The sequence below is a fragment of the Haemaphysalis longicornis genome, unplaced genomic scaffold, assembly GCF_048455015.1.
Source record: "Haemaphysalis longicornis isolate Haplotype H1 unplaced genomic scaffold, Haemaphysalis longicornis Haplotype H1 scaffold_7, whole genome shotgun sequence".
Taxonomy (NCBI): Eukaryota; Metazoa; Arthropoda; class Arachnida; order Ixodida; family Ixodidae; genus Haemaphysalis; species Haemaphysalis longicornis.
Genome location: NW_027526422.1, coordinates 95,622,013 through 95,694,101, shown reverse-complemented (window position 1 = coordinate 95,694,101; position 72,089 = coordinate 95,622,013). Strand labels below are relative to the sequence as shown.

The window sequence follows — 72,089 nt, the reverse complement described above, 5'->3', positions numbered from 1 at the left end:
AGCTGTCTACGTGAATTTGGGCACTCCCATACGCGTGTACGAACGCTACAGGGGCGTTCCCGAGAGATGGTGATCTCGAGGTTCTATAAGGCCGAACTTGGCCGTTGGAAATCGTTCTCGTCTGAGCGCCGAGCTGGGCAGTTCCCGGCGGGACAAGGAGTCTCGACCGTTAAAGCTAGGTTGGGATTTGTGAGCCCCCTAGGCAAGAGGTTAAGATCGCGTCGGAGGTTTAGGGCGCAGCGCCGTACCGGGCAACTAGACGGATCTTGCGGCGAGACAGAGTCTCGGCCGTCGTTTCTCGAGCGGTTTGTGTACGCTCCGAGGATAGGAGAGTTAGACGAAGTTGAGGAGCTCGAGTGATTTGTGCGCACTCGGATCTAGCGTCTAGCTGAAGTTTGAAGTTTTTCTTTTCATTACTCATGTATCCAGTTATCCTACTGTAAATAGCTGTATATAAACTCCGTTTCATTTAATCAACCCCAACGCCTTGAGTTCGTCAATTCGACCGCCGTCTCCAAGAACTTCAACACCATCGCCTAGCCCACCTCCTGCCAAATCAACCGGAGCCCGGGCGATTGGGTTCCTGATCGACACCGGACTTCGGGGAAACGAGCTTTACTCCCGAGTTGTATATGTCGACGCGGCAGAATACCGATTCCACGACGCATACACGATTGTAGCCATGAACAATGCCAAAGAACTTATCAATTCGGCCACCGTTCGGTCCCCCCGCCCAGAGACAGCGGAAGAGGCGGCTATAGCCCTAGCTCTAACACTCGACCCCACTCCCAGCACGATCATTTCCGATTCTAAAACTGCAATTCAAAATTTTTCCACCGGTCGCATCTCAGAGCCGGCACTCAAAATTTTGACAGGAAACTCTGCCCGACCCCTACAACATCCAGTTCTTCTGACCTGGACGCCCGCGCATTCGGGCCTCGGAGGGAACGAAGCAACCCACGAACACGCCCGAGGACTCACGATCCGGGCTGGGCCCAGCCTCTATCCCTACCACGGGGCGCGATCTGTGCGGGATCGCCTGGTCTCTTTTCACGACATCACTATGCACTACCGCCTCTCCCGCTTGACCTATCCTCCGACGGACAAAACTTTAGACAATTCTAAGGCTCACACGTGGCGACTTCTTCAGACAGGCACCTTTCCTGATCCCGACGTCCTGACGCACATCCACCCAGCTCTGTACCCCACTTCGGCCTTCTACTTATGTGGCGGTCATGCCACACTATCCCACATCATCTGGGCTTGCCCGAAAAACCCCTTTCCCGAAACACCCTCCGAGGAACGGTGGGAGGCCGCGCTGCGCAGCTCGGTCCCGGACCTACAGGCCCGCTTGGTCGCCAGGGCTGTCGAGGTCGCTGATCAGTTCACGCTGACAGCCATCAACGCGATCTAACCACCAGCATTGCTTTCATGATGCATAATCACTGATATTCCTCGAAATAAAGTTTACTCTCTCTCTCTCTCCCCCTCCCCATCTCTCTCTCTCTCTCTCTCTCTCTCTCTCTCTCTCTCTCTCTCTCTCTCTCTCTCTCTCTCTCTCTCTCTCTCTCTCGGGGCCGGTTGTTCCTGCATCGGGATCCACAGCGACACCTTTCACCAGAACGTTCGAGTTGAAAGGATGAAAGGCTGAAGCAGAACCAGCCACGGCCCAGCTCCGGGCTCCATTTCTGCGCGAGGAGAGAGTTGTGGAGTCAGGCGGTTCCGCCGTGGGAACACTCGGCAGAGCAGAAACATGCGCATTACTGCACATTTCCTTACTGCGCATGTTACTGCCTAAACATGCGCTTATTCAACGCATCGACTGGCATCTCAGTATGTGCAAGCAGTAGTACAAAGCGCAACTATTGATGAAGCGAAAGTAGTAGTAGTAGTAGACTTTATTGGAGCCCGAAAAGACGGCGGCACCTTTAAGTGCCGGACGGGGCGGTTCCCTGTTCTCGGGACCCGTATGTGGCCAGCAGCTCCTGGCCCCTGGCCGCTAGCGCAAGTTGAGTCTGCAGGGCGGGGCTGGCCAGCAAGGTCTCCCATCGCTCGTGGAGTGTGGGTGGGGGGTTGGGGAGGGGGGTGGGGGGTAGGGGTGCCTGGGGTTTTGTGCACTCTGCGATTATGTGTGCAAGAGTGCCAGTGCTGTTGTTGCAGAATGGACACGTGTCCTCTTCTTTCTCGGGATACATTCTATGTAACAGGACGGGGTGCGTGAGCGACCCTGCCTGTAGTCTCCTGAGTATTGTTTGCTGGTCCCTCGTCAGGGTGCGGTGTGGCTCAGGGAGGGTGCACCGCTCTTCTCGATATGATCTCGTTATATCTCTGTACGTGAGCACCGGGGTTGGGGTGTCTGCGTCGTGCCCTGCCCGGAGGGTCATTGCTCGGGCGTGGTAGTCGGCGATGGTGTTGCCGGCTACCTTTGAGTGGGCGGGCACCCACGTGAGCTCTATGGCTCTCTCCGGTGCTCGTTTCTTGGAGATGATTGCAGCCGCCACTGAGGAGATCGTCCCCCTCCGGTAGTTGCCGTACGCTCTTTTGGAGTCTGTGACCACTACCTCTGCCCCCGGTTGAACGAGTGCTAGGGCTATGGCCACTTCCTCCGCCGTCGTTGGGTCTTTGGTCTTAAAAACGCCCGTGTGTACGAGATTTCGGCGCACGTTAAAGATCCCCAGGTGGTCAAAATTAATCCGGAGCCCTCCACTACGGCGCGCCTCATCGCCTGCGTTGTGGCGGCGCGTTAACCTACTATCAAATCCCAACTATTGATGACACTCGGATATACAGCTGCCGGCTTTTCGTAGCCAGCGCACGCAGGCAAGCGGCTTGGTGGCTGGCGCTCTGCCGAGCGGCCGCATTACCGACCCTTTTACGCCAAAAGTGAACTTCTAGGGGCGAAGCCCCTTAAGGGCTCGGCCTGTCGGCGTCTCCCGTCGTCGTCGTCTCATGTGGTCACGGTACTAAAACACCGGGACACTCGATTGCCAACGCCTCGCGCTATAACGCTTAGACACGAGACTTTTACAGCGAAGCTGTATACCACTACTACGCCAATGATTTCATCTCCGTGAGCAAAAACGCCAAGGCGCCAAGAATACACGTAGCCACTGCATGCTTCGCCCCTCCCCAGGTTTCACGTTAGTGGAGATGGCCCGGGATTTTTTTTTTTCAGCACTAGCACAGCCTAGGCACGCCCAAGAACAAAAAATGCGATCTCTATGAATGTGAAATCACTATATAGTTGAACGTCAGCCGTTTTGGCGGCCGGCGGAGCCGAGGGCTGCGCGGGTATTGGAAGTTTGTGCACCTGTAAAACTTGTGTTATTGCTTTCAGGGGACACACCCGTTTCAGCGGTATAGGGAGGTACAAATTTTGCTGCCCTCAAATGACCTGCGTGCCCTAACCCCAAGGGCTGTGGCACACGAACTGAAATGACATCAGACATAACTTTGATCACTTCGCCACATAACATTTCACGATTTTTCCTCTGCCCGATTTCAGCATGACCACCTCCTCTGAGGAAAAAAAATTGGAGCAGCACCCCGACGTTTGTTAGCAGTGCTTTTAATCCCCTTCCATTTTAGCCGTCATAATAAACTTAAACCTTCATAATAAACTTTCATAATAAACTTATCAAAATGAACTTATCGGCTTTGTGCTGCAGCTTTCTGCTGCTGCTGCACTAGACCTTTGATCAATAAGTTTCACTATTTGATCAACTGACTCACTGTATATGGCAGGGTGGTGTTAAAATGCGCGTTGTTCCATTTTTGCTAATAAATTCTTGAAAGGCAAAACAAGCAAACGAGGCACCATTGTCCGTTGCAACTTCGACGGGCGTACCATAGGACTTGAACTGTTTTCTGGGCAGCTGTGCTGGACACCAGGGGCGGAAATGTGAGTTGTGAGCGTTTCAAAAAGGCCCGTTTCGCGTCCACTTCAGTCGTGACGTAGTTGCGCTTGCGAAGCCTCCGACCGACCAATGACGTGCTCATACCCTGGAACCATGTCTTGCTTAATGTGCTGCCTCACACCTGATCATCTGCTTTCGGCCATTCAGGCCTCGCTCGAAACGTTCTCCTTGAAACGGACATGCAGTGAACAAAACTGATAATTTCGCCCCAACTAAACTTCCACCCACTTCGAGAACCAGTCAGCCATGGCCAAGACGGCTATGCCATCTTTTCCAGCGAAGTTAATTGCTGCAATGGAGTGGCCGGAACCGGCCAGAACACGCTCCAAAAGGTCCTTTTTAAGTTACAGCAGAGCGGAGAACCGGTCTCGGTACGGTACCCGGTAAGCGACCGGCGCTACTGAAGGTGCGCAGAGGCGGAAAAAACTGGCTGTGCGCATGCGCAGGTGTATTGGGCACCGCACCGGCACTGGCTCTTCGCTTTGCTATAACTCTACCACAGCCGCTGAATAAGAGCGCAAGTGCGCCTATCATCATCTAGCGGCCGTGACTCTACCGTGTGCTCTATGTGTAGCGTGTGTACCGGGACCCGACTGCGACTGCGCGCGCGGGAACTAGGCCACCCTACCGAAACGAATGCGCACACGTACGCCCCGTCGGGTTTCGGTAGGCACGGAACCCGACGGGGCGTGTTCCGTGGTTCCCGACGGACGGAACCACGGAACCCGAGCTTAGCGTGTTGCCGTCTTACCGTACTGTTCACGTCGTACCGGGACTCGACTGCGCATGCGCGGGCATGGCGGGGCGGGCCACCCCTCACCGGAACGAATGCGGGGGCACGGCAAGGCGGGCCGCCCGATAGCCATAACTAAGCCACCTTACCGGAGCGAATGCGTGCAACGAATAGGCGACCGCACAATTCCTCGAGCCAGCCGTCGTTTTGTTAATACCAGGGTTTTCTTGTACAGGGCTTAATACAAGGACGCTTTAGTCTGCGCATGCAGTTGATCTCGGTCACTCTTCTGCAACCGCGGGAATAACTACGTGGTTAACCCAAACAAGACGGTTCATTTCTAAAGGACGCTCATAACTTCTGATAAAATATGTCTTTAGGGCTGTGTCGACTGCTTTCGGCCCGCCTGGCGAGGCCACTTCGCGAACCATTCTGAGCTCATCGTCTGTATCAGTTACTTTGACGTACTTATTTATTTACAGACGAGCCACGCTTACAATGCTCAATCGTACACTGGTAACTGGCAAGCAAATTTGACCAGCGCTGCAATCTTGCTGCTACAACAGAACTTGGACGCTTCTTTGAGCATAAAATGTAGGCCAGCAGTTGGTGCCCCGTCGACATTACTGTCAGCCATGCAAAGTATGCCGCACACAGTTGCAACAGCTCCTTGTAAACGTGTGCATAGTTCATGACATGGCAGATAACGGCAGGTATGTGCCTTACGTTGACGCGTGACATGGGAGTATTCAGCGGCTAGTCAGCGGGCTTTGCTGCATCACACAGCTCGAGTACCGCATCACTACACAGGAGCTTTTAACAACATTGAAAGCTTTATTTGCTTTTTTCGAACCTATTCCATTCATTTTCTTTCGTTAGCAATTTGTGCGTGGTTCTAGAGTTTGTAAGGTAGGGGAACCAATATACTTCTTCAAGGTGGGGTCGTCCCGAGGTCGGCTTGCAAAAAAAAAAAAAAAAAGGCTGCGGCTAAACTCAGCTAATCATGGATATGCAAGCGAAAACTTTGTTTAGCTTGGTCCGCTTATGGCGTTTTTTCGAGCCGAACGGCTCGCCTTAACTCAGTCTTCGACGCTAGCTTCGCGCGCTTGGCATTCCGGACCCTTTCCAGTGAAGCAGTTCGCCGGGCGATATCCTCAGGGGATCAGGCGCCGCTTGCCGACGACGGCTCTAACCCTCCCGCTCTTGTGCAATACTAAAAAAGACGGCACGGTCTTGCTCTCATCCATGGTCAAGCTCGCACAGTCACGTGGTCAGGCGGTGACCCAGCTGCGGAGAGCGCATGCGCTAAGCCGCGGCGGAGCTCGACGAGTCACATGATGCATTGCTAAGGCTACGGCGCAGCTGCGGTCAAATGAAGGTCAAATTGCTGGCGACGGCGACACTCAGCTCGACTAGGTTAGAAAAATTTTGCTTTAAAATGATAAGGTTCTTATTCTTGCTTACAGCACTGGAGAAACGCCCGTAGGAACCAAAGTACATCCGATGGGATGTACAATAACGGTTTAACCAACTCCTGCAGGATGCCAGGTCGGTGTTTGCCGAGGTACTCCCGGACTGCGGTAAAGGCAGGGCAACGTGCCTCTTGCCATGATGGTTTATGGAACATTAAACTAGAGGCACCGCATGAGGAGGGCACACGACGGTCAACCTGCAGCGACGTCACCTCCCTATTAAATGAGCGCTTTGAAAAACGTGAATGAAGCAGGTTATCAATTTAGTCACAAAGAGTTGTGCTAACCGCGTGCGTAGAAATGGCTGAAATGTGACAGTTGCTTCTCAGTTTGCCTGGCGCAGAAGAGATGCTTTATTGATTGTGGGGCTTAACGCGCCGAAGTTACTCCTGGGTTATGAGGCTATGGGCTGTAGTGGAGGCGGTCTCCGGATTAATTTCGACCCTCCTGGAATCTTTAACGGGAGCCGAAATCTGGACGCATGGCCGTTATCGCTCTTCGCTTCCGTCAGAAAAGCGGCCACCGCAGCCGGGATCGAACCCACGTCCTTGTGCTCAGTACAACGTTTTAGACGCTGAGCCAACGCGGGTTCGCATAAGAGGTGCACGCGGGCGCACGTGCACGGATGTATCAAAGGGCCACGAAGACAAAATACAGGTTTAGTTTATTAGAAAGACTGCTTTGTACCGATAACAATGATCCAGATTTTATCGCGAACTTCGAACAAAGAATGGAGATATTAAAGAAAACACGTGAAATAGTAGCGACTTCCTGACCACTTTCCGACACCTTTTTTTGTGACGTCACAGAGCTTTAAGCGATTGGCGGCCCCCGAACTAACCCGTCTCTAAGACATGTTTGCACCAATTGTTGTGGGGCCTCTATAGTTCCGTTTGATCGCATCATTTGAATGCTAACATACAATTAGCACACTGAAAATTATCATCTTAGTTCTGGCCCATACGACGCCACTCCTGCCCATAACACGCCACAGATAGTTCCGCAAAATTGGAAGCTCTTCAATACTTCTTGTGCTTTTTCGGTAAAAAAAAAAAAAAAAAAAACGTCTTCCGCGTCTGGAATGAAGCTGAGGGAGGTACACAAGCCCAGTTCTTCCGTTTGTCTTCATGGTCCCTTCACGCGGAGGTATAAAACCCGTGCCCTACCTCCCCGCGCCGCCAATCACGTGACTATCCGTCATGCCTTCGTGGATAAACATGCCGGGAAGCCACGACTGCTAAAGAAGGCAAGCCGAGTGTTGACCGGTGGGCTAGATGGTATTTTGACATTATTCAGGCACAGCGCGCAGTAACAGGACACGAAAATTCAGTGCCCTTCCACTCTGTGAAGAAGGATGACCAGCAAAGCTGTGGTGCCGAGCCTCAACGTGCTGAGCGAGAATATGCTTTGACCGGGTCGTATTTCAAGGGGTGCACGAAGAAAAAACACGTTTGTTTATAATTAGCGATTCAGTACGCTTCCTGGTTAATTACTTGAATGAAAGTTTGACGAATAGAGCTTTATTCCAGCGGACAAGCATATACAGGCCTGTCCGTTTCCCTCCCGTAGAAGCCCTTGTGTTGGCAGCGAAAAGAATCCCACAATACTTGCAACTTGGCTATGAGCTATGTAATTATGCTAGAGTCGTATTAGCGGCTAATGGACCTTTCTCCATGCTCGCGTAGTCTTCTCGCAGTGGTCGCCCAAACCACACTTGAGGGGTTATAGAAGAACGCACCCCCTTTTTTCCCCGCCTGCTCTGCGCAGTCGAGGAAGCCATCGCAGGCACCACGCATGGTTTTGATGACAGAGAAATTTTTCTATGGCAGCCGTAGCGTTTACCTGTCGGCCGCCTTCAGGGCTCAAAAAACGGAGCAGCAATTACATGGCTCGGTGTTCGCAACTGGCTAATCCTATATTACGTCGTTTTGTTTACATTCTGCCCCCCAGTTATGACGGATCAGCCGCTGGGAGCGAGAGTAGCGAATGCGCAGCGCGCTACTGGAAAAAGATACATTGCAACATAGTTTCGGTATAATTTCAATATAACAAGTGTTAGGGACACTTTCTGTAACGATACTCCCTCCGAAGATGGGCGTGCTTCACTGTGCAAGCCTCAATGTGGGGAAGCCATCTTTCAAAAACCGAGCTTGCAACGATCCCCCTAAACTCAGCTTCACTTCTGAACATGCACGCGTTGCGGGGAAGACATTTTTTTAGAGGAATTATTAGCAGACTTGTAATAAAATATGAAAGCCCTAGGACTCTTTTCTAAGTTTTTATGAGTTTTTTTTCATACGCTGAAGCTGTGGGGCGCAGTTTTAAAATTTCGGGGTTTGAGTGGGCGCCGTAACCTGGCGCCACGCTCGCATGCGATTCTTGCCTACCTGTTGCCGGAGACGATCTGCTGGATCCTAGCCATAGACATTTTTGCTTAAAAAAAGTGGACATCGTACGCGTCCCCTTTTTGTGTCCTGTTCGAGTGCGTTGTGTATGAAGAATAAAAAAAAAGATAGGGCAAGACGCTTAGAATATTTCTTTTTTTGTCGATAACAAGGCTTGTGCGTGAAGCGTCATGAAGGATCCGAGGGCTTCGCAATTTTCTTCGCACCGGCGCCTGGAGGCGCTCCCCGCCGTAAGGCCTCCCTGATCGCTGTCAGCGGCCAGAAGCCCATCAGCTGCTGCCGCTCAGACGGGAGGCGTTTCTGCTGTCGCTCCAGCGCGATCTTCAGCCCCGTGGTGTCCCTTATCACCAGGTCCTGCTGGCCTTCGTCCAGGGCACTGCGGAAACAGGACGGCAAGGCTTAGCTCTCGCCCTTCCGAAGTCGTCGTACGACAACACGTAACCGAAACACGTAACAGAAAACACACAAACAAAACATCCACAGGAAAACTAGATGACTGCGTCGAAATTATGGAGATTTGGAGATAGTTTCGAAGCTTCACACAGCATGTTCTGTTATAAAGAAACAATTGAAGATCGTCACAGCTCGCGTGCCATTTTTGAATAACGGTTTTAATGCGTATGACGTCGCCGCCTTGATTAAAAATTTTGCGGTTCATGAAAAAACTTAAACAGCGGGAACGAAACAGGACCCCTCGGCCTGAAATTAACTTTTTTAATATGGGTACAAACTTAGAAAACGGCTGGTATCGTAAATCTGGCCTCAGGCTCAGCCAAGATCAAGCCAGTGACTCGCACGGTTGCGCAGTGAAAGCATCTAATCCCTCCTTCGTTCCAAGAAAGGGGCACGGAGAGGGTGACGTACTCGGGCGTCGGAAAATAATACAAGAGGTGCCAGCTGCATCCGAGTTCACTGCGCGTTCGCGTTTAGACGCCGACAGCGGCGAACAGCTTCCCGTGTTTTGTCTTGCGTTGCACTTATGTGCGCGTTCATTGCACGCTCTCGACGCGAACACCGAGCTTTTGGTCTACACTTGTGTGAAGTAGCAGAGTGTGGGTTTGGGATAGTCGGCAACCACGACCCAGAGCTTCGTATAGCGCAAAGAACGGGCAACCGGAAAAAGAGGTTACGGGCACAAGCGCTAACTTCCAACTGAGCTTCATTCATACTGGCACGAATTAAAATACGCAGGCGGGACATTATCATGCACAAGCAAAGAAAAGAAGAAGCAAGATGTTTTGCTTGCTTTCTTTTTGTATGATAACGTCTCGCCTGCGTATTTTAGAGGAACCCTGCAACACTTTCGATAAGCACTTTCACTCTTTCCTTCGCGTCTGGAACCACTGCGAAAACTATAGTTACCGCTAGCACGGAGCGGCACGGCGTTATTTGCTCATCGCACCAGATACGCCTACCACTTCTGCTTTGTTTTTGTGGCTTCTTTTTTAATGTTGCTATCGAAAAGCGTTCATTGCTGCAACTGAAGGAAAACCTGCCAAAAGCCGCTACATGGCCTTAGCGACGTAATTCGAACCGTCAAAGAACGTAGAGACCGGAAAAGAGAAAAATCTTTTGAGCGAGTTCACCAGTTATCTGATGGGCATAGATCAGTAAATTTTGGCTGAGGCATTTTGCGACCCCCTGATCTATGTACTGGGTGCGTTGGGTGACTACGTTCTGCAAGCATTTAAGATTTCAAAAAAAGTTGAAAAAAGTGTTGCAGGGTCTCTTTAATTAGTGCCAGTATGAATGAAACTCAGTTGGAAGTTAGCGCTTGTGTCCGTCACCTCTTTCTCCTCTTCTCCGTTTTGAGAGCGGAGCTGTCTAAGCTTGAGTTCTGGTCGAGAGGATCGTTAAAGCAAAACTATCATCATCGCCGAAGGGGAGAGGGGGAAAATGCTAGGTGAAGAAGTGTGAGGCCCAGGAGGGAAAGTGGTGAGGAGGTAAGGAGCACCCGAGCAGATGTTGATAGTCCGCGCCTCGCCTCAAGAACAAAATGTGGTTAGGGAGGTCCGGGGAATCGAACTCGGGACCTTTATGACGTGAAACCCAACCACTGGGGCACCTCAAAGAACCGAGGAGTACGGGGTTAGCAATACCTACAAAACAGTCAAGTTAAGGCAAGTGAAGACCGTCAGCTCCACTGTTTACTCAGTCTTCGCATCTCAATCGCGAAGGTAAACGAATCTTGTTTGCCTTTTTTTTTTCTGCGCTGTACGAAGGTCGGTGTAACCGAATCCACCACGGCAAATTTTTTAAACGCGCTCATCTCAAAGTTCCCCCGGAATATAACGCTGCCCGTGCGTGATGTGTTCTTTTACAGGAGCACGTTCACTTTATACTTTGTATGAAATGTGCAAGCAGTAAAAAGTGAAGACAAGTTTGGCCACTATTCTTTGTTTCCTTGCACATATACATGCCGCAGTCGAGTTTGCCCTTCCCGTAGTGCGTTTGCACGGCATAGCCGCGCAAAGGATGATACGGTGTTTCCGAAAACTGAGGAGAGCGACAGCAGCGTCGGCACGTTTAAAAGCGGTGGCTTCGCTAACCAGGAATGCGGGTATTTTACGCGTGTGCAGCTCACCTGTAGTAGACATTGTAGATGCACGATAGCTCCTGGAGTTGGTTGCGCATGGTGATGGCCAGCGTCACCATGAAGAGCGTGGCCACGCATACGGCTAGGATGAGCACCGTGGCCGGGAAGGCGCCATCTCGCATGCGGGTGAACACCGCATCCGAACAGCTGCGCGTGTACACATGATGCCAGGCCTCCTCGTCCGAGACCTGCGCAACGTCACCGACACGTCATGCCCTCCGATTTTTGACCAAAAGTGTGCGCGCGTCGCTTGAAAATCCAGCTGGGGTTTCACGCATTGAAACTATCGAGCCTTTTCGTCCGTCTTCTGAACGTCGTGCGTCACACACGGGTTCTTAGACCCACCGGCGGACTCGCAGAAACCGGTTCCCAGACCCACCGATAGAGGGCGCAGTGGTCTCGCAGGGGGGCGGGAGGTTCTCCCCGCCGCTGACGTCCAGCTTCAGTGTTTAGAACGCTGTCGTTCAGTTGCCAGTTCCTTTGCGTGAACAGTATACACTTTGCGCGGTGACGGCGCTGCCGTTCTTAAGAGAGCACCCGTTGACGTTTGAGCTGACAGAAGGGAACTACTGCTAAGCTGTTTCAGCAGATTTCCCACTCGGTGGTACCGGGATTATTTTAACATGAAAGTGTTCCATTTCCTGGATACACCAAGATTTAACTGACGTCATATCCGTCACAGAAATGACGCCAGTACAACGAAGCAAGCGGCCTGTAAACGGCGCACCCCTGCACACAACGTCTTCTTGCGGGGAAGCAACCTTTAGGCCCAAAGAGTACGTTACTTAGGGTTGTTTTTATACACATGATAAAAATGCGGGCGGAGAAACATCTCAGGTAAACTGATGTCTACGGGGAAATCGGCGCACCTTGTCTGCAACCTAAACTCGACATGCTTAGTTGGGTCACACCTTTCCAAAAGGATGCCACCCGGTACCCTGGTAATTACGAATTCAATCAGACTGCGCTCAAGGACGGATCCTTGCGCACTGAATATAACCAGCAGTAGACAAGTCCGGTGGGGTAATCTGTTCACGCCTTGCATCCCATCGCAGAGAAGTGTAAAAGGTCGGGCGAAGACTGTCCTGGTGAGTTTAATTCGGCGTGTAGTATGTGTCTTCGTGCGCGTTCAGTGCCTTTAGTTATCGGGAATCAAGACCGGAAAGCCAGGCGTCAAAATGTGCCTCGCAAGGCTGAATCGGCGATTCAATTCCTGTCGGCGAAGATTGTTCCGCTCGTGTATACTCATGGAATGTCACGACAGTGAAGCAGTCTGCACGGCCAGAGAAAATGACGTATGTTGGATTATGCTCCGTGCCTGAAAAAGTTTAAGGCGGCGTCGTATACAGTGTTCCAAACGGTTACACAAAACCCAAGGATACCACTGCCCCTCTACCGCCTATGGTTGAGTGGGCGACTATGGTCGCGGGGTTCTGTTAATTGTTCCTTCTATTCCGATCTAATAGCGCTAGTAATTAATTATGCCTTCATGTGCTCCCTACCAACAAGCCTAAATTTTCCCTTAAATCTTCTACGCCACGTGAATTCCTGCCATCTTTCCTCTATTTTCACAATTCTGTTTTTATTTGTTTTGGTCGCTTCTTTTTAAACCTCTTCAAAATTCCGTGTTTCCCCCCTACACCCTCCTCCCCCACCCCCCTCACAACAACAACAAAAAAATAAAGTGGAGAGGAATACTTGCTCCAGAAAGGCTATGGCTGGCTCCAAGCAAATATAAATTTGCTTTGAATTTTATGCGATGACTTTTCTTTCGATTCGATGCTGGCAGAAGCCGTGGTAACGGTTTCAGCGGAAGACAATCCTAATCTGGCGTTCTAGTCGACTGTTGCCGCCAAACGCACTCTGGCTATTCGTTGATTCCCGTCATAGCTTCCCCACCACGTCACAGAGTTAATACAATGGCCTAGACATGCGCTTATTGGCTAGGCCTAGCATTAAACAGGGAAGTAAGGGAGCGTCCCGGACTCTTCTACTCAAGAAGTTGCGTATACCACCAGAGGGCGAGAGTGAATGCGTTCTGAAAGAGACGTGTACCTTTTCCCACCGCAGTAAAAGCAGAAAAAGCTCGCCTGTAACACATTACTGCCGCAGTGGAGCGGCGGCAGCGACTCGGACGAGTCGTTACGGCGGCAGCAGGAGGCGGGCACGTAGCAGCGCTCGCGGCTCGGATTGTGGCGGTCGCAGGCGAAGTACGGGTTGAGGTTCCAGTCGCGGAAGCCCTCGGGCGAACCGCCGCAGCACCTGTACTCCGCCTGCATCCAGTCGACGAAGCCCTGCAGCGCCGCGCTGTCCCGGTAGCCAGCGATGATGTCGCGCGACACGGTTCGCTGCACGTAGCCTCTTGCCACCGACGGCAGGATGAAGGGCAGCGTCGACCCGACGAGAAGCAAAATGACGACGACGACCATCAGGCGGATGTAGACGGTGAGGAAGGCGAGGTTCTCTCGCAGGGCGCCTAGGAGTCCGAACGAGGCGGTCACGAATCCTGCGCTCGACAGGACGAGCGCGGGGATCTCTGGGCGCTGGATGAGCACGACCACGAAGCTGCGCGAGGGGCTGCTGGGAGGGACGCGGCGGGCAAAGAGCGCGTACTGCGCCGTCAAGAAGGCCACCAGCGAGACTAGGAGCACGAGAAAGTTGACGAGTACTAGAGGCACTCGCACGTAGCCGCTCACATCCTCGACCACCGTCGATGACAGCTCAACGCTCGAACCTCTACTGGCAAGGGGCGACCTGATGTCACCGACGCTGTGCTCGCTGAGCACTGGGACACCACGGTCTGCCCTCGCGGCGCTCTTTTTCGGTGTCCCGGGTGGCGAAATGTTGGGCGATAGCCCGGCGTTGGCGGTGCTCTCGACCCTCGCCATTAGCGCTCTTCGTCTCCGTCGTCTGTTGGTGATGACCATGAGATGATGTGGCCCCTCGTGCAAGTGAACATACCCGGGAAGAAGATGAAGAGCAGAGATGGTCATCCTGTTACGCTTTTATTTCCCAATTAGGTCGCCCACACCATAGAGTTTCTCACTTGAGAAACTCTATGGCCTACACTGTTAAAACACATCCTTTTCCTTCACACATCCTTACATTCTTTTTCTGGTACGTGTGGTATCGATTTTTACTTCAGTATGTTATAGTTTTTTTCTTGGGTTCTCAGAATTGTTAACATCACTTCCCTCACGTTCTCCACAGCTCTATTTTAACCTTAGTTTGAATTCTTAGCCAGTTTACCCAATCTGACTTGGCCAATCCCCCAGAGTGTGTACGCGCCGTTGATATTTGGTACCAACCAACCGAACAACCATCCTGTTCCCCACTAGCAACTCTTTCTGTCCTCTCGAGAAGAGGCACAACCTGTATGCTCAACGGGCAGAACGCCGTGGCACCGGCCGTTCATAAACTGCGTGGAGTGGATTGGGGAGGAGGAGGATTACCCGTTTTTTTCTGTCTGCGGGAAAGACGGCGGCGAGACGTTGTCCGAAAGGTCTAGATGAGTTCTTGTCTAGTGTTATATCTAATATTGTAATATTGTATAATATTATATCTTGCCAAATTTGTATCTATTCAGATCAGGGCTTTCCGCTACTGAACTATGTGCACGGTGCCAGGCCCCTGAACCATTTTTACAGCAAAGCCGTATTTGGCTATGATTCCGGCTTTGTGTTCCGGAGGCGTCGATTCACTCGGCATCACTTTTCCGCTCCTCTTCGCCACCACGGACGCGTCTGTCACAAGTTTTTTAACCCCTCGCCACCACCGATGCTTATTTCACAAGTTGTGCAATCGGCTGATAATCGAACGACATGCGTCCGTCGTGTCGTTTGCTCGGAGGAAGAAGAGCGTGAATCTAAAGAGCATCGGTGCTCACTAATGTGTTAATGGGCGTGGAAGCAAGGGAAAGCCGCTGCCTCAGAATGTGCAGCCGCTACCATTGCCGCCTCACGTTCCACCTTGTCGTGTAGTTGCGAACCTCTCCCGGATGAGGATAAACTTGCCGGGTTGGAACACCGACACGAGCCAATAGCGATAATATAGGAATTTACCCCACCATACCAATACGCACCATAGCTACAACTTTGCTGTGTTCCGTCTTCACAGAGCAGAAGGCCTCTCTAAATTTTTTCTCCCCTCTCGTCGCTTCTCTGCAGCTAAGCAGGTGCTTTTGAAAGAGCCGATTGAGCGGATGGGGCGGACCTTTTCCTTGTCATTATTAAAAAAATTTGGGCTACCAAAAAGGAGTATTTGCAATTGCATTCAAGATTATCTTTTCGCTGCAGGCTGCTTGAAGTGCAAGGAATCACATAATTTTTGGGTAATTCGGGCTTTTATCGTAATACGCTTTCATTTCACGCCTTTTTACTGGAAAATAAATTAATCCTTGAAGCTACAATCGGAGCTCATCAAGGCATCAAGGGCATCACCATCATTATCGTCATCATGTCTAACCAGGAGTACATGTATTGAAAGTTCGGTTGGAAGTTTGCCTCGCCTTTGTGATTGGCGGCAATGTGAAGGAACCTTCACTGAAATCAGCTGTTGGATTCCTCGGCTCAGTTCATATGTTTTGGGATCAAGCCTTCCTGCTACTGATATGTATTGGGCTCCGGGTCCCTGAATCAATCGAGAACTTTTTCTTTGCCTCTTCTTTTCGGTAGCTTTAGAAGTTGCTTTTGAGGGAGCCTATGAACCGTATGGGAAGCTTTGCGTCCCTTATTCTGTTTTATTTGGCTGCATATCTGGGTTACGTGAAAAGAGAGATTAGTAAGTTTGTCTAAGCTTCTGATTCTGCGACAGGTTGCTTGAATTGATAGGGGAGGGTTATGATGCTAATTGAAGGATGGGTGGTAGATTTGTTGTTGTTGGATTGCGGCCCCCTCTATGATCTGAGAACCGGTGGTGCAGTCGAAGACAACAGAGCCGATTTATAGTGACAGTAGACTTTTACTGCGTGGAGAGTAAGGGGTCGTAACATTGCGCCGAGACGACGGTGGTTAGACCCAGCCTGCACCTGCACAACCATCCTTCGCAGCGCCCCACCGCCGTGTCCCCCAAAATCATCCCCGAGATGACCAACAAACACAGCATGCACAAATCGCAAACATGCTGACAAATCACAGCCAGGGAGACAGATACGCTCCACTCGCCCCGAATATTTCTCCTCCCCATTGGTGCTGCCTAAATTACGACACCTCCTCGCCCCAGTGCTCCACACGGCCGGGGAAAGGCGTTCTCACGGGAGGCGAAGAGTCAACGCCTTCACCACCCACTGAACGCTACCGCGTCCCCATGACCGGCGCCTGGAGGACTAAGCAAAGTAAGCACTACTCGACAAGGCCAGTTCTCCGGATTAGCAGCCGCAAACTCTTGCCGCGTCCGCTGTCAACGGCGTCGTCACGCGAGGACGCCCTAGCACGCTAACGACGGAAGGACCGTGTGCCTCGTCGCCCTTTTGTAACTGATCCCTGTAGCCGTTGTCCGTCGGCAACAACATTAGAGAGAAAAGAAACAAAGCGACTCCGCTGCCGCCAACTTCAAGCGGCAGCCGTCCGAGTGAACGTGGCTGGGCGCTTATAGACCTCTCCCTTCGCATCGCGCAGCCGTTCGAAAAACACGAAGGGTCTGCATTTGCCTCAACTCGTGAACACACGCACAACTAAAACGGAAGACTGGGCGAGTTGGTACTTGTTCATATTAACAGCGCTACCGACACAGACAAAAAGAAGAGGGCACAAACACGGTGCTGTGTTTGTGCCCTCTTCTTTTTGTCTGTGTCGGTAGCGCTGTTAATATGAACACGCACAACACCAATGAAACACACATTCACTGGAAGCCACAGTTTTTTGGAAATGCAGGATTTCATTAATAGTCCAGTTAATTTCATTTAATGCCCATGGAAAATAAACTCAATGGGAAATAAATTCAATCTATAGGCTCGCACTGTAGACGCTGGAATAAAGTGAGGAATCGGGTTATCCAAGGCTGCGAGGCATTTGGTTGCCAGATTTAGGGGTAGTAACCACGAGGAACTTACAGCTCACGCACGGACACCGGTGACGTAGCGTGGTTGTCCCATTACACTGGCGTGAGAGATCGCGGCGTCAGAATCGGCTCTCGCAGTAATACAAAATCAAAGCCCCGTTCATTGGAGAAAGATGATTGAAACGCGAAGCTTTCTCCATTGCAACCTGAGTCAAAGTTAAAGTCCAAAATCTCGACTGCTTCGACAGGGTCGAAGGGGCGCAATCGGATAGAAGTCGGCTTCATCACGCGAGGGATCCAGACTCGACTCCGACCACGGTAAGGGGTAAAGTTTATTATTTTTGGGAGGGGCACTTGATGTGCGTTTTGTGAAGCCCATTGTGTAAAGTTGGCTCTCCTGCAGTGCCTCTAGGTGGCCGAATGGTTGCCATCGGTGAGGTATAGAGAGTTTCGCCTTAACAGGAGACTGGTTGGTCGTTTCTTGAGCGACGGGGTTCGGTAACTCCGCCCTCAATGTCCAGCTGTTTAAACGCACTACGTTTCACGTGCAGTACTGCCTGTGACTGGTTGCATATTTGCTCGTGGGTGGCCACCGGGCAGGCTATGTCAGGATGCGTCATATGCTGTGCTCATTCACCCTACGTATATCTCACGTGGGAATAGAAAAGAAGTGGCACGATGACATTGCTTTGAATTCCTGCGTCTCGCCTTCTGGGGTTATGTTTCTGTGTCAGGTCCCACCAGTCTCGATGGCAAAAAGGAGTCATGACAGAAGATGTCCAGCAGTCAGGACTCCTTTTCAGCAGGGAGACTGACACATTCATCATTTATGAATGTTCCATCAATGATAACACATTTATCCAAATCGGGCCGACAGCTACAGTGATGTAAAATGAAGGAAGCCCGCACTAACGCGTAAGACTTGAAGGCAGCGAAGCTGTGTGCAACCTTCTCGACCATCACGACGGTTTAATTCCACGATTGCAGCTGATTTGCTTCTTCTTCGCTGCCACAATGACCGTTACTCCATCATTGCTGCTGTAAAGGTGAGCTTCCTTCATTTTTTTTTAATTGATAATCATTGGACATCACCTTGGAGGGGCGTACGCTATGACGTGTCTTTCTCGTTCCAAGTGAGTGTTGCCACGATTACGCCTAACGCTGGAGTTCTTTTTGTTTCGGCCAATCTTGGCGAATATCTCTAGTGGGTATGCTTGGCTTGACAAACGTGCGCCGGTGATGCTGGGCGGTCGCACGAGGCACGCACACACGAGCGCTTGGTATTTTCTAGGTTTTTTTTAACCTGCCGGGCGGTCGCCGCGAGGCACTCGCTCACCTGAGCTCGGCATTTTCTCGGTATTTTTAACTGCCGACACGTAACTCTAACAGCTTCGCTCTTAATAACACCGACAACTGATGGTGCATGTTCAACATACTAAAGCAGCGCAAAAGTAAGGACACGCTGAAAAAAAACACACGATTGCCCTGCATGATCCCCCTGACTTGCGGAAGGAAGTACATTGGCCAAACCGGCCGGTGTTTAAACGAACAACGAAGGGACTCGTAAAGACGGCTGTGACAGCACCTAAAGGGCCTGACGAGAAAGATACGCCACGCTCGTACTGAGATTAACCGGCGAGTGGCCTTATCCCACCGCACGCCATCGACCTATAGCCTCGGCGGCAGCCTCCTGGTGCCAAACAGCCCGAACGCTTTGATCGGGAAACATGGATACTACACGACCATTATTATAACTTACAAACAGCATGCAGTTTCTAGGTCATAATTGCTGAACATCATGAACAGTTTATAAAGTGTTCATGATGTTCATAATACCGGGGCAAACTGAAGAGAGTGGACTGGGTCAGGGAACAAACGCGCGTCGTAATAGATCTTAGTAAAGGTAAGCACCTGGCTCGTGTGCTTCCTTTAGTTCTTGTCCTTCGTCTTGTACAATCATGTCGACGCTGTAAAAAAATCTTGACGTTCACAGAGAGAGACCCATACAATAAAGCTGCAAGATGACAGTGGAGCCTTTGTGCGTGAAAAAAAAAATCGAGGACGAAAGAGAAAGACGACAGAATCGCAAAACTTACATACGATGGAGTCCAAAACTTCGGATCTGAACACATAGGCTTTTATTGACGTCCCGAATGTCACTGACTAAATATAACACCCGCCCACCATTAGTATCTTTAACTGGGGTTCCTTGTATTCAAAGGCCGTGACTAGAGTTCAGTAGATCCGGGTAACAAGCATGCTACAAAGAAAAATTCAGTCGTGGTCGTGGCTTTTTTGGCGGTGATAAATACGTTCGCCGTTTCTAGGTTGAGCGGGACTTGTAATTTCTCAAAATTTTGAAGTCGATGTCTTCACCGACTTGAATCTCCAATCGGTGACACATTTGAGTTCCGCTGTGTGCGAAGACAAACATGAAAACAGCACGTCTTTTTTGGCTCCGAAGGGGAATATGCGCCTGCCTGCAGTCGCCATCGTCTGTGAACGGAGTATGTGCCTGGCTGACATCCCCATTGGCTGTGAGAGCCGGATTTGCGCCTGGCTCACATTCCTAATTCCTGTAAAGGGGGGTATGTGTCTGTCTGCAGTCCTCATTGTCTGCGACGCATATTTCGTTGCGACAGGCATGCGGCTGCCTGAACTCCTTCCGGTCACGTCATCACACCACCAACTAGTGTACTGTTTATGGTCGCTATCGTTGGTCATTCAGTGAATAGACGAGTTCACTGCGCTCGGTGTCTCATCTTGAATTCCAGGGTCCGTATCGGCCCATGCCGGAAAGTTCTGGAGGCCGAAGATGGGAGTGCCCAATGCATGAATCATGGCTGTTTCTACGAGGACACATATCACGTTGACGAAAAACCCCGGCTTCGCCTGAAACCAAAAAAAGAAAGATACATGCATAAATAGTGAGTATTTGTAGTTGTTATCCCATTGTAGCGTACCATGTGATACTAAACGCAGCAGGTCGAACAAAAAGCTCCGAGGGAGCCCATGCTGAGATTACACTAAGGCTACAATATGAAGTGGGAATGTTGCGAGTCTTGTTTCTACATTCCTGCAGCACGTGAAGCACCGACTAGGTAAGAGTGATACCTCAGTACAGGTCATCTTCCAGGGGCATGCTATATGATACCGATGGCTGCGGTAAAACACAGAGAGAGGGGAGAGAGAACGCCACCTTGTGGAGTCCCCCTCGAAAAAACGTGCGTGACAGCCAGTTGTATAGTAGCAGTAAGGCGGACAGCGTCAGTCGCATGACCTTATCCGTAATAGTAAGAATAATTTCTACACCCCTGAACTATACAAGCACTGCGTGCTTAGATTGCCCAGAAAATTAATCTTGTACAGCGGACTTGGATAAATGAATGGATGAATGAATGAATAATGAATGAATGAATGAATGAATGAATGAATGAATGAATGAATGAATGAATGAATGAATGAATGAATGAATGAATGAACGAATATACCCAACTTACCGCATCATCGAAGCGAAATATTGTTTTTCTCAGCTTACTCTTTCAATCTGTTGCTGCAAGGTGCCCGGCATAGTTCGGGCCGATTACGTATAGATTACAAAGCTGGATAAAAAGGAGCAACTTAGAACAGAGATTAGAGCATCCATGTTGTCCACTTAAAAAAGAATCTTTACATTTGAAAAAAATGTTCTGTTTTCTCACGTTGTCAATGTTTAGACAGAATTAGCACCGAATCTATTTCGTCCCATCTATGTGATTGTGATCTTATTGTGATATTGTCAATATTTAGGCACAATTAGCATTGGATTTGCTTCGTCAACTCGATTTCATTGTGATCTTTTGTCACATTGTCAATGTTTAGACAGAAGTTGCAACGAATTCGTTTCATCACCTCGACGTGATTGTAATCTTCTAAGTCACATTGTCAATTTTAGATAGGATTAGTAGCGAATTTGTTTTGTCACCTCCACGTGGTTGCGATATTTTTGCCACACTACCAATGTTAGCGCAGAATTAGCACTGAATTTGTTTCGTCACCTTGATCTCGACTAAAACCTAGTGAGCCGGCATCACTTTCAGCGCTTGTACAAGGTGGTCCACTGGTAAACAGTTCACGAGAGCGCTTGGCCAACGCTCTCGGAACGCCTAGTGCGTGTACTGTTAGGAAAATGTCTAACGAATCGACTGCGTCTAGGCGCAACGTAGAACAAATTTGGAGGCATCCGGCTGCTTTCTGTACGCATGCGCATTAACTCTACCAGGCTATCAGTTAAGAATATTTAACAGTTAAGTTAAGTTAAGAATAAGAATAAGAATAGGCCATGGCTTCCTCTGTTTTTAGCTGTGGACCATGAAATGCAACTACAGAACTATGCGGAGCGTCAATTCATGCATGGTATATGATAACGAGATGAATTTTAATGGGATGTAGCCATCTTTGCATGAGCACGGCTACGTGCCACCGTGTACATCTTCTTGGTAAGTTGGCGGGAATGGTGATGTGTGCCACGGTCCAGCTTCATGTTCTTCACGTGGTGGTAGTGACAATATTGCTAGTTTTCTTCTCTTTTTGTTTGTTGACTGTCAAGGAAATTTTTTTGGTCTTTGGATTTTTATTTCTTGGCAAAACATGTCGGAGAGTAAATCTTAGTTGTATTTCATCGCACTCGCCGTCATTCCTTTGTTTTGAGCCTCGCCAGATTAGTGCTGTTCCCGTCTATGCGAAATCACTAGCCAACTTTCCCGGGCCTCAACCATAACAAATTTCATGAGCTATTACGGCCAATAACTATAGAAAATTGCGTGGACGTTCGCGGCCAATGTTTGTCAGTGTTCCACCTACCATTTCGGGGATTCTGAGCTTGGCCACATCGTAGGCGACGGCATTGGGTGGTGTTCCGGCGGGAAGTATGAATGAGAAAGTGCAGCCGATGGTCACCGGCATGGCGAGGTACAGGGGGTGCAACCTGAGGGCAATAGCCTGTGAAATACGGAGTGGGCTTAATTTCACATGAAGGCCGCATACACTTGCTTTCCCTACACGCTGTTCAACGTAAAGGCTGTCAATGCTTCGAATAAATTTCTGGTTAGTGAGCATTCTCTGCCCCCTCCTGTTCACTTATTGACCCTTGACGACAAAAGGCAAGGACAAGTTATGGCCAAACATATGTTTCTTATATATGTAAAGTTACAGAAACATTCAAGTTAGATGCACGAATGCAAAACAAGTAACAGTAGAAAAGATAACAAACACACAGGAATAAAAATAAACAATAGGCTGATTACAAATAGTCTATCAGGCAAATTATCTGCAGGACATTACGCATACAATAGATATTCATAGCCGCACGGCGTCAGAGTACGAATGTAGGAACAAAATACGCTTGTGAAGTCTATCGCCCAAAAGATTTACGCGTTGTGCATGAAGATATGCTAGTTAAGAACCATATATATTGGTACGATACCAGAAACAGCATCGCTGCAAGAATTTAGGATGGGGATAGACATTTGTCTCTACATTTGGCATAACGCACACGCACACACGTAAGCACAGAGAATGATGTGCGAAAATATTGTGCAGTTGCAGATAGCCTCGAAAAGAATTCTCATAACGTTAACTATACCGCTAAGCTAACGCTCCAACAGTAGTATTGACAAGCGTGATAGCAAACGTGAATAATATAAATCGTGCTTAATATGAGTTTAGAGTAATGATTGTGGCCTCCCATGTATAAATACGTGTCGAAGTTCTGTTCCGACGCAGATGCAGAGCAACCACTGGTAGACTCCATGGATCCTTCAACACGGCCATGTTGTCGACTTACCACGTCGCAGACGATCGGTAGAAGTATAGAGCAGACAGCCGTGTTGGTCGTGATCTCCGTGAACATCGACGCCGCGAAGCAGAATAGAAGTGCTGTCAGCGCAGGAGGCAAAACGTCGAGGCTTTTCATGTTTGCCACAAGCATCGATGACAGCCCCGATTGCTGCACACGGAAAGGAATGCAAAATTTCATCGTTCTCTTCCCCATTTACGTATTAAAGAGATGATTTAGCAAGATATCTTTTTTTTCTAAGACGTTTGATATTGTTAAAGAAAACCATAATTCCCGCAGGGTTTTGCATGGTGCGTTACAATGCCACCAGCCACTTATATGGCCACAGTTGGAGTCTGGTAACAAAATGGACGCTCCTGAAGGATGAGTACTAGTCACACACACGTACCACAAGAGCCTTCGCACATGTATCTAGTATACGTACCTACTTCTACAAGATGCGTATTTTCGCCGACGGTTTTGCAGTAGACGTCACTCACAATTTAAATTACTACTTTACTACTACTGGTGGCAGCCTTATTAGCACGTTCCCATCCACGTATACCGACTTGCCCAGAACGGTCAATGAAGGCGTTTTCACGGGATCACAGAAGGCAATATTTTAACTGCAGCTGGCAAATTACTGGTTAAAAAGCAGCTGGTTCCAAGTGTATCCACATGGTGCTTGTATAATACAACAATATTTTTGGACTTACAACTCCATTGTGGCACATTTTCAACCATGCATTTGGATCTCTTATCCACCCATGCTCTATCTAAGCAAGCTCCGTACCAGTGTTAAATCAGGGGTACAAATAACCCTTGTTGTTACCGGCTACTATCTACACTTAGCATATTTAGAACAGAAAACGAGTAGTTGGTAGGTGTTTATCTTCAAAAACTATGCGAAACCGACAAAAACATAAAAGAAAAAAATGCACTGCACAAACAGTACTCCTAAGAAGCCCGTGCTTTGCATGCTTCCATGTTTTCTTTCAGTTTTTCACTGTTTTTTTTAACACAGTAGACTCTAGATAAACGAAACTTCAAGGAACCAAAAAAATTAGTTCAATTTAACAGGAGTTCCCTTGACTGGGAGAGATGTGCAAAAGTGCAAATTTACGTGCGTACACACTGTTTAGGGCATTTCATGGAACTCCGAGCACTGGAAGGTGAACGCAGGTGATATTTTTTTAGAAATAAAGAAAACTACAATAGCTTTAGGCACGACATTCACAAAGTTTATTTGGCAGCAATGAGTCACTGTGCCCTAAAAAATGTGCCCTAAAATCTGTCAGGCTACGCCAAATATGGGTGCTTCGTTGCTCTCGTTGAAACTAGTACTTAAACGGGACAGCCAACCACTTTTTATAAAGTGCATGTTGTCTATCTGACATGGAAGCCAGCGTTTTATCTGGTGGGGTAACTACAAAAAAGTTTACGAATAAGCTGGTGGAAATACTTTTAATTGGGCACTAAACCTTCTGAAAGCTGAAAGATGGTCTGTATCTAAACGTGGCACTCCCGTTCGCGTAGGAACAGCTGTTTCGTTTTCAATACGTGACTGGAAAACCGCATAAAGGAATAGGAAATACCATTTTATATTGATTTAGATGGGGACAAGTTTTTAAATACCGCTTTTCATCTCTCGTGCTGACAAAAGCATGGCGCCGCGCGGCTCACTGCCATTGGTGCCAACATTCATTTTGGTAGAATACTTTAAGCTGTTGTATCCGGATATTCAACTTTCAAACGTTCTAGAACCCAATCAGGAAAATCGTTTCGGTTCACGGTGCCCTTTCTCTTCGGACAGAGTGTATATACTGCACAAACATCGGTTGGCTGCCCCTATAATTTGTTAACGAATGTGCCGCCGAACACGCTCGCTTTTATTGCTATACATTAAAGGTTGAAATCGTTTCGTGTCCTTTAGTATGCAGCTTAGGACATTAACCGCAATGAGTACAAAAGAGGGAGACAAAGACTGCTCGAGGACACAGCAAGGAAAGCGCTGTAACGAAGCTCGAAGTACTTGAGGAAAGGCGCGCACCTTGCAGGCCTCGGCAAGTGCCATGCCTCCGCCGACGAGGATCATGACGCCCCAGTGCACCTTCGCGACCGTCTCCTCCCATGTGAGAAGGGGAGGAGACCTCCAGGGGTTTCCGGGATCCCTTGGAATCACGAACAGGACCAGGGCCACCGCAGCCATAGGAACGCATGACTTCACCATGCTGAGGGATGTAGAGGCATTAAGTTAACGGCAATGCGCTTGTGGAGGTAACTGGCGCTGACACACCATTGAAGGCTAACAGCAGGGGAAATTGGCAATGACTGCCATGCAGCCCTACTCACACGATTAGACAGCGAATAATTGTTAAAGCACAAATAAAAAACAGGTGCTGCTCGTTGTGATCCAACCGACGCCCTATTTACTGAAAAGAAAAATTCGGCTAGTGTTGTTCTAAAAAGGAAAAATCCCGGGCCATCTCCCTTTGCGCAAAACCTGAGGAGGGGCGAAGCATGCAGTGGCTACGTGTATTTTTGGCGCCATGGCGTTTTTGCCCCCGAAGATGAAACCGTTGCGGGGTAGAGGTATACAGCTTTGCAGTAAAAGTCTCGTGTCTCTGAAGCACGAGCGCAAGAAAGAAAACACGATTGTTTCTAATTTACGGTTTAGTATTCTTGCGCATTAATTGTTGTTCTGCGTAACTGTTGTTAATTAGAAGACGGACCTAACCTTGCAAGGTTTGCCGGCAGCGTTTACCGGCAACGTTTTTTTCCTAGCAGACACACATGGGGCTCTCCGTTCCACCGCAGCAGTGTAATGTGGCTGGCCTCAGAAGCGGCCGCTTCATGTCGTTTGTATCAAAACTACGAGTTATCCACAATACCTACCGGCGCAAAAGGTTTCACCCTTATGTAGCCATTTGAGCAGTCCCACGGCTAAATCGTTTCTGTATGGTTCCGATACAACACGAGGTACAGCCATTTTCTGTAACCTTTGGTTAAACCGGTTTGAACCGGTGAGGCTGGATTCGTAATATAACGGGTTGTAGCGCCACAGAATTAGGTATGCACCGTCAAAATGTTCGCTCTAAAACACCAAAACTGCAGAAATAATGCCCGTAACACCCCACACACAGCCCCGAATAGTTAGGTCACTGTGCAGGTAGTCCATTTACAAATATTACTCGAAAATATTTCACCCGTGGTACTGTATATATGCTTTCCAAGTTCCTGCAAGAGTGACGTCTTTTGTGTTTCTGCCGACTTTTTTTTTTTTTTTTTGCTACGCAATGAGTTATTCATATATAGCGCATGCTTGTGTATCCTAAACATAGTAGTTTGTTCAAAAAAGAAAAAGAAGAGACAGGAAAAATAATAAGGACCGTTTTTTAATTGGTTCTTACTTTCCGTGGGGTAGAGCGTCAACCCAGCCAGGAAATATCTGGGGCTTCATTCCAAACCAGAGAAGTATCATCGTAACCATCAGGAAGCTGATACAGGCCTCTGAAAAACTGTGAGAATGCACGCATAATCAAAAACTGGCATAGTTGCATCGGAGACTTCTTATGCCCCCGTCCCAATGCGAAGGAAAATCGAAAGACCTTAGAATAACAAAAAATGGGGAACTCAGTACGGGGTTGCTTATATAGAAAACGGTAACAAAGTGAAGTGCAACATGTGAGCTGGGGTTAAAAGTATGCGTGGAGTCAATTAAACCACCTTAAAAGTGTTGTCGTTTTTTTTGGTTTACAAATGCACATAATAAACTAGTTTAGCCAAACGGCATTTAGAATGTGTCACTTTGCTGGGTGTAAGTCTCGTTCGACAGGACGCAAAGTGTTAGAATGAAACCACATTTCCGCCTGTGACCAAATTCGCATAGCAACGTTTACTTTGAGGTAGAAAAACAATAAGAACGTGATAATGCAGCATTAACGTATCCAGGAAAGACAAGTGACGTGTTTACGTGCCTGATCTTCCCCAATTCTTTGTACCGCTGGGCGATTTCTACTCGTACCATCTCTTCTGTACCTGTTCCAGGCTGGCATGCCCTGTCGAGGCAGGAAGAAGAGACAACGGAGTTTATTATGGTGGTGAAGAAGCCTTTGGGTATACTGCACTTCGCGGGATCAAACTGAACGTCGCATTTGTTTGCTTGGGTGGGCGAAGCCTCTAAAGCGAAGCGCGGCGCCTGCGCAGTAGGTGAGTGTGACGTCATCGACCGAACGCCAGCGCGCGGGCTTGGGAGCCGAGAAGTCGATGGGGCTAGCCCCACCGACTTCTACGAAGTGGTGGAGCGCGCGTTCGGGAGTCGTGAAACACAATAGTTTTTTACATATAATACAGGGGAAACTACATGGCGCCGGTGTCAATGCGGATTGCTGGAGGCCGTCCGCGTCGCCAGGGCAATTATGGAAAGAGTATGGTTTCCCGCTTTGCTTCGTAATTGACTTGGCTCGTTACGTTTCAGCGAATGTGAAAATACTTAATGTGCAGCAAAATCGACGATAACATTGTTTATTTACATAGAAAATAAAAACACGCCGTAGTAGTAAACTAATGATCATTTTCTTTCGTTTTCTCAGAGGCTCGCTTTGGTAGCTGGAGGTTTAGGTGAACATAATCGTCTGCGATTGTCTGCCATTTTGACGGGCCACAAGCCAGCTGTTACAAAATACCTTGAACTTTCGCGATATGTCACAAAGGAACATTTTGAACGTTTTATTATTCCTTTGAAAAATAAATGATCAGAACAGACGCGTTACTGTTGTATACAAACGCATACGACAAAACATTTGCACCGCGGTGAACCACACCGAAGCAGTTCGCCTGGGAGCGTCGGTCAGTTATCGGTCAGCTGCACACCTACAACGTATTTGCAACGCAGCGTCCTTTCATTATTCTTTGAACGCAATGGAATATACTTTAAATTTTATGTTAAGTAAACTACCAAAAAATTCACAGGCCTTCGCATGCTTCGCCCCAACATGATTAAGCAATGCTGGAAACAGTGGCGTACGCAGTATATAACTTGGAGGGCGGGGGGATTTGAGAAAAAAAGGAAGAAAAGGGGCGACGTATGCGCTTGCTTCGCTGCAAATATCTTCGAAAGACGGTAGTCCCTGCTGCCCCTTCCATGCAACAATTACCTCCCCTATTTTCCTCTCCCACCTGAGAGGGCAAAAAAGAGCGTGGAAGTTTAGACGAGGAGAGAGAGAATGTGTTACAAGACAGAGATTACAGAAGACTAGCGTCTTCCGGTGACATTTGCAGCGAAGCAAGCGGATACGCCGGCATTTTTTTCCTTTTTGATGTAAGACTCTGGCGGTAGTGTGCATATGGCTGAAAACAACGCATCATAGTTCGACGAAGTTCACCCGTGGGCTTTGGAAATTAATTTTGCATTATAAAGCCATCGCTGCGACGTCGCGCCGGAGTTATTGGTACATCTGCTTCTACTCTTCGATTTCTACACTTCCAATTGAGATTCTTTCCAGAGCTCTGCCCCAAGTTGTTGCCAACTCACAACCATTTATTGGGCTCCACTGGGCGCAACCGTAGTGTTTGTCTCTGTTGGAGAGCAGTGGACGCACTCCGATTTTGAGCTGCATCTTTTCTGGTCGCATTTACAAGAAATGAAACCATGGTTTAACTACGCCCATTCTAACCAAAAACATGTGACTTAAAGACAAGCAAGGCAAAGTAATCACAAATAGGGATAAAATATTTATAGTATCTGAGGAGTTCTCTAGAAATTTGTACAGTAGCCGCGACATCCAGGATACTCCTTAAGGAGGAAGTTGTTCAGAGGAGGTAGACATCCTACTAGTAATGACAGGAGTAAAGAAGGCTTTAAAAGAAACGCAAATGAACCAAGCATCTGGTAAGGATCAGAAAACAGCACACCTCTCGAAGGATGGCGGGCACAGTGTACTAAAAAAAAAACTGGCAAACCTGTATACGCAATGCCTATTGACCGCTAGTGTACCGGAATCTTGGAAGAATGCGAAAATCATCCAAATCTATGAGAAAGGTTACATGAAGGACTTGAAAAATTACAGGCCGATCAGCTTAGTGTCAGCCGTCTACAAGGTACTTAAATCGCTAACAGAATTTCTGCCGCCTTAGGTTTCAGTCAACCTAATGTACGCAGGGTTTCGTAAAGGCTATTCAACAATAGACCATATTCACACGATCAATCAGGTGATAGAGAAGTGCGCGGAGTATACTAAACCCCTGTATATAGCCTTCATAGGTTATGGGAAAGCATTTGACTCTGTTAAAACACAAGCAGTCACGCAAGCATTGCGGAATCATGGTGTAGACGAGCATTACATAAGAATACTAGAGGATATATCTACAATATGTCCACAGCTACCATCATCCTCCATAAGGAGAGCAGTAAAATACCTATAAGGAAGGGCGTCAGACAGGGAGACACAATCTCTCCAATGTTATTTACAGCATGCTTACAAGAAGCATTCAGAACATTGGGTTGTGAGCAGGTGGGCGTAAGGGTTAATGGAGAATACCTCAGTAACGTCAGATTTGCTGATGACGTTGCCTTGCTAAGTAACTCGGGGACGAATTGCAAAGTGCGAGTACTGCACTGGACAAGCAGAGTAGAATCATGGAACTTAAAATTCATACGCAGAAAACTAAAGTAATACTCAACAGCCTCGGGAGAGCACAGCAGTTTGAGATAGGTGGCGAGGCAGTAGAAGTGGTAAGCGAATATATCTACTTAGGCCAAGTAGTGACCCCGGATCCCAGCCATGAGGCAGAGATAATTAGAAGAATAAGAATAGGGTGGAGTGCATTCGGCAGGCATCCTCAAATAATGAATGGCAGCCTATCATTGTCCCCGAAGAACAAAGTGTATGACAGCTGCATCTTACCGGTAGTCACCTACGGGGCAGAAACTTGGAGGTTCACCAAAAGGGTTTAACTTAAATTGAGGACGACTCAGCGAGCAATGGAACGTAAGATGATAGGTGTAACACTAAGGGACAAGAGAATGAAGTGGGTCCGGGAACAAACGCGTGTTAAGGACATATTTGTCGAAATTAAGAAGAAATGGGCGTGGGCAGGGCATGTAATGCGAAGGCAAGAAGGGTAACAGAGTGGATCCCTAGAGAAGGCAAGCGTGGCAGGGGGCGGCAGAAAGTTAGATGGGCAGATGAGCTAAATAAGTTTGCGGGGATAAATTGGTTGATATTTGCACAGGGCCGCGGATATTTGGATATATATGGGACAGGCCTTTTCCTTGCAGTGGGCGTAGACGGGCGGATGGTGATGATTATGATGATGATGATCGTAACCAAAAACAAATGTGCGTAAAAAAGGTATCATAAAAAATTGACTGACGATTACGATATTCCCTAAAGCGAAATTTGAGCGCAGCGCCAACTGAAGGCTTCGCGTGACAGCGCATACCTGCTGCGTCTCACGAAGTGATCGCCTCATCCGCGAACGCACGACGGCGCGCGATATACTGTCGTTCCCTCGCAGCGCCTCTCCGCCGGGGTGCATGTCTCGCGCCGCCTCGGCATACCGCCCTCCCCTTACACTTTCGCCATACTTTCGTCCTTCGTTTTCCTGCTCGCTCTATCTGGTCTGTCTTCGGTGTCCTCTTCGTTCGCTCGGTTACGACGAAGACGACGGCGACACGAAACCACAGGAGCGGGCGCTATAGAGCTGCGCTCTACAAATAACCTCTAGTCTTCGACAAGACCGCCGGGGCTGCCTCAGACATGGGCCGTGACAGAATTTTGTTCGTTCGTTATTGTAAACTTGAGGTCTGTTTTATGCCCTCAAACATTTTCACGCAACATGAATAAATTCCTCTGCAAGATGTGGACCTCCTACGCAGTGGCGTACTCACATGGCCTCCCTCGCGTTCCACTGTAGGTACGCCCAACTCAGTAGCGTGCACAGGAGCATCGTCGGACCATTGTACAGGAACCACGTGACGAAAGTGATTTCCGTGGAGCCTGGAAAAGTGCTATCTTTTTCTGTAAAGAATCCCTGAGCCCAAATACATCGAAGAACAGGCAGGTAATAACACCAAGGGGACTTTTCTCCCACTCACTCGTCAATGATTTCCTTGAGAACGAGGTTCGGCGCTGTTCCGATGAGCGTTCCCGTTCCACCGATGCTGGATGAGTACGCCACGCCGAGCACCATCGTTGTGCGAAGAAGCCTGATGCGCTTACTGTCCTTACTGCAGCGAGCACACATAAAATACCAAAACCGCATCATCATCATCATCATCATCATCATCATCATCATCATCATCATCATCATCATCATCATCATCCGCCTGTTTTGCATTAACGTCCCACTGCTCCTTTCCTGCGCTGTTGGAATCCACTCTTTGCCACCAAATTTCCCTTTCTCATGCCTCCATCTTTCATACTCCATCCTTCATATGAATCGACAGGAGTTTATTACACTCTCCGAATTCCCGTGAAAAGGTTCCGTCACCACACACCTAAGTGGCCAACCTCTGCGCCCAAGAGAGCAAAAATGTTCGAGCCGAGGCACATGCTTTGACGCAGATTAAATTTAGCCTCACTGTACACACTGCCGTTGACAGCATGCACTATAGATAAAATTATACAACGCACATAAAATAAATTAAGGAAAAAACGTCAAACTGTTTATAAACATTATCTGATAGACGAAAAATACGCACAGAAAATCGAAGCCCTAATCAGGTACGGATATATCTATATAGCGAACAAGATAAAAAGCGCGACTGCACACGACTATTTGAACACATCGCTATCATCGGCCGCTCGCGGTAAGTACAGTAAACGAAGTGAAGTTACGTTTTAGCAAACATAAGAAAAGTGATGTAGTACCTTGTGGCATCATCGCCTTTGGTCGGTGACAGCATGGCTATCTCGACATCCTGATTGAACCCTGTTTCTTGGGGTGCTTTGCCCCGCGGAGGGCTGGTATGACCTGCAAAAACACTTTTTTATAGCTACACAGACATTTGGAGGGCTTCGGACTACGGTCTGTACGTGGTTTTGAGTTGTTCCCGATGTCAGTAGCTCAGGTATGCACTTGAAGTTTTGCTCGCCACCCAAGCGTCCTGTAGGTATACCGCAATTTTCTCTCGGTCAATGTCAGCTAAGAGCTAGGATATGCGCCTCGTTCAAGTTAGAACAGTGAAGAGGTAGTAAAGGCTGCCGCTCCGTTTCTCGAATGCTACTCACGCCAGCTCACTCGCACAGTTTGCGGGGGGCAGCACTACGAACAGTCTGCCTTAATGACGGCAAGGAGCGCACGCACGCAAGTCAAGGGTTGGGCTTGCTAACGGTTATTCTTGCCGATGGTGTCATTGAGCCTCCTCAATTTCTTAACTTCCAGATGTTGAACTTCTTCTCTAATTTCCCATTTCCCGGCAGAGTTAAGGTGTCGCAAAACTAGTCGAGGTATGCAATAGTCAGAAATATGGCCGTCAAGGAACTGCCGATCTGCAATGCGTACGAACATGGTCAGAAGAAAAAAAACAGGGTTTACGCTTCTGGGGAGGATCCGGTAAGAATATAGAATGTGATAACAAATATAAAGTGTATTCATACACATAAACACCTTATTAAACAATTATATGGCCCACATGACTACAGGGGTCATGATGCTACCCCCCCCCCCCCCCCCCCCTTCCCAAATCGGAGCCGAGCTCTGAAGAGGAACGTCAAGCTAAGCTGGCGCTCTGGTAAGATCTCCTGTTTTGGGATTTAGCTATATTAGGAATTGGCTATGTTGAATTGTAACGTCAGTGGCGCGCCCTCCACGTCACAGACAAAGGACACACGCGATTGGTGGGTAGAGAATGGCGTCTCTAGTGCGTCGCACAGGCGGCCGCGGCCGCCGGAGAGCGCGCATTGACGAGGGGTGAATCGGGAAAGAGGCGGCAGCGGTAGAGTGGAGTGTAACGTGGGGCTGTAATCATACTACTTTAATAAATGGCTATGCTTCACTGCTCAACTGACAATGTGGAAAAGCCAGCTTACAGAAACCAAGCTTGTACCAAGTTCCAACTGTTCTCTGCTGGCTTCACCTCTAAACATAATAGCATTGCTAGAACAACATTTTTAGGGGCAATGCAAGTCGTATCAGTAATATAGTGTATCAAATTATGGAGGCGCCTGGGCTTTTTTTTTTTTTTTGTCTTTTTATAATTTTTTAGGGGAAGGGCACCTTAGGGGTTCGGGCTGGCGGCGCATCATGTAGTTACGGTACTAAAACACGGGGACACGCGTTTTCCAACGCCTCGCGCTAGAATGCTTCGTGCTTCGAAGCCACGAGACTTTCACTGCATAATTGTACACGTTTATACTCCAACGGTTTCATCTCCCTGCGCAAAAACGACAAGGCGTTAAGGCCTAAGATGCCGAGCGCATCACTGCATCACTGAAACCGCATCACTGAAACCGCTTCATACACTTATAACGTGAAACCCTCCCCAGGTTTCACGTTAGTGGAGGTGGTCCGGTTGCTTTTTTTTTTTTTTTTTCATACGCTGAAACTTGTTGGCTCACTCTCTGTCCATCGCCGGAGACGATCTGCTTGATCCTAGCCATAGACCGCTTCGCTGTAAAACGAACAATGACGTGCCAGTTTTATGTATTATTTGCTTATCTGCGAGAAGCACGACGGCGCTTCCGCTTCACGCTCATCCCCTCCATCTTTAAGAAGTCCGATGATAAGCCACTGACTTATACGAGGATACCGATAGCAAATGAATAATTACTCCCAAGAAGCGGGTCATGAGAACCATGACTGCGCATCATGGCGTGCGAATGTACGAATGCAAGTATGTACAGCCGCACAAATTTTTAATAATATAGCGGGAGCGACGACCGATCGGCATGTCAGTGACTTATTACGGTGTTCAGCAGCTAAATAGTCGAGAGTACGCGCACGCGCATAGGGCTATCTGCTGTATGAGTGTCGTCTGCTACGCTGTTTCCTTCAGGGTGGTACACCCCCTGCCACTGCATCTAAATGTCTGTGCCCCACGCTGCTCAGATACCTTTGGCGGTAGCGAAACGGCGTTGCACCATAAAGAAAATAGGGGGTTTGTTGCCATGAGAAGAAAAGCGGAGCAGACACGACGCTCCCACAACAGATGGTTTTATGCGCTTGCGCGTACCCTCGCCTATTTTGCCGCTGCACACCGTGATAAGACGCTGACATGCCGATCGGTCGTCGCTCCCGCTATATTATTAAAAATTGTGGACGCTCTACGAATGAACTAATTTTTGGCACAATGTTTGTGCGCATGTGTTCATAAAAAACTTGCAGCGTCACCGTAAATCGGACCCACACATCTAGCATGCTGCCCTCTCCTTAATCGGAGAAGGAAATACTGGATAAACTGGGCGTCTGTTCTTCCTAATCGCATAGTGCGTAGCCTGCTCTAATACAATCCGCGCTGCTGGCAATCAGTCGTGTTCTAACATTCTGAATGGTCCTTTATGGTAATTGTGGGCTTCAAAGACTTATCTTTTAACGGTGGCGCACTAAGGTCGGCGCTTTTAGCATTTGATATGACACCTAAAATGCATAGAAGTTGTTGAAACTTTAAATAAATGTGCGTATCTTAGTACATACGCACATTACTACCTGAATACGTTCAGAATAAATTTGAGTGCATTCGATCAAGCTGATAAAACCACACGACAGCCCCACAAAATTTCTGAAGCTAGACTGAGGACTCCCGCGCGTCAGCTGAGCACGTGAGTGCATCATCCTGCATTAATTAGCATCGGTCAACACTTTCTGTTCCGTTTTTTTCTCGGCATGAACAATTTTTTTTTTCATTTTACTTTGTGCCAGGCATAGGTCATATTCTGCGGTAAAAGTGCTCGCAGCGATGTCCCTTTCACTGCAGTTGTCCCTCGGTGCCCGAAGAGCAAGGATCACGCAATCGAGCTGGTTGAGACGTACTCGTGATTTCAGAGCTGTCACGTATCTGGTCGACCATGGCCATAGCGATGGGAAGCATGATCGAGGCGGCGGCGATGTTCGGCATCCACATCGACAGGAACGTCGTCACCAGCATGGATCCCAGCAAGAGTCTGCGGTAACACAAGGTCAGACCCCTCGGACACTGACGTTGGTACAAAATAAATGAAAAGTCGTCATGGCGCTGCTATACCACCCGCCTAATGACCAATGGCCAGTTACAGTAGTAATACAAGTTCAAAAGGCGATCGGGTATTTGAATAATGTACTGACTAAAGGCTCGCGGTGAGTGCAGAGAGATGCAACGAACTAGAAAAAAAAACATTGTACTTGATAAAGCTACCGTAAGAGCACATACGCGCAAAAAATGACCTGAGTCCTCATACTGTCGTATCAATTTGAAGGACGCAAACAGAGGAGTGCAACCACACTAACAACCATGTCACATCACATGGGAGTTATGACTGGGTATAGTACTAGTGAAAATGGAGTCATATGTCTCGGCCCCGCAGGTGAGCCAATCACCCAGCATGCACTTGTAGTCGTGGCTACGCGCATGAAAGCTACCCCATTCATTCCGTGTGTTCTTTCATTAGCTTACTCGCTTTTGTGAATGAACTCAGTGCACACATATGATATGGCCGGTTGTACTGATTTTCTTGATCCGTTTTTCTCCTTATTAAATCGAAGCTTGCTATTCCTAACTGATTGCGTTCGATGTCACACCAGAACGCAGTGCAGAAAAGCCAACTTCACACAGTGTATCACAAAACAATGATGATGATAAGCGAATGCGCATCAAGCGCCTTAAGAAAAAAAAAAAAACGCTTGCTGTCGTCGGAATCGAACCTGGGTTCTTCGCGTTATGAAACCGACGTCCATGCGATCAATTGCGTCATTACGACATAACGCAGTTGCGCGTTTTAACCATCTTTCTTTTAAAAAGCGGCTTTGGCTTATTGTTCCCATTCCTCGTTTTACAGGCCACTCCGGGAGACCTGAAGAATAGCAGGCCAGAAGGTGGTTGCCGCGGCCAGTTTTCCACTACTTTATTAGACCCCTGTTTCCATTTTTCGCCCTTCTGACTATATTTCGTTTCTTCAGCTAAGTACGTTTTGTACAGAAACTGCCCCAAAAATAAAACGTTAAAAACGAATTCGAAATTCTCTGTCGTACTTCTATAAAAACTGATTATATGTACTTCGTCGATGCTTGTTTCAAGCACGATGTTGGAAGTTTATCACGAGACAATGTGAAAAAAAATGAGACCAATTAATTACGTTTTAATTACAGTGGAAACAGATGCCTTGTGTAATTAAATGGTTTCGAGATTTCAAAGGTACCAACCTGTACCATTCCCTGAAACTTCAGGCTTTAAATTCATCATTTTGACTCATAAAAAAAAGTATTTATCCTACATTTGACTTTCAGTTTTTGTAATATCCTCATTAAGAAAAGAAAAACAAATACAACTGAAATATATTTCTTTGCTGGTGGTAGAGCACTCTTAATTTGAATTGATGGTTTTCATTTATACACATGGTTTGGGTCGGGCATTAGATGATTTGTGTCAATTTATTTTTAATGCTTAGTTTATGTTAGTAACATTTGGTATTCAAAGCGACATTTAAAAAGAGAGCAGGGCATAACTGCAATCAAATTGGGTTTTATAACAGAAATGGCACATCGAAAGGGTGAACCCAGGTAACCAAGCCTTAAAACGCGTGAAATGACAGTGGTTGCTAGTGAAAGTGGCGTGCTCTGTCAGTATAGACAAGCTATAAAAACAGCAAACAAGCAAAGAATACCCCACAGAACACTCGTGTCTATAGAAATGACTGCATGCGTAACTTCCGTTCAAGATATGCCGCAAGGGCCTCTTGAGCGGAGGTTTATTCCTTCTAAATCATAATGCTTTCGTACGCAGGTTCAATGCCGGCCGCGGTGGCTCCTGTTAAGATGTATGCAAAAAGCGGGAATGCCCGCGTGTCGAGATTTCGGTGCACGTTAAAGGTGCCTAGGTAGTCAAATTAATTCTGAGCCCTCCACTACGGCACGCTGCATAGCTCATGTGTATATTAGGGCCTTAGGCGACATAATATGAGTCATGACAGCAAAGAAAGACGGTGAAGATTGATAATATATTGTTTTCTCGAAGGTACTTTACAAACGTGATGAGTTACTTCCATGCATCGAGGGATCATCGCCAGGCAAAGTTTTAAAATACCGGCCATTTTAAAGTAGGATTGCCGATTTTCAAAAGAAGAACCGGAACGGGATATCTAAATGACTCCAACAAATCGCTCTTGAGCTTCTTTACTGGCTAAATCTCAAGAATCAAGACATGTACAAAAGAAGAAAGCCGTTGACTGTACATATAAAGAGGTACGCATAGTCGGCATCAAAGGTATGAACTCCACGATTGCAGGAACGCAAGTATTTGTCGCGCTGTCCGCTGAATCGCATGTACAATTTGTTGTTACGTATCACCTTCCACATATGTACCCACAAACACGCTATTGAAGTCAGGAGTTGAATTGAGATGGTATTAGATCCAGCACCGGCGGTTTTCAGACTTTTGACGCTGACAGTACCTTTTAAAAAGAACCAATTTGGAGGCATAAAAATAAATATATTTACCTACGATTACTAGTTCCGATTGCTAGGAGAGATCTCAGCGCGATTCGTTTGTGCAGACCGCTTATTTCCACTGCTGCCGCGACGATCATTGCGCACATCATTAGAATTCCAATGTCCTGCGAATTCATGCATTATTTTAGTGGCTGTGCAGGAGGGAAAAAAAAGAATTACCAAGCACAAAATTCTATTTTCTAGTGTTTGTAGAGTACTTAAAAACTGTATTTTCTCTTTCAATAAGATGTCGAAGCTTGACAAATTTCTCTACCCTGCACACGCAGTGCAAGTTGTATACGTACCTCAGTCAGAAAAAAACAAAAAAAAAATTCTGTAGTTTGTCGTATTTTTGCATGTCGTACTGTCGTCTTGTCGCATTCTTGTGTCGTGATTCTGGCAGCTGGCTGTGTCACGACAGCATGGTGGCTGTCGTAGCGACAGGCAGTTCTGCTGTGACTAGAGGAATGTCTGTCATTGAGAAACCATGTTACCATTTTAGACTGGGCGTGTTATTTATTTTTTAATCGTATTTTAAGTGGCCTCAGGAAATTTTTTGCACGTACGCTGATGTTTGCAGAAGAATCTTTCAAAACATAAACCAACAGAATGTCGGCAATGCCGCAGTACAATATTGCTGCTTAACTGTCGATCGCCGTGAACCAATGCAAAGCACCCATCAATCTTCTTAACCAAACGAACTTTAATGAACAATCATTGAGATCAAAAGAGCTCCTAAGCACGTGAGGCTCAGTGTAAGATCAAAGTCGAACGATGTGGTCTGCGCTTCGGTATTACGCTATGCTTACAGATGTGACGCCACGAAACAGCCCCGGAAATTTTTGCGCTTTTAATAATAATGCCCAGTCAATATCAGTAGCCTATTTAGCTTTGTAGAGCAAAAATACCGGTGTACGCACTTTTCCTGGCCTACGTTAAACACGAAGGCAAATGAATACGTTTTTTATTTAGACACGTGTGTTAATTTTGATCGACATGTGCACCGAAAAGTGCGTGGATTGTATGGAGAGTGTTTTCGGTGCTGAACGCTTAAGTATCTGTCCTGCAGCATAACTTGCCGATTATCATTGAACCATAATCCTACAAACCATTGTATAATTATAACGTGTACTTAAACAACTCAACACAGCCCAAACAACTTCGCTCCGGTTCATCTGTAGCGGGTTCGCATCAGTACTTTTCTGTTTCCCCACCAGGCATAACTTACTGCAGTTGCACAGACGCTAAAAATGGACACAATGCTGATGCTTGCGTGCATTTGAAGTCTTATTTCGGAATTACTTGCGTCCTAATAGAACAGGCAAGTGAGTCTGCTTGCAAACTCCATAAGAATGAATTCACTCACTTTTCTGCTTTTTTACAAACCTTGAAATATGAGGGAGGGCTTATGGGTAAGCTAATTCAGTACCTAACAATGAAGGTAAATACCATTTTCGGTATCCCTACGGCAGCACAAACAACTCTTCACACCGCAAACCAAAACCTTAAAATTATTTTGTTGTGTGAAATCTGTTATTTACGGGGAAGAAATTAGCTTTCAGTGCCGCCTGCGCATTTTTTGGGTGTTCATATTTTGGTATTCTTGACCACGAATATTGAAACTAAAATTTCTTCCACTTACTTTTGAACATTCTCTTTCTAGGTTTGATCCGGAGATTCCCCCACAGAGTGTTTAAAATATCCCTGGATCTGGTTCACCACAATGCATGCAATCATTGCAATAAAACAAGCACAGTAGGGCATGGCAGGACCAACAATACAATTTACTACAAAAAAAGTGACCTTTGCTAAGACATCACACAACGCGAACATAACAATATTGCGTAACGTTACACCGCAGAGAACGCTTCTGAAAATTCGTGTGTCTGGCATTGTTTGCTGTGAAATTTGATCCCTCGGGCGCAGAGTAAATTACATTGGGGCGAAGCAGACCCGACTCATTTTTAGAGTTCAGGTGCATTGTGCTAACGTAGTTCTGCAAATTATTCGTGAAGTTTTACCCAGTAATGTCCTGCATTTCAGTGCCAGTACACTTGCATACACGGCAGGCGTATACATACTTCTGGAATAAAGTATGTGGAATAGCCGGGAAAAACTGATGCGCACACTGCAAATAAAATTTGAATAAAAGTCAATGTGTTTAAGAATCACTAATCCCAATCTTGGCTTTTAACGAACAAAGGTCGAGTGGGTGGTGGAGTCAGGTACACTATTAGCGTGCTCCAGCCAGACAATCAAAAAATATACGGGAGAACAAAAAAGACACGATATGTATACATTCCATTCTCTCAAGTGCTCGAAACATAATTACTTGCTCGAAATTTGCAATCATATGCAGTTCTAACAATAATTTATCGTGCTTTACAACGCAAACACCACTCGACGTGGGCTCGACCTTGGGTAAATGGCTGGGCCAGTACACAGTTGCGTCGCTGCCATCTCTTGGTCGGCTCAGACACCCAAGAAAAGAATGTTGAAGGACAAGGCCAGCCACAATGCACATAAACAATAGTCGCAAGAGAACATATCTCACAACGACGTTTAAGGTCGCTGCTCAACACATTTATTAAACATTATCTAGCCGGTAGGTATTGTAAATCACCATTACCGGCTCCCCCGTGCCCCGTGAGTTGAGCAAAATGTCGCTTACGTTGTAATAGAAAGATGAGACACGCTGAGAAGATAGAACTCCAAGCAACGGAAATAGTACAACGGGAAACAGTGACGTAATTGCCAGCGGAATAACTTCGGCTGACCAATAGAATGCCATCCATAGAATTACATAGGCGCACCATCCTTCCTACAGGTAGAAAGGAAAGAAAAACGCAGGTGAACATTTCGGACAAAACTCGATTTTAAGGCCGCATTTTATGAACCATAGGCCGGATTCTCTAAAACGACGGAAGTCATTTTGCAATGACGCAGAGTTGGCCTGAAAATGCATGTTTTCTGGCTTCGAGGGTCGTACGAGCGTGCAAGAACTTAAATATTTCGACAAGCCTGGCAAGAAACTGATGTAGGAACCAATGCGTGCTACGACGCACAAACATTGCTTCGTATCGCGCAGTAGTTCCGCGATTGTTTCCGGCGAGTTGTTCTTACCAGTACGCCCTTTTTAATTAGGCCATTCCAAGTACACAGATGAAAGGCAGAAGAAACGGGGCTGTGACGAAAAATGCTGATAGCAACATGCTTAGCGTTCCACAGGACAAGTTTGTGATGTTATACCCTGTCGTGTGCCACAAGTTACATCGGTCAAACTTGGCGCTGTGAGGACGCACGACTAAAAGAACACTAACGTGCCGTCAAAAATGAGAATCCAACGCATACGGCATATCATGGCAATCAGGGCTGGTGTTCATGGAGATTTTGAAGCGGCCACGTGCGGGCACAAACATCATGACTGAAAAATAAGGCACACGTTATGGCAGCTTACGCTAGCTTTCATAGTTTTCACAGCGTGAGCTTTGACAGCTGACGCTATGAAAGCTTGCGCTACGAAGAAAGCTCACGCTATGAAAAAAGACAAAAAAAAAAAGACGCGCAGGCAAATTTATTACGCCGCCATCACTCATTTTCTAAGAAAGAGAAATTCAGTATCTGGATAAGAATCTTGCAGAAATGCACCACGTGCCGGATATGCATATTTGTGTTTCTCGCGATAATAACTTCAATTGTGAGTGGCGCTCTGTTTCTTTGCACCTCTATGTTCGTCCGCGTTTTTGCGCCCGTTAATGATGAGATGGCAAGGAAAGGGCTAACTCGCCCAGCCAAGAACTCGCCTTTCCTCCTATTGAAATTCCTACAGGGAGGAAGAGCAGGGGAACGGCGAAGATGTACGTGAGCCGCCAGCGAAGTCGGGCGGCCTTGACGAGGAACATCATTGTGTGGGGTCCTGCGGGGAAGAAGGCGATAAGAGTGTGCTGTGAAGGTACTCTGCTGTAAGTAAAGATGCACTCGTGACCTTTAGCGAGCCAGGAACGCAACTCCGATGTCAATCGGATTTCCCAACAGCGCTAAAAGACGGAACGAGGGACGACAACACACGGCGCAGTTTAGCAACTGGTGGTTTTATTCCGCAGCCTGCGAAATATATTGAAGTAGAAGAGGGAAGGGAGGCGAGAAGGAATAATGCTAGGAAAAGTAAATGCAACAAAGTACAAAACACAGGTGCTCTATACGCGCGCAATGAACACTCAGTGAGCACTGCGGTTCCTGTGTTTTTGTGTTAAGTTTGTTGTATTTATTTTTCCTAACACGATTCTTTCTCGACTCCCTTCCCTCGTCTCCTTGGGCATATTTCCCAGGCCGCGTAATAAAACCACCAGTTGCTAGTGAGCACCGTGTGTTGCCTCTCGTCGCGTCTTTTAGCGCTGTTTTGAATTCAGATATGTAGTAATATCACGTAGCCAAAGACGATGCAGTTGTCTCGAAGGTAAAACAAGTTTATTGGAGCGAACCTGTGCTCCCTTAATAACTCAAAGAATACACAGGCGGCGAAGCAGCAGTCACCAAAGTGACGTGCGCAGGCGAGTGTCGGGGAATGGAATACCGCGGCATCCGCTCGGCGGGCGTTTATCTTTCGGCGGGAGCGTTTCTCGAACCGTCGCATTGCATCCAGAACACTGTAGATAAAAGAAGATTATTCTAGACTGTTGACATTAGTTCGAAACGCTTTCCCTATCGAAAGAGATAACACGTGCGGCATAAAATTAAAGGATGGAACAAGCGCTCAACTTGGCACACAGGTACAGACCGGCGCAGTCGTAAAAACAAAACATAAACAAACAAACCCAATGCAAGGTTCGAGGCCATATGCACCAAATAGCCCAAATCACCGCCCTAACGCCGTCCGATGTGAATTTTGAGCTTACGACCTGCAGCACTTAGAGGAAAGGTGGGACAAGTCATGGCCGGCCTTTCCCTTAACAGATAGGTTGGGCATACACACTGTGACGATTGATGTACACAACGGCGAGTTTACATCAAGCTTCACTAAATTCCCACCGGCTGTCTTCTGAAGCTAGCCCTACCCGCGTTGAACTGACTTCTTTTTTGCCACATGCTGGCGACAAAGCTAAAAAAATTGGGGCAATTGCTTCGCGCTAGTGGCGCGAGGGCTGGGCAAACAGCGAAGCTGGCCTCCCCACCTAGGTTATTCTTGGTTCCGCTTAGTTTACACGTGGTTATGCTTCGAGACCCGGCAAAGTTTTCTGCGTGGTGTCGTCGTTAGCCCCCCGAGGAATATTGAAGATTCCGTCATTAAAAGTACGTACAATGTACGCGTGCCCACGGGCTTTGAGGTGGAGCTCAAAGAGTAGCAAAGGGCGCAGCGGGACGAGCGTTTACTCAAAATCGTTGAACTCGTTTGGTGGTAACCGTTCGCCTTGTGTGGTCTGGCGTGCGGGACGCTAATTAAGAAGTTGATTAACGTTATAGGTTCTCAGCATTTTGACTTCTTTCATTTTAGCATTTATTCTTCTCTTTGCACCGTCAAAACTGCACCACTCGTCACAACCAGCTATAGAACGAGCCACCCCGCGACTCGTTTCCAAAGCTGTGTTTGTACCAATTGCATCGTGCCTCCGACAGGTGGCGACACGAGTCCTACGCGAGAGCGGCGAGGCAACGCCTGGCAAAGTTACCGTAAAGCTGCGGTGACCGCGTGCGTGATGACGCCATCGCTCGGCGAGGTTTTACTGCGCACGTTCGCCGGCCCAACCAACAGCTTAAACAGCATAGATCTCTGTTGAAACAGTGCACGCAGTACCAGCCAACTTTGTAGCCGGGCGTGGCCGTAATCGTAGTCACACCCATAGTGCACGTCAGTGACAGGGCGCCGGGATGCTGGTTTCGGGCCGGACGCGCTTCTTGTGCAAAAGTACGACGTGTCGTGGCGTTCATGACGCCCATGGCGGCAAGTAGGGCGCAGGGGCATAAGCATCAAGGCCCTTTTTTTAAGAACTGAGAGATGGTTAAAAGCGAAGCTTTCTCGCATGCAACCCGAGTCGAAGACAAAGTCCTAAATCGAAACTGCTTGGGGTGCACTCGGATAGAGGTCGGCTTCATAACGCGAGGGACCCAGCTTCGATTCCGACCATCGGAAGCGTTCGTTTTAGGCGCTCGATGTGCTTTCGGTTATCATCATCATCGTTTTGTGAAACCCAATCTGCAAAGTTGACTTTCCTGCAGTGCGTTATGTGGAGACATCGAACGCCATCAGTGAGGCAGAGAAAGCTTCGCTTTAAAACTGGCGGACGGTTTGACTGCGCCAACCAGGGAATACCGTGCGGAAGCAGAACACAGTACTGCTTATGAAGCGTTGAACAATGTGCCACCGTGACTGTGTGCTTCTTTGTGGGAATGTAACCCTCGGTAGGCTTCAGAGCACGCACGCAGGATCAGAGGACGGGCGCATATTCCTTTGTAATTAATTGATTGATTCATTGAATGAAAAACGTTATTTTTACCAAGTAATGAAGGATTGAGGGCCCTTAGCCTTTGCCTTTGTGCCCCAGTTCCGCCGCGCTCAATATGCGGCCCTAGAGCTAGCGTAGTGTCACTAATGAGGCGTACCTTGTTTGTGGCTCTAAGCTATAGATGGTCGAGTGTGAAGCACCTCCTATAAAGAGGGCTCAGACCCGCGCTCTCTACATGGAGCTCGAACAGCGTATCGAGTTGTCAAGAAATCACCGTACGTTACCGCCTCTCCCGCCGAATGTATCCGCCCGCACGTCGGTATCTTACTAACGCCGACGAACGCCTGTGACGACAGACGAAGACACTGCCATGTCACTCCATCATTGCGCCGTATTCACGACTTTTTATTCGTCACCTAATTGCTCTGCATGCGGTGCGAAGGACACCGTAGCCCATATCGTATATATGGACATGCCCTGAAGACCCCTTTCGTTTAATCCCCTGAGTCGAGCTCTGGGTGGAGCTCGGACTCGGACGCGCAAACTTAGAAGTCTCGAAGAACGAGCTGCTATGGGCTATCGTTCACCCAACGCACTTAACCAGACTTTTGAAATAAAGTTCTCTCTCTCTCTCTCTCTCTCTGTGCGTGTGCGTGCGTGCGTGCGTGCGTGCGTGCGCGTGCGTGTGCGTGTGCGTGTGCGTGTGCGTGTGCGCGTGCGTGTGTGTTTGTGCGTGCGTGTGTGTGTGCGTGCGTGCGTGCGTGCGCGTGTGTGCGTGTGTGTGTGTGTGGGGGGGGGGGGGTCGCCGGCAATTAAGGCTGCCACTTCCCTTGCATTCTTTTATGCGCAGGTGCCGGGTATGAACTCTGTCGTGCCAGTAGGTTATCTAATGTGTCGTTGCCAAGTGTGATTAGTGCGTCTTGCAGGTGAATGTGGAAACCGCAGTCCAAGTCCCAGCGGGGGGGGGGGGGGGGGGGGGAGGTCTCATTCCAAACTAGGGGACCCTCGTTAGCTCCAGCTCATTGTTGGATGATGCCTTTGTTTTTCGTATTGACGACAATCCACCTGTTGCGTGCGCATAGCAGGTACAGAAGTATTTCTTATCTCTACAAACACACTGAAGTATGTCCGCTTTTTCCGATCTATCTCGGGTCTCCAGTTTTTGCTCAGCGAGAAAACAAGACCACGCACAGTAAACCTGCAAAGAAAAGCCATGAGCCACTCCACTATGTGAAGGTGGATGACCAGGGAAAGTGACACATGCATACACGACACGGAGCTGAGACAGGATTTCGAAAAAAGGTTTTTGAACTCAGTTATTATGGACTAACTAATCATGACAAGTCAATGAAACCTAGCGTGATGATCGACTTGTCGTAGTGGCCAATTGCCATATAATCTTTTTCACTATAATACCGATAAAACAAGAGTTACAGCCGCCATCTGCTGCCGTAGAGGCCCCTGTATAATTAAAGCAGACGAGAATTCTATACCGTTCAAAACTTCACAGCACAGTAACTATTCCTAAACGTCAATTAAGATCGGCGTAGTGATAGAGTCGTTTGAGCGGCCGAATGGTAGCTAATGTCTGCATGGAAAGTTTCGATGAAACAAGAGTCACAGCCGTTTTCTGCTGAGCATTGGCGATAAATTGGACCTTGCCGCAAAACGTGTTTGCTCGCCAATTCTTGTAACCCTAACCATACACAGCTTCGCTTAAAGAGGTTAACGGCAGAACGGGTGCATTTAAAACAAGTCTGTCGTTGCTACGACTTCCGCAATTGGCGGAGTCGACGCCCGGGACACGTGCTATATTTGAAGTGAATGGGTTCAGCACACGGGCGCTGCTGAAGCCGCGTTACTTGACAGTGACAAAGGCAGAGTTTGCAAAGCGATGGGCTGCAAACTGCTGCTGCATTTTGGTGAGAAAGCTTATGCTACCGTCACCAAACGACTAAAGTAACTGTAGTGTTGTTGTTTTGAAAAAAAAAAAAAGAATTGGAGTAGTCTATCAGTTTTGTCTATTTACTGTGACCATGAACATCCATGTGGCGTCAGTACTGGTACACAGATGAATACAAGTTTAGCATTATACAACGTTAACAAAGACACGTGAAAACCAGACAAAGACAAAAGTAAAAAAAAGGAGACTTACACACGAATAGACAAAGAACAGGACTGATAATGGATAAATCAGGAAGTAAGTAAACCGGGAAGTAAATCAGCAACCAGGTTGCGCTTTGCATGCCACAGTAATCGATTTTATTTTGTGCGAATAGATAAGAACAAAGTCACGAGAGTTTAGTTTAGTTTTGGGTGGTTAGGCTCACCCGGCGGAAAGGAACCAGGCGTGATGGTGTTATGGAAAATTACAAAAAGTGCGGCACATAGTGACGGGACAGTAATTACACCGAAAGCTGAGCGAAACGGTATAGTGCCCATGTAGTTTACGAAAGCTTCAGCAACAAAAGTTCCAGCTCACGTGCGCGGGCCGAATCTCTATGTTGGTGGACGGCATCGACGTAGTTTGCGTTGACGTGACAGGCTGGCGACACATCCTTGAGGTCAGTAGTATCGCTAATTGGACACACGCCGAGCTTCGTCGAAGTCATCGCCTTCGACAGTCTCGTCAGCCATGCAAATGATGCGGGCTCGGCGTTGAGTCGTCGCGGGCGTCCGCTCCCAGCCGGAAGCTCTCCGAGCACCGCGTTTCTTCCGCCGCCACTCAGCCTCTACTCGGTTCCCCAGGCTGCAGTTCTTTTTTCTCTCCACATTTCATTTTCTTTGGCCGCTTGCTGTGCCCGCCATACGCGCGCGTGAGTCTATTTACAGCAAAGCTGTATATGGCTCACGCATCGGTGTTTGTTGGTGCCGTGGACAGCCAAACGAGTTCTCTTTGCAGAAAAGCCAACTTTCCCGCGAATCTTCTGCATCCTTCGATATAATGTACTGAGAAAAAAAAAAAAAACATTATAGCGCTATTAGCCGATAAGACGACCCGTTACGCTGTGTTTAGTTTAGTTATCATAATTTGTTATTTTACCGTCCAGTTGCAAACAATATATAATTCCCGCCTGCTATCATTAAAGGGGTTTTTAAGGAAGATGAATGGTAACACAAAACGGCTGTAACTCGCGTCCCGAAACAGATTGCATGACAATTAAACGCTGACACGACTCTAGCATTGCGCTGAGTTTCATTTACTTGTGGTAATTATTCGCTTACGGGAGAGTTGTTAACCATTTGCTTCTGCGGGGGGCGTATAAGAAAACGGTTGCAACTAATGCTTTATCGGAACTATCTCGAAACAAACTATATGGCTTTAGTCTGCTCAAATTATCCCACAAATGAAGGAAGTTTTATCTCAGAAGGCATCATGAATAACTATCAGTCGCATATTTAATGCAAGCAATACCGAGCCGCTACTCCCAAGTCATTACAACCTCATAATACAGTCAGCGTGGAACGAATAGCCCCAAGTTTTGTCTGCTTAGTTAAAACTGTAGCCTTTTCAGTTTTCACTAACCTAAACTGAAAGAATAAGAATTGTAAAATTACAAACACGCGTGTTTTGTTTCTAGCACACGTTCGGACGGCGCCTGGGTCGATTCCCTCGTAAATAAAGTATCGTCATATATAGCAGTTCAAAGCGTAATTGCCTTGTAATATCATTTTTGTTTGTGTTTTAACAGTTTCGCTGTTCAATCGAATGAGCAGGGTTCAGTGCTAATCCTTTTTTTTTTAAAGCGAAAGCTTTCTTGTTGGGGCTGGTGGGGTCCTGTCAAAAAACTAATGAAATTTCCCATAGACCGGTTGGTCGACCGAAAATATCTGACAGGATCTCTAGATACACGGCGCGTGCGTGAAACCGGGCTTTCATTATGTCAAAACGGTTACTCGAAAATCGCGAAAAAGCAGCGGCCCTAAATAAGACAACACATGTGCAGCTTTCCCGCGCATGGCAGTCCTTTCAACAGCGATTACTCTGTAGTTATTTAGCGAAATGTAAAGTGTTTTCGCGCAGCTAATATTGGGGGTGAAAACGTGCTTTGTGCACCGTTTCAAGTCTTGCACGTTGCGCGACCAAGTTCCTGAGCCATGGAAACTATCCCAAACAAATGCATGGGGAGTAAGATTTGATAGGCACTTACACAAAAAATATTCAGAATTCTGGAAAGCTCTTTTAGTGTTTTCATCTTCACGTTGACTTTTTGCTTTATGCTGAATATCGCTTTCCTGAAGTGGTTTTGCTAGGTTCCTGAGAGGTCGAAATTTCGAGCGAGAAAGCTGGGTATGCACGCATCGATCGTGAAGACGGAGCACAATAGTATACCTTCATCTTGCGCGTTACTGGGGCAGTGCTGTACACTTGAAAACTTTTTCTTATGCCGTAGGGCAATCTCTCGCAAGAAAAAAATAAAAATAAACCACGTATCGGTATGCATTTAGATCGCTCGTAGTGTGTTTACTTAGGGCGCGTTAAAATCGTCACATGGGTTCCTTCTCCGTTTGCGATTTTGGGCTTTGAAGACTTGGCGATCGATTGGACGCACTTTCAGCGAAAGTTGGACGCACTTTTAGCTTTCGCGCTTCTCTCAACTTTCTTTAAGTAGGGACGGTAATTTGTTTCCTTCACTTTTCTTGATCCGCCGCGATGCAACTATATGTCTCCGACTACTGATCTCCTCACAGATGTCCCCGTCATAAGAAGTGGCTTCGCACTGCAAACTTCACACTTCCAGTGAGGCGTTCATCGATGGCGACCGTGAAAGGGCTACAGTCGGTTGGCACCCACTCACTACGCGTCCAGTCCCCAACACACTTTCGCACTGTAAATCATTTTGAAAACACTGTAGAAACAATCAATACAAAAAACACAAAAACTATACCCGGCAAATAGTTTACAATAGGAAAACTGCCTAGCACTCTTTCGGTGCGTTTTGCATTGAGGAACCACTGAACTATTTGCCTAAAAGTAAACGAAACAAACCTAAACTAAAATAAAAATGATGATATTATTGGTTGGAAATATATAATAATCTAGTTGAGTATATTTCATTCAAGGCGGCTGGGGTATACACGTTGCTGGCTCCGGAGATATGGCAAACACAAAAGCCATATTAAAACAAGATGAGGATCCAACGAAGAACACCTGTATTTACATAGCGAGCAGACTTCAGTTACTTGAAAGGGCTGATGGTACGTTAGTGATTGGCATTTTTGCAAGCGGTGCACGCCCAACATTATGTTTAAGAGCAATGCCATGGCATGTGTCACGTAATTTCTAGTATCTCTGCTCCTCGCCTGCAACGCTCTGCTCTAACTCGTTCTTCAGACCATGTAGCATCTTGGTGACCCGGCAACAAATACTGTGACGAATACCTGTGCTAAGTATGTCTTAGGCGTGGGCATGACCAACTGCTTAAGCCGTTTCCCACAGGGTACTTTGCGTGTTCTGTAAAAACTTTTCGTTCTCAAAAAAAAAAAAAAAAACCCTGACTCATGTCCAGGCAGTGATATGGCCTGAAGTCGAGGCTGTCTTGGCCTTGCAGCCCCTTGTGACGTCCTCCTTCAAGGTGCTGCAGCGGGGTTTCTGAGTACTGCAATGACGACCAAGTTGGCAATCATCTCAAGGACTGCACAATCTTTCAATGGAATGCCCGGGCCCTGCGCTTAAAACTTGCAGATTTTCATCAAATTGTACAGACTTACCAATTCCCATTACTCGTAATCTCGTAATCTCGGAATCCCGCGATCACTTTCGGCTAAGAAATTATTATTTCCTTCACTCGCACCGCCTAACTGGAGTAAGTCGGTTGTTCATTGGTTTTCAGAAGGATGTACAAGCAGCAGGCGTATCCGTCCAACCTCACGACACTGAGGAATATGTGTGTGCCACCACTATGCTCGGGACTCAGCGATTTACATTTATTGCTGCCTACTTGGCACCAGGAGCTGCATTTGGTGCCCGTAGGCTTGAAAATATAATTGCAGGCACACGCTCACCTCACATCATATGCGGTGATTTCAACGCACACAATGAAATATGGGGAAGTGCACATACTAATTCTCCTGGAACAAGGCTTGCTGATCTACTTATCAATCACGGTATCGAACCTCTCAATGACGGCAGCATCACCCACATAAAAATACAACAATCAGCAGCTGTATTGGCCTTTCCTTCGTGTCAAACAGCTTCATTCAAAAATTTATTTGGCGTACAGATTTGGAAACGAGAGGCAGGGATCACTTTCCGATTTTAATCTGTTATCAAGGTGCAGCTTCGCGTCGACGTCAAAGCTATGTCAAGCGCACAGATTGGGAAGCCTTCAAAAATCACACTGACGTGGGAATAACCGCAGCAACTAAAGCCCGTTCTACATGGGGCGAATTTCATCTACGAATTCGCAGTTGCGGCGCCGCCCGTGCGGCAAAACGATTTATTTTCCTGTTTTCCCTGCTGCGACATATTGCCAAATGCTAAGCCGCGTTCACAAGAGAAGTTAGACTCTTCCAAACATTCGGAAATTCGCCACAGCAACGAGAATAGATCGTTTTGGTGCACGAGCGGCGCCGCAGCTGCGAATTCGCAAGCGAAATTCGCCCCATGTAGAACGGGCTTAACGACAATGACATAATGCGAACTATTGTTAATTGTCTGACAGAGTCATTGATCGTCGTGAGGAAGCGCCTAGATATTAAGACCGATCCAGAATATGAAAGGCTGTGTGCCATCCGTAGACACGCTGAGCGTAAGGCGCGACGTACTAAAAACTTAGAGGACTTGCGACAGGCTCGCAAAGCGCGAAGACAGGTGAGGCGTTATATAGAAAAGTTAAACCGGCAACGGTGGCGTGATTTTTGCACAAAATTAGATGTCCACAAACCACTATCGAGGATATGGCGCATTATAAAAGGTATCCGCAACGACAACCAGCAACTGTATCCTTTTAAGGCGCTGTCGTTACACGAAGGCATATCACAAAAAGAAGCTGCTGAGGAGTATTTTCGGCTCATATCTACAGTATCCATGCCTCAACTATCTCCTCAATGTGTCCCCGACGTAACGCCACCAAACGCTGTAGCCGCAATGGACCTTCCGTTTTCTATTCAAGTGCTCGACACGGCCATCTCAAATGTCAAGAAACGTTCTTCTCCAGGTTATGATGACATACCTTACGAAGCCATTTCCCATCTGTCTCACCATTCCCGCCTACGCCTTCTGGAATACTACAACTCAATCTGGCTCTGTGGTAGTGTTCCTACAGAATAGAAAATCGCTAAAATTACTGCAATCGTAAAACATGGAAAGCAACCGACAAGATTTGACTCATTCCGGCCTATCGCCTTACTAAGCTGCATTGACAAAATCATGAAAAAAATTACATTTAAGAGAATTACCTGGTACTTGGAAAGCAGAAACCTTTACCCACCTGAAATGAATGGCTTCCGGGAAAACAGATATGCTATTGACAACATAATCGCTCTCGTCGCTTCACTGGAAGAAGAACTACAAAATGGACACATACCGACGGTAGGATTTCTTGACAAAAAGTCAGCATTTGATTCAGTCTTGTTTTTTCTTTTTTTTTCGGGGAAGAGCTCCTTAGAGATTGCTTCGGGAATCGTGCGATTACGCCTGACTATTTGCTCTAGCAGCTGGTAATTGGTACAACGTCCCTGTCGGTGAGCTGCGGTAGGTTTATTGTAGACATTATGCAATATGTCCACACTTTGATTACGTGAAAGTCGCGAAACTTTATATTTAGTTTCCCACAGCGCTTCCATTCAGACTTGTGCAGTTCCTGAGAGATTTCGCCCGTTCTGTATGTTTTCTCCTGTTCTTCCGTGGCCTGACCGCGTGTTTCCAAACGCTTCGCTGCACAGAGCACCCACGTGACACGTGTGATGTCACTGCGCGCGCTATTCTTTTAAGCGCCTGCTAAAAGGAGACTGTCGTTCGGGCTCCGTGGAGTCTTTGATGTAGAGTGCTGACTACTGGCGCTGACGGCTTTGGTTCGAGCCCCAGCAGTTCTATTTTTCAGTTTTTTTTTTCATTGCCTTTTTTTCTAAATTTTTTTTTTCTAATCTCAAATCTGCGTGTTGTTATTGTTAATAATAGTGATTTGGTACGTCTTCAAGCCGCTTTAGGTTTGGGCGCAGCCAATGACGACGTTTAATTACCGTTCTACATCGCGCGAACAGACATGTCACCTGGGTGCTCTGTGCCGCGAAGGGTTTGCAAATACGCGGCCTGACCCCTGCGTTTCAAATCTCACCTCGTTGTCCTATATATCTACGAATGTGTTCAATACTTTAGTCATACTGCGGCTGGCCATCACCTGCATGAACTTATTGATATTTTCTAGGGTGTTTTTGAGCCTTGTGAGGCTTTCAAGGCTTCTCTTGGCAGCTAGCACTAAGCTCTCTGCGTTGACATCGTTATTGACATCGCAGAGTTTCGAACGAGAACATCTGCAATAAATAGGTATGAATTGCGTGTTTGTAACCACCCCGTAAACAACGCCCGTGGCCTAAAGCGCTTCCCGAAATTCGTCTTTGTACCGAAACGCCCGTGTCCCGAAACGTCCTGTACCGAAAAGACCGGAGCCGCTCTTACCGAAAAAGGACTCTCCGCCTTGTAGATGCAGCTGCGGGCTCATTTCAAGCTGGTCTTCGGCGCCGCTTTTATCCTGAGCTTCCTCCATAAACTTTAGATGGAAAACAAAATTTATTTGTGTTATTATTACTATATTAACCGAGAATTTTAAATGCAGAGCATTCCAGTAACTCACGATGTCACCCGCGTTGACGTCCGTAGTCGTAGTCCGCACCCCTCCCCCTACACTACATAAAAAAAATACTATCCGGCGCCTGGTTTCGATCCCTCGACCCTGCGGGCGGAACGCAATGTACATGGTGCTCTACCCACTGCGCCACAAAGCCGACACAGAATAGGACGCCACGAACGCGCCTTATATCCTTGACTCATTCAAACTACGCCAAGAAGCTGCTGATACAACGCATTCACTACCACCAACTCCCCAAACACTAAACGTTAACGCAATACACCCACCCCCTATGCGACGCATTTACTCGAGTCCCCCTCGCGGGGAGATGGGCCCAATGTTTTCTTGGTGGCTTCTGTGTAGTAATGGCGGCTATTTTTGTTGCCATGTCTTTTATTTAAAAGCTGTTTGTTCACAAACGGCGAAGGCGGCATAGTGGCTAGTTCGCCCTATAGAGAGTTGGTGAGGCAATAATTTTAATAACAAAAGTACTAGACTTTGCTGCAAAAGTAGCGCGATCGCAGCTTATGACACCCAAATCCTGCAGTGCGCCAAACCTCTGGCAGGCCTGTGTAACCAAGTTTACAATGCGCCAGATTTACATTGAGTTGATGTTGTGTAGTAAATTTTGCCCAAATGTCCATTCTTATATGTTTGCGCACCAGCGAGAATGACAAGTTACACAAAGCCATGTATCCTTCGTGATAATCATTGGCCTTGCTATGCTTAACGAAACTTGTTGAGCTTGTTGGTTCACTGTTTCGGCTGTAGGAAATTTCGTCGAAAGGCGATTCATACCAGGTCAACTCGTAGTAGGGCAATTCGTCGCACAGGGCAATTCGTAATAGGGCAATTCGTCAAGATGACAATTCGTCACCCTATTAGAAGCTTCGTGTGTGTTTGGGAGTGCTGTGAACTGGACTAGTTGGTAGTGATTCATTCTAAGACTACGCAAAACAACAAAGACCTAGGCATACACAACATCGTAGACAAATGTTGCACGTTGCCTTTGCCTTCTAACTGTTCGTCGAAGCGTTGACGTAGAGGGCAGCTGGGATGCGGTGCTGTCCGTGATCTTTGCTGCCGCGTCCAGAAGAATCTGCTGTACTGACGCCCGTCCTCCAACTAAAAAGGCGGTATGCGATGACTATCCAATAGAAATTACCCTCACAACAAAACACAGTAACGAATATTCATGCGTTTTCACCGGCGCTCGCCTTCATTTCTAAACGAATTTTCAGGCAGCTAACCTCAGTTGGGTCTGGAGCATGGCTGTGGTCATTTGAGACTCTAACAACGCGTAGCTTCGAGACGTCAGTCACGATATTTGCTTTGCAGGTCTCTCTTTTTTTATACTATATAGTTATTGTATAGTATTTCGCTGGTGAACTTTATCGCACAAGTTCGTTCTGGAAGCTCCATTCAACTTTCGGCCTAGAATGATAAGATTGGTCCGGCGAACGCGCAGCCTCCGGTGCACTGTCAGCTTCAGGGTGAATTGGACTTTTCTGGGAAGGCTTCTGAGCTTTATCTTTTATGCAAGCACGTGCCATGCCCCTCTTTCCCGAATTTCGTTATGCTGTAAGCCTGGAAATGTAACAAAAAAGTTTTTTTTTCTGAGCCACTAGATGCCCAAGCGACGAGCAGCCCCATGACGAATTGCCCTACGCGACCGATTGCCCTGCTACGAATTGCCCTATTACGAATTGTCTTTAGACGAATCGTCCGTACCCCCACTGTTTTATTGTTTCGTCCATTGGCTATGCTTCATTGTACTAATAAGCCAGAAGCCTCTTTGTATTCGTATTAGGCGTGTTCATGTCATCCAACAACAAATGGGCTTTGAGGGGTGCAATGCCTTACGAAACTGGTAGTGCGTCGGAATACGGCCTGATCGTTAAGAAGCAGACAACCGTTTATATTTAAATTCATCGAATGGGCATTGAAACGTTGGTCGAAGTTGTTCTCTTGACTAAGAATTTTTGCTATTTACTGTGTCATAGTTGTTCATTGTGCGTAGTAGGTTCAACGTTCGGAGGGTGAGTGTTAGGGGAGACAGCGGATCTAGCTATGATAGTGGTCAGCAATGTTTTCTGTACTGACGCCGGTCTAGATTTCAGTCAAAAATTACACCGATTATGATCGATGATTGAGGAAGATACTGCAGCTACTCTAGTATGGTCTAAAATGGGGGTTTTAAAGTCATGTAAAGACAACTTATATAATCACAGAAGAAAAATTTGGTGTATTTGCGTCGAAATCATCGAAGTAACGATTTTTTTTGTTCGAAGCAGCGAAATTTTGTAATTTGTGTCTTCTACTTTTAGAGAAGCTTGCATTCGAGATTTAGGCAATCGTAATTTTTGTATCGAGCTTGACAAACGACATCTCTTCTTCAGCACTTTTTCCTTAGAAATTTTTTTTCTATATGCTACTGCAGTGGAGAATACAGCGCCACACCGCAACATCTAAAATCAGTTGCCGTTGGCAGTGGAAAAACACTGGTAGCTTGGTATATAAATAAGCTATCTTTTTAATCACGTATCTGATAGTCCTGCTAACAGACTGAAAATGAATTGCATAGTAACCGGGATACGGCCCGTTCGTCACATGGCGTTTCGTCATAGGCCGGTTCGTAATAGGCCGTTTGGTCACATAGGATCATTCGCATAGGCCGGTTCGACAAATGGGAAAGGTTGCCATAGGTGCACAGAACGAATGTCCACGCGTTTTTTTTTTTTTTTTTCATTTTTTAAACGCATGTGGCTCTCAATGAAGTAGGTAGGATGGTTCGACTAAAAACGAGAGAAGCGAGGCACATATGTTTTCTTTTTTCTCTCTCTCTTTTCGGCCGTACATATGGAAAGCAAAGAGTGCAAGCCAGAGTGGGCAAGTAGGGTGGCATGGGTTGATCAAGAACGTAGATACGACTTCAACAACCCTACACAGAAAGGTCAGGCAGAGACGTAGCCTAATGAAGTTCTAGGAAGACGGAACACAAAGAAGAACCCGCGCCCCCCTTTTTAATATTGCGGCCCGTTTGGGCACCCTCCATGGGAACAGGCCCACTCGACACAGCACATTCGTCGTGCGAAAACTGGTCAAAGAGGCATATGGTTCTAAGTGGTTCGTAATGGGGAAAGTGGTTGCACCGACCTTCTCAATCATGGAAATTTCGTCTGGAAGTTTAATTTTTGGCGGATGTCGAGAAGGGGGGGGGGGGGGGGGAGGTTGACCCTTTACAGTTCGTGGGCTAACCTTTCCTTTTGCTTTTTTCGCAAGTGGTGGTTGAAATTGATAATTTGGTTTAACGCCCTCTCTCTTTCTTATCTTACTACTTCCAAAAGAAATGTGTCACACCGGTAGGGAAAAGTACAGTACAAAACTTCTTAACTCGACATGCTGCTGAAAAAGGATTGGGAGGACCACGTGGTTTACGAGAACCACGGGTGCAAATTATTTACAATTGCACTTTCTTAGTCAGCAACCATTGCGCAACGTGTACAAACGATAATGAGTGATGCCTTATTACCGCTTACGTCTAAAAAGTAAACACCGCAAATTTTGTTTTGCCGTTCCTGTGACGAACTTTTGTAAGCGACAAACGGGCCTCTGACGAAAGAACCTATGTGACCAAACGCCCTATTACCAACCGGTTTATGACGAAACGCCATGTGACGAACGGGCCTACACCCCTTAGTAGCCAAACAACAATGGTTTTTGTTGAGGTTTTCGTAATTACAATTAAAAGAATTTGCGGTACAGCAGCTCATGGTTTCCATACTTGGGTGATATTTCTTATCAGGTTATTTAAGCGTTTACACTGTCTTACTTGCAACGTCGTCCCGAGTTTTCCGCAGTCCTTCCGAATATTTTTAACAGCGAAGCTGTTGAAGCTTGAGCTTGGCGTTCGCAAAAAAAAAAAAATACCAAGAAAAAATACCGAGCGCCCGGCGTCGTCCAGGCTTGCGCATGTGCCTGCGCCACGTGAGGAGCTCGCAAAAGATACTAAGAAAACAGTTCACCTGCGTCCGTGCCTGAAGTCGGGAACACAGGACAGCTCGCGCTACAGACGCCGAGTTCGCGGAAACGGTTGCCGCAGGTTCTAGAGCGCGCAAACGCGGTCCACTTTGGGAGAGACGTGAAAGCCTGCGAACGAAACGATCCGGGCCTGCCGGTCGTGGAGAACTTTTAGCGGCAAGTTCGGAAATCCATGCGAAGTGAAACAGCCGGGTCTCCGATGAAGGTAAACGGGCCGCCAACTGTGCTGTTTCTCCAGCTTTGCACCATTAGTGGAAGCTGCGCCATTTTTTACTAGACAACCCTGGATACCTTGCAAATTCTCCTTTAACCCTCCCCCATAAAACTCAGCATTCGAGGCACAGTTAATCGCTGACAAATTACTGAACCGGCGTCGGAGGAACAAAATCAACAGCCGCTCACTTTTATTTTCTGCGATCTTTTGTTCAGGTCCTTCGCTCCGAATAAAAGTGCTACTCCTCAGAATCCTTTCAGCGGCCTACCACATTTTGTCACTTACGCGGTCACTGGCTCAATCACTGCTTAAAGAACACGAGGAAAGCTAAAACGCGAGCTTCAGGCAGCTTTAGAGAATTGCTAGCTTGCCGAAGCACCTTTCTCTTTTAATTGGATTTTGTACGAAAGATTGACCTTTTCAACATTACGACTGGAAGATTTACCAAGAATTAGCCCGCATTTATTCGCTGCAGAGTGTCCTAACCCGCGCGCCGTTTATCCACTTTCGTCGGTTGTCGGAATGTCTAACGAGGTCGAAACAAACGTCACCTCTTCCCCCTGTGATCACGTTTCGTTTGCGTGATCGTCAGCTTCGGCTCGTCGAGAGGGCGAATGCGGCAGCAAGCTCCACTGGGGTCCTGGACTGAGGACTCCACTCGCCGCGCTCTTATTTGATATCAGTTTTCCTCCTCCGCCTCCTCCTGCCAAGGCATAAAATGCAATGTTGCCCGCACGGGACCTCTCCTCGAATTGGTGCGAGAACGTGCGTAGTTCAGTCTCACGAAATTATTTGGCAGCAACCAGCCACCTTTCGCAAATCGGAAGAAAGAGAGAACGAAACTGGCGATGTCAGCCGAACTAGGCTGTCTGGCTTATTACGCCAGATGAATGCGGCGACGACAATGATTATAATGATAAAGAGGAACACACTTTTTCAACTATGTAGAAGGTCTGACCAAGACTTGTGTCTTTTAGGTAGGCCAATAAAGCTTTTGTCGCACGAGACGCACACTTGGAACACCGCGCGTTGTATCTGGCCTTCGGAAATAATGCCAGCTTAACAGCTGTTAGGCCAGTTATGCTGCGAGGAATGCTATTTCTTAGCATTTCCTGACCTGATGTCACGTCGCGAAGCATCGATCGGCTGAACCGGACGTTTCTATGATTCCGAGGCTAGGGTTGAGCCGCCGCCACACAGCAATAACACTGACTACTTCACTGCACTCTGTACAACAGACAGCCTAATAAGGAACACAGGGCAGGGAGAGAGCTGCAGAAACACGTCATTCGACATTCAACTCAGCGTAGCGAATGGGCAATACCAACCTGTATCAAAGAAGCAAGGCTGTTTCAGGGGGCATCCGCGTCACTGCCGCTCCTTTATGCGCGCTCAAATTCCGTGAAAACCGAAGCCAGCGCCGTAAGCGCTGCGCAGCTGGTATAGTGACGGCATCGTCATTGAGGAAATCGTTCAAACGAGAGGCTCCAAAATATTCCACACAGGCCCGCACTCAAAGAGAACATCATTGTACACGCTCGTCTATATGTTGAGCCGACATAGGCAGCTTTGGATACGATCAACGCTTCGTAGAGAAGACAGACTGACTGAGTGCGAACACCGTTGTACCCCTTTCACGTGATGGACCAGACACACTATTCGCGTCTCAACGTGCTGCCGTTCTCTTCTACTCTGGTCACTCGCATCGGCAAAGTGCAGTCCACGTGGGAATTTACAAGAGGCCTTTCTTCTCGTCTTGTTGGTGTTGATTCAATGCGACCGTAAACGTGCCTAACACCGTGGTGCGCACTTCTCGAAAGCACGTGCTGCGCAGGCAGGTGGATTCTATGAGAAGCCTCTAGCAGAACACGGCCATGAGGCCAGCAGCTGTGTGTTAAAACAAAACACGCTTAATGTTTTCCACGTTGCAGCCGCTGTTCAGTGTCACTTTTTCACGACAACAAGGACACATCCTGTTATCATTGGAGCTTGTGTGGCTGGCGAAAGGTTGTCCATGCTGCCTTGACACCTTTCGTAGAAGCAGCCCTACTCTTAAAGGGACCCTGCAACACTTGCCATCGACTACTAGTAATGCATTTTGGGATAAAGTCTATTGTCCCAGAAATCTCCCCCCGCAAGAATTATGAAAATCCGTTCACAATTAACAAAACTACGCGCGATGAGAAATCGCGCATAATCGTTCCCTCTCAACTCGACCGCGGACAACGCGACGAAAGCTGCGCGCTCTCTCCCGGAGAGGGGGGCGGTCCGCGGCGTTCTCCTCGGCGGCCTTCGATATATAACATGCCGGGTAGTTTTCTCCTTTTCTCCGCAACGCGGAGGGGCCTATTTCCGGTCTGGTGCCACAAAAAAGCAGGCATGGGTGCCTGCTCGCAAGTGCGCGCTCGGGCTGGTAGGGCGTTTTTGAAGCAATAAACATTTGTTGTCGAGTGTTAAAAGGGAAGTATTGAACTCATCACTCAAGCTCCACGCGCACACAAAACACAAAAGAAACGGCAAAACTGTGCCTACAGGTTCAGGCATAGAAGAGGTTCGTACACAGCGATGACGACGACGGAAATGGACGAATCTAGCCCGGAAGTTGACCAGTGACAGCCGATCGGGCAGCCATGGCCTGTGTGACGTCCCTTAGGCCATGCCAGGGGTTGCATAATGAGGACAACTGAAGAGAGAGCGGTTGGTTTTTCCGCGTCTTTCACATCGATTTGCGCGCTCACCGCTTCACGTGCACGTGTAATATTTGGCTCAGGTATTCATGGCAGTGTAATCTAAACGTCGCGCTGGTTTACTTGCACTGCTCAAAGAGTGTGCAGGGTCCCTTTAACATGGGAGATTACCGATGAACATGGGCACATACGTGTTGAGCTTATGTGGACCATTGCAACTTGTTAGCAGTGAGACAGCGAGACAGAGGTGTTACATTTCCCGTCTTAGCAGCTGTGATTCCTCTTTGCGAGCGTAGAAATGCATCTTGTTTTCTTTTGCTATTGCTTTTGCTATTGTCGTCCGGCTAGGGTTGCCACTTCTTGCCAAAAAGAAAACCTGAAAGAGGGAAAGGGTGAGGGAAGGATTATATTTCGACAATCGATAAGTGGGGAATGCGCTATGGAAGGAAGCGTTTAGATAAAACGCGCCGAATTGGCGCATTATAATAACCCCCAACCCACACACACTTTTTTTGTCCAAACGTAGTGTGAAAATGTCTACAACAAAACCCATCATGGGTGCGCAGTGGAAAATAGGAGTATGAAACTACAACTTACAAAGTAGTGGCTGTAGAAGACAACGACAAGACTGGTAATGTGAGTACGCGTTAAACGTAATTGTCGGTTGAAAGAGTTTTAGCACACAGTTATTTTAGGTATTTAGTCAGTCCCTGATAATAATAATAAAAAAAAACGCCAAATACGTGCCATTCTCAAGGTTTAACTGGCCTGGATCGTGGCAACGCCGACTTGTGCTACACTCATGGGCGTCCAAAATAAGGGGGGGGGGGAGGGGGCAACTGATTTCTTGGAATTTAGTGTACTTTTTAAAGACGATCTTCTTTCTTGAGCTATTTAAACCCAGAAATTTTGGTCTGTCTGTCTGTCTGTCAGTCTGTCTGTCTGTCTGTCTGTCTGTCAGTCTGTCTGTCTGTCTGTCTGTCAGTCTGTCAGTCTGTCAGTCTGTCTGTCTGTCTGTCTGTCTGTCTGTCTGTCTGTCTGTCTGTCTGTCTGTCTGTCTGTCTGTCTGCCTGCCTGCCTGTGAGTTGATTCAGTCACCCGGCCGCCGGTGAAACGAAGTCTGCGAATAGTTTTATATGATCACCGCGAAATCTAAACGTCTTTCTACGTTCATACTTGTCAACATTGTTGAACAAGAACAAGACATTACGCAAATATAAGACAGAAAATTGATAAAGTGTTTCTTTATAACATAATTCATAGAGGCTTGATTTTTGTGAAATGAAATACTACATCTACTGCAGAAAAAAAATCACACTGTCGCCTGCTGTCGCCCGCGCCCAACGTTACAGTAACGTTGCCCGCGCCACTATAGCTCCTGGCGGCATTTTAAGAAATGGAGCGCCAACAGTTACGAAAGGTTCTGCTAGATAGGTTCCACGTTTTGCTTGGAACGCACGTGGACTAGGGAACGCGGTTCTATAAACGTTGAAGTAGGGCGCCTCGATTCGTGCGCGTCTCCGCCGTACGCAGCGCTGGCATCGAGGCACCCGGCTTGGAGTAGTGGAACGCGGTAAATTTAAATTGACTTGAGCAATCCTTTATTGTGTTTACTTTGGGAGGAGCGCGACGCTAAAGGGACAACATGAGAGGTGAGCGGGAAAGCGAAGGGGGGCATTTACTCGGCAAATGTCGACATTTACGACTTGGGCGACATTTGCGATGAAAGGAGCAGATACGCGGCCAATTTTTTTAGTTTGATCCCGTTGATAAAAAGTACCCCCCCCCCCTCCCCCTCCCCCGAACGAAGCCCTATCTATGGACCTGTTCTACATTAAAGCAGTACTGACACGAAATTCTGAAGCTCAGATAACTATGTAAAAAGCTTCCATTGTATATGGAGATACCCTCTCGGAAGTTTAAACCATGACCATTTAGTGGAACATATCTTAAATGAATTTTAATCCTTTCGCGCTCAAGAAAGCTCTTCCGCGCCATCGAGCAAACTAATGACGTCATCTGCGCTTCGACCCAAACGGCCGACGTCAAGACTCCCGTGACGTATCGAGGTGGCCGCGCTACTGTTGGTGCACGCTTTCCAACCTTGTGCATCCCGTCACAGTTTTTGGGACTGGTGTCACTTGCGACGAGAACAGTGACTTCAAGTGCGCCATCCTGTCATGGCGGCTGCCTCGGTGTTCACTTCACTGAAACCGAAACTGGCACGAATAAACGAAGCTGTAATTATCTCTGCTGCGCTAAACAATCTAATGTGCTATTCTATGATGAGTGGGCTCGTTGAACACAAAAATTTCGTGGCAGTACTCTTTTAGGGCTTTTTTTCTGTCAAAATGAATCGTAAAACAGTTGGTAATCTCCAATAATTTCAGCTGATGTTGATTATATTGTGACAAAAAAGATTTGCAGACGATTACGATACTCCCTAATGCGAAGTTTCAGCGCAGTGCGAACTGCAGTGTTCTCGATGATGACGCATAGCTGCTGTGTCTCAGGAAGTGACCGCGTCATCAGCGAGCTCATGACGGCACGCTCTACTCTGGCGTTATCTCACAGCGCGTCGCCGCTGCCGAGCATGTCTCGCGCGGCCTCGGTATAGCACCCTCCCCCTCATACTTTCGCCATACTTTTATCGACCGCTTTCCTGATCGCTCTATCTCGTCCATTTTCGGTGTCCTCTTCGTTCGATCGGTTACAACGAAGACGACGGCGACGCGAAACCGCAGGAGCGGGCGTTTTAGAGCGGGCACTGCAATAAAGCTCAGCATGGGCAGAGTCCTTCAATGCTTTTTGAAAAGTATTGAGGGACTCTGGCATGGGCCACCATTCGGATTTGCGGAGGTCGAGTGACAGACATGTTCGTCGTCGTAGCGGCATCCATCGGCACAACTGAAGTTCCCGCCGCCGGAGTCACCGCGCCGGTGAAGGGACAGTTCGTATTCGTATCTCCCACTATCTTACTGGAACAGCGCCAATGTGTAACACAGAATGCGAGCGCGTATCTCACGAACAAGAAGGAGGTGGGCGCCATGAAAGCCACCTTCCTTTTGCGCGAACCGTAGATTTGCGCGGCGACGGCGCTGCCGTTCTAGGCAAGCGCCCGTTGACGTTCGAGCCGACACAAGCGAACCACATCCCCGCTGCTCCAGCAGACTTCGCAATGGGTGGATGTGGGTTTAGTTTTTGTGGTCGCTTTTACGCTACTTTTCGTGAGAATGCCAGGCGGCGGAGTTTTTCTCTTTGTGCCTGCTGCGCAGTGAAGTCAACCCGTTGTTCCTGCCCATCATATATGTTCGGAAAAAACAGCCCCCCTTCGCTCGGGAAGTTCTTGATTTGGAATGAATGGACCTCTCCCTGTATGTAAACAACGTGACGTCACGAAGCGCACGTGCGCGACGGGTGGCGCCGCTCGCGGCGGCGAAGTGCGGTGGCGGTTGGCAGAACGCGCCTGCTCCGACGACCTGGCCTGGCCGCGCGGCGCCCGAAAGGAACGATGTGCCGTTGGTTCGGGCCGTCACTGGCCGTCCACATTGCAGGTGGCGGTCTAGCTATCCTAGCTATGCCTGTCGCACCTCCATGTAGCTTTCCGCATCTACAACCTCCGCAAGAGTTTCGTTTACCGTACGGTCAACTGAAGGGCGACGCTTTCGGTTAATCTGTGCGCGACAGCCTAAACGAGTCATTCTGAAGGTTGGTGCTGTTGCTACGCATTCCAAGAATGTTTTTTTAAGATTCTTTGTGTTCGGATAGATTCCAAGGAAAGCTAATTCATTGTTGATTTCGAGGTCTGCTTAAGCTATATAAGCGCGGCGCCTCAAGCAGCGTACGTATACGATCCCCGTTCTTGGTCTCTTTGCGTCGCCCGGAGACAGTGGCGTACACACGACTTCATGTCGAGGGAAAAAGGAAACGTAAAGCATGAAAGGATTAAAAAGTAAAATAAGCAGCAACGAAACAAAAATATGAAGAGCAACAGCCAAAAATTATTCTAATAAAAATATTGCGATGATGTCGTTCTCTACGTGATTGACCGATTGTTTTGCTACCTTTTCCCCCAGTGAAATCGCGAAACGGTTCATCGTCATTGTGTGAGTAACATAGCAGCCACATATGGTTAGTGCGCATAGCTTGCGACAGTGCACTGAAATAATTTTCTGTAGTCATTATTTCATAATAGTTCAAGTTAGTGTCCTTGTACGCCCGCTGAATACGAAAGCGTCGGGAGACCGCAACAAAAGAATACATTCACTGAGTCTGTTCGCTTAGGGCAAACACATTTTTCGAGTTTTTTCGAGTCGCGTGAGCGGCCCATCTCGCGCCAAAGGCACGATGCTACATGTCAGCACGGTCAGCATCTCTGTTTTGCCGCATCCTCAAGGCAGAATATAATTGTTCAAGGTAAAAATTTATTGCACTTACAAGCAATGAATTTCGTTCGTCTTGAACAGATCCCCCCATAAGACCAAACTTGTCGTTGTCGATCTGGCGGCAGGCGGCTATCGCGATCCCTCGTCGAAACATTTATTTCGCGTCGCCTAAGCAGGTTAGGCATTCATTGTGTTTTTAATACTGTGCTCTACCTCCTCAAAACATGACAATATTTCGCAGCAAGAAAATTTCCGTGAGCCCCCTACCCCCGGCACTATTTCACTTGACCAAATTTCTGCTGGTGCTGCATGATAGCAGATGGTTATAAACAGCATCATTTCATGGCACGAATCAGCGCGGACTGCCAATGTAGACGGTATTACTGCGCTTTGGAGAACAGCAGAAGTTCAATTCATTCATTGACTGATTGTAGGGCTTTAACGCGCCGACGCAACGCAGGCGATGAGGCGCGGCGTAGTGGAGGGCTCCGGATTAATTTTGACCACCTGGGGATCTTTAACGTGCGCCAAAACCTCGTACACACGGGCAGCAGAAGTTCGAGAATGGGAAACGTTGCTACGAGTAAGAGCAGACCATGTCGCAGCTGTGGCTGCCAGCCTCTTCGGCACATTGCGCGCATCCACAATACACGCCGAATTTACCTCTTTGGGGACCCGAAAAGTCTGATGCCGCTGTTTTTGCTCGCAAGATTTGCGTAGCCGAGAGCACAGCAGCCCACCGGCATCAGAAAAGCCAACACGTAAACAAAAATTCCACTTTTGCGTGCGTCTAATGCAGCCTCACTGCATACGCCCCGCGCGCCGGTCCGAATGTTTTGCCAACCACCCTCCCGGCCACACCCAGCACGTGCGCTTTCCGTGACGTCATGGCCGCTGCGTGACGTACCCCGGGAGAGGTCCATTCTCAATCCCTTTGCTCAACTCATGGCATGACCACCAGTGTCACGTATTGTTCATGCACTAAAGGTGTGAAAAAATTAATCTTTACTTGCGTTTTTGGGCACTTGCACAGTCCTCGTAAATATTCCGTGAACCATGATGCATGCACATACGTAGACTGATGTTCGATGAAATACTTAATTTGACGCTTACCTTACAAAGATCATGAAGCTATCCAATATATCGAACCTAAACGACACGAAAACAGCTTTTCTGTCCCACTAAACACTAGTCATTTTGATATTATCTTCAAACAGCTTGAACCCGCTACTTCTACACGAATAAGTCTTGTACATACACATCACAAGCACTGTCCAGCCATTTATGCAAATGTTTTTTCAAATGAACCGATGCGAACATAATACTTGGTACTTTACACTAAGACGTCTTGAAAGCGTCTCGTAAATAACATCTTGCTTGGGATCATAAGTTGTGTACATGTCTATTACAAGCGCTTTCTACCAGTTGTTAAACGCTCTTCTTGGACACGAGCATTATGCTATGTGGTCACCAATGTTCTTAACCGGCAAGGAAGAGGGGTATATAACTTCGCGTATCTTTTCCGCGAAAAGACGTCGTCGTGGTTGTTGTTACTGTTGTTTTCAGGTCAAGAAAATGTCCGCCGCTGTAAAGCATACATAACAAATACATGAGTGGTCCGACGGGATTTGAACCCGGATCTTCATGGTAGCAGCCTGCAGCCCTAGCACTGTGACATCTCCGCTCGTTGCAGCAGCTGTTGTCGTTGTTGCTGTTCCTGTTTTCGTGGCACATAGCCACATGTGAGATTTGCCAGGAATCTGGAACTTTGAGTGGACAACGTGCCTGCTTCACAAATGCTTTTCTTTTAAAACAAAGTTACTCAGTTGCTCGCGGTATCAGCCTTCTCCGGTGCATGACTGGGAAAGATCGCTTCCAGGTCATAAGGTGTTTTGAAATCAAACTGAAGCACCATTGCTGTGAATGTATGGGAGTGGTGGCGTAGATTATTTACATGTTTAGAGAGGGGAAAATGTGGTGGTGGTGGGGGGGGGGGGGGGATAGTTTTTCGAACGCCGTTATATCGAAGCCATTTTATCGAATGCCTTTTTATCGAACGCCGTCTCGTCGACGGACGTTTTATCGAAGCCGCTTTGTCAAAAATTCTTTCGTCAGCCTTTTCATTTAACAAAATTTGCAGTACGTTTTTTTAGGTTCCTCCGTGCTGCGTAATTCGGAAAGCTCGTTTCCAAAGCGGGTCTTTATTATACGGATATTTGTATTATTATAGTACATGCATTTTATTTACTGCGTGCTTTTTGTTTCTGTACGGGATCCGGAAAGCTCATCTCCAAAAATGTTTTGTTCTGTTTATTTCGCAGGTGGAACTGCTAAAATAAATTTCCTTCTTTCTCCAGTCCTTCCTTTGATCCGAAGCCTATCGCAGCATCGTTGCGTAAAGGCTAAAATGCCGTGCTTTGCTTCGCACCTTTTTTATACTCCGCTTTTGTGTCGGCTTATAATTTGAATTATTTTGCCACGTATGTTGTACATAAGTGGCGCACTTCTTGGCACTTGTGAGTCGAATTTCAAAAATCCCACTAGATAGCCAGCAAAAATCTCCTACGATTTCTGCATTCCTAATTCTTTATTGGCATGGAGATTAATTTCTAAAGGCCTAGTTCTACTGTTCTTAATGCCTTGATTGGAACTAACTCGAAAAAAGTTGTTTACAAAGTTTTCAGTATACTGCAGGTTGATCCATTGTTTTTTTTTTTTACTTTCTCCCCCTCTTTGCATCCCAGAATGTCACGGGTTTCAACCCACATGGTTCCATCCTCTAGTTTTATTCTTTTTTTCAGGGAAATTTCTATTAATGATGCTGTCGCCGCCGTGCGCCCGTAAACTATTTCAACACGTTTTTGGCGCTGGAGGAGCGAACTACGATGGTTCCAGATGTACCGCACCATAGTGACCGCTGAATAATGCGTTCTACTGCAAGGCTAGCTTTGGTACCGTAGTATTTGCCTGGGGCAACTCGAGGTAGCGGGGGAAGCGGCTGCAGAGCACAACCAGAGCTTGTGGCCTTACCACGTCTGTAGGGGCCCCACAAGATATTTTTCCAGACCGCAAATAAGGCGACCATATGGCCAGAGTAGAATCACGTGCAAACCACGTGACTAGAAAAACTGGGGGTGGACAACCCTCCGGATCACGTGATTGTGAACGCTAGCGCAACGTATATGTTTGGCAATACCAACCTAAATACACCGGTGCACACCTAAGGCATACTGCGCTCCGGGTCAGGGTTGCACTATAAGACATAGAAACAAACACGCTTGAGAGCTAAATGAACACAAGAATTGCAAAATTACTGATCAAACAAAAGGTGCTCGGGAACAACAAAATAGCGGGAAAGATGGGCCAGCATAGAAATGCAGGTTCTTGCAAGTAATGCACGGCAGAGACAATAGCGAAGGAAAGTACCCGCAGATTAGGTTAGTGCAATGGCCAGTAAAACAAAATTACCACTGAAAATGACAGGAAGAACAGCAAAACCACACCTTCGATAAAGTGGACGTGGGTCGATAAAGCGGCATTCGAAAAACAGCGTTCGATAAACTGTCTTAGAACCGTGTCCGGACACTTTATAGAACGCTGCTTTATCGAACACCGTTTTATTGAATGTAGTTTTACGTTTTAACGAAAATGTTTTTCTGAGCCATTTCGTTTAACAAAATTTGCAATGTGTTTTTTTTTTAATTTCCTCCCTACTATGTGATTAAGAAAGCTCGTTTCCAAAGCGGGTCATTACTATATACCGAAATGTGCAGTATTTATGGTAGCTGCCTTTTATTTCCTGCCGCTTTTTATGTTTATGTGACGCACAAAGTTTGTCTCCGCAAATTTTCTGCTCTGAACATTTCTCAAGTGGAACCGCTACAACAAATAACCTTTTTTCTCTAGTCCTTTCTATGATTCGCATCATATCACGGCATGGTAGGCTAGAATGCCGTGATAAGTCTGGTATCATTTTTTTGTACTCCACATTTGTGTCGGCACATAATACTAAGTATTTTGCCGCGTCTTCTGCACATAAGTAAGGCACTTATTGGTCTTGTGGGTCCAATGTCAAAAATCCAACAGTAAAGCCAGCAAAAGTATCCTCCGATTTCCGGAATCCAAATTTTTTGTCGGCATGAAGTTTAACTGCTACGAGATTACAAAGCCTTGTCCGGCGCTTTGCTTAGAACTAACGAGAAAAATGTTGGTTACCAAGTTAGTTCCTCGTTTTCATCTCTTGCCCCCTCTTTGCTCCTCAGCATGTCACGGGTTTTCAGCCCACACGCTTCCATTCCTTTGTTGTTGCTTTTTTTTTTTTTTTGCTCAGCCCACCCGCTTTTTTTTTTCCAGCGAAATCTATGGGGATGTCGCCACCGTACACCTGTGTCAGAGCTGCGCTTCCAGAGATACTTCCTTCCTGTTCTTGTGACTATGTTTCCTCCACCTTGCTTTTGGTTCCACTTATTCTGCCATTTCAACACTTTTTTTGGCGCTGAAGGAGAGATATAAGATGCTTCCAGATGTACCGCACAATAGCGCCGTCTGAAAAAAAAAAAAAAAGGTTATGCCGAAAGGCTAGCTTTGGTCGTGGCTCCCAAGGAGTGTCCCAGAGTAGGGAGACTCGGAGATGATAGCCGCAGATGTCTGGCCCGCGCGACGCCCCCTACGTGAAGAGAAACTCCGCTTGCTGGGTTTTCATTCGCCTGGGGCTACTTGGGGTAACAGGGAAAGCGGCTGCAGAACACAATCAGTGCTTGTGGCCTCACCATGAGTCATGACATCGCCCCTCCTCCTCCCTCCCTTCTGTTCTTGGCAGGACATTTCTTCAAGATGCAGATAAGGCGACCACATGGGGAGAGTAGGGATCGTGTGCAAACCACGCGGCTAAAAAATGGCGGGGGTCAAGACTTAGAGTCATGAAGAGAAAACACAAGTTTGGTTCATTCGGAAGATTGCCTCTTTAGAACCACACTGACACCACTTTTAACGCAAACTTCGCTCAAATAAGCTACATAATTAGGAAAAAAGGGAATGACCATGCGACCCACCATCTCATTTCCTGCAACAGAACCTATGATGTCACACGATAATGCTCTGCGATTGGTGGAGGCCGGCAAAAGCAAACGCAAGTCAGGCAGGGCTTACCAGTTGCATAGTGAGCTATATGCCTGTTAAACGTACTGCACATTCCTTTTAGACACTAAGAATGGTGGAATAAACGGTTGAAGTTCCGAACGAACACGCAAGCGTGTGCGCCAATCCGTACGAAACTACCGCCGGCCGAGCTGGACATCTCGCCGTCGCACAGACGAATTTTCGGGTTCGAGGCTCTCCGGGGCCAAAGTACCGTTCCAGCATGCACAGACGCGACCTTGCTTGGTATCTTAATCCCTTGACAGGAGGTTGGCCGTCATATCGCCAACCCGCAAAGGTAAAAATAGAAACGAGGGGAGTAAGGAACAGCAAGCAGCGACGAGATAGTGCCACACGTCGCAGAAGTTTCGGAATGGTGTTGGCTTGCTGCTGTCGTAACAAGCTCGTTTTCAGTTAGAACCACTGAGTAAATGTCCAGGTTCGATGTTGTTCCTTGAAGATGACGATGATCTGCGTTGGTGCCTGATCGTGGCGGCACTTGATGGCACGACGACGATGGTTGATGGAGGGTTTTCAAAAACTGTATATTTACACAGAAGATATATACAGAATATTTACAGACTGAAGTTGACAGAGTAAGAAATAAAATGAGAGTCTTAAGTCCGCTACAACTTTGTGCACGCGGCACCCCCGTCAGCGACGGAGGCTACCAAGTGGTGGGATCCTCCCTAGCCTGACCTGGCTAGCCCGGCAATACGCCGGCCGTGCATAGCACATTAAACCCTGAGGATTCGACCCCGAGACCTCGTGTCTCGTGGTTTTAATGGGTTACTTAGGCCCCACCCCCAATTCGCACTTTCCAGCGAATATAGGTGGCGCTACGGGGTATCCAAAATGGAGGACGGGAAGATGATCGGGACGTCGCGTAAGCGCGCGCGTCTGGAGGAAAAAGCCGATCCGGGCCCATTAGTGTGTCTTCAGACCATCTTTTCCCTTCCCGATGAGACACGAAGGTGCTTTGTCGAAGGTGAAGCAGTTTATAACGCCAGCCACACAGTGTTTTGCGGCATCAGAGAGGCCACCGATGACATGCTGAGCATCGAGGGATTTTGCCTGCAACCGAATGGCGTCACCAGCCAACCGCACTGCGTGAACGTTTGTTGGCACTGCAGGTTCTACAAAGGATGTTGCACTTCCATCCATGCTCGTAAAATTGTTCAAGCACACTTTACTAATATTTATTTGGCACCATGTAGAGCTCGGTAGACGCAACCGAGCACAGCATTTTGTTATTGCCACTTGCGCAATTGCGCCGGGTTAAGTGCGAATAATGCGAGTAAATTATAATTTTGTTGGCTGTTTTTACAAGGACATATCCATAGGCGTTTGTGCAGGTTAAAGGTAATAATAAAAATACCGAAACTAAATATCAAACGCTGACGCCTCTACGGCAGGGCCTGTTACATCATCTGTGCTGTGCTTTCAGCGCGCGGTCGGAAACGACGATGCCGCAGTAACAAGTTTATTTATTACAAATACATACATCGCCCATTCCTGTGGGGGGTTTGAGAAAGGAAAAATAGCAGCAAGTTCAAAATAGTAATTACACTTAATGCTAAAAAGAGAACGAAGCACAAACAGCCCAACAAAGCACAAAATGCAACTGGAATGCAGCATTTATTAAAAGAAACCAGCCCGTTAATAAAAGAACAATGACGTTCTCCTGTTGGTTCTTGGCTTCACTTTCTTCTCGTGCGTGCGCATAGGAATGTTATGTGGCGGCACGGCGCCTTTCATCAACCGTGGTTTCAGCGGCTGCAGACCATCTATTAATAAACGACACACTCAACTTGCACGAAAAACATACCATCAATAACGAGAGAGCGAACTAAACTTACGGATATTGCTCCAGAGGATGTCAGCTTTCGTGAAGTGACTACTGCAAACCCCATTGTGTTGCTGACACCTTTTCCAATGCGGAGCACAGTTATCCAAACCTTTCTGGCTTTTTTATCTCTAGGAAAGGTATGAACGCTGGCATTTCCCGGCACTTAGCGATTTATATACTGCGGTACACAGCGAATTCGATTGCTTTTTTGTTTTGCGTTCTCAATCGCCACGTTTCCGAACGCTCCGGCTGCCTTCGCCGGGGACGCCGATCATCTACAAACAGCTTCGGAAAAAAGGCGCGCGGCGGCGCCACCGTTGCTGGAAAGTGCGAAATGCACAGGCCAATCAGTATCTCCCGGCGACCTGATTGGATGTATCACCAAATCCGGGCCTAAACCGCGGTAGGCAACGCCCCTCGTAACCCTCAAACGCTGGTGACTCTCTCCCACCAGAAAAACAAGGAAGAGATCAAAAGTAAACTAAACAAATACGACAAACACTCAGACACCCGGGGAAACACGTGCAAGCGCCCGGGGCAAGCTTTTAAGCACGCGGCTTGCGTTTCCCGTTCCCACGCCTGCCCTTTACGGGTATAACACCTTGTCCAAAGCTGGACCGAATGCACAAACGCGGGGTGACCCGTATCCGTATCTCTTAACGAACGCAGCGCCCCCCTCGATTCTCGGCAGAAGCCATATGGGACGCGCGGACCCCGCGGCGTCGCATTCCCAACGAAACATCTTCGCACCTCCTTAGTGTGCGCGCGGGCCAACAAAGACCCAACCACCGCCCCAATCGGCCGCCGTCAAAGCACGGTTGACAGCCCCTTGCTCCCCGTTATCAGAAGCGCGTCGGGCCACTTTGTTTTACAACCGTCCCTCTGGCTAAACGCGCGCGCAGGCGGCCCCCGAAGCGACCGCCACCGCGTCCACTCAAAAGCTCATCGAGCATCCGACCCGCGGTTTCCTATGCTCGTACTGTGCTTTGCG

At 47.5% G+C, this 72,089-nt stretch overlaps 1 protein-coding gene across 1 annotated transcript; it reads right to left on the bottom strand.

Moving 5' to 3' along the window:
* Window positions 1-19,246: 19,246 nt before the first annotated feature.
* LOC144146415 (Na(+)/citrate cotransporter-like) lies at window positions 19,247-46,775 on the bottom strand. Its single transcript, XM_077678369.1, has 14 exons — window positions 46,480-46,775; window positions 41,357-41,473; window positions 40,229-40,374; window positions 37,567-37,682; window positions 34,909-35,039; window positions 31,809-31,911; window positions 31,034-31,165; window positions 30,827-30,946; window positions 26,913-26,993; window positions 26,346-26,453; window positions 24,986-25,166; window positions 22,945-23,106; window positions 21,963-22,100; window positions 19,247-20,012 (listed from the first exon to the last, which is right to left on the bottom strand). Exons 1-14 carry the CDS (start codon window positions 46,607-46,609, stop codon window positions 19,845-19,847), a joined length of 1,833 nt encoding a protein of 610 aa, XP_077534495.1. The 5' UTR covers window positions 46,610-46,775; the 3' UTR covers window positions 19,247-19,844.
* Window positions 46,776-72,089: the final 25,314 nt, after the last annotated feature.

Excerpts from the sequence above, each read along its gene's own strand:
- LOC144146415 (XM_077678369.1), bottom strand. The coding sequence starts at position 46,609 with ATGACTTCGACGAAGCTCGGCGTGTGTCCAATTAGCGATACTACTGAC. Across the intron at positions 41,474-46,479 it reads TAGAGATTCGGCCCGCGCAC|GACCCCACACAATGATGTTC; the intron begins GTGAGCTGGAAC and ends TCTTCCCCGCAG. Across the intron at positions 37,683-40,228 it reads TCTCATCTTTCTATTACAAC|GACATTGGAATTCTAATGAT; the intron begins GTAAGCGACATT and ends ATGAATTCGCAG.